We start from the raw sequence: 62841 nt of genomic DNA, 5'->3' as shown, positions 1-62841 counted from the left end.
AATTATGTCAAAAGTCAATCATTAATTGGTAAAGAAGTCAGGAAAATAAATCCAACAAAAATCAAACTGATCTCTAATTAATCAAGACTTATTGTTGAGCATAAAATAGTTCCTAATTTGCGGGCAAACGTTATTGTAAAGGAAAGTGAACACATAACACATCCATCCCACCAGAGGCCAGCGTATTATATTAAAAAGAAAAACTGAAGAGAAAAACTAATTAAAGGTCAATGATGCCTAATAATGCTATCAAATGCATTTTCTCAAAAATTTGGTACGAACGTCAATTTGGTAGGTACTTGGTAGTTGGTAGTTTATGGTGAAGGTGATGTTACCATAGAGATACGGACAACCCACACCCCGGACAAGCCCCCCCCCCCCATCTAGAAATGACAAGGTGGACCAAAGTCCCCCACCTTAAAATTTACACGTAGGAAAAAAGCCCCCACCCCCATAAACAATACAAGTAGGACAAAAGTCCCCCCCCCGGGTTTACATGTAAAAAACATATTTTGCATTATAGTTAAAATTATGCCTTTTTTTTCAATAAATTTGGATATTTTATTTATTTATTATGATATCTTTTCAATTAATTTGTTCAAAATGAAACCCTCATTCTCAACTTTTACATAAAAATATCTTTTGAAAAGAAGTAAAGAACAAACTGATTATTCCCAGCTATTGTTAAGGTTGTTTGATGGACTGGGGGGGGGGGGGGGGGGGGCATTTGTCCTATGTGTAAATTTCATTGGGGAGGGGGCTTTTGTCCACCTTGTCATTTTTTGATAGGGGACTTTTGTCCAGGGGGGGGGGGGGCTTTTGTCCTAAACTCGTTTCCATATTATCTTGTTATATAACTCACAAAAAATACTTTTGTTTTCAAAGGAATATATACAGTATCCGAATTTCCAACTACCATGTAGAAGGTAGGATTCGCGAGAATTATCATCTGATTCTCCTGGTGGACATAGGGAGAGAGGGTGTTTCAATATTGAATAACACATCTATCTTGCTATATATATCCGTAATATTTATTCCACAAAAGTGCTAACTGTTTTTAGGGTAAAGCATTCAAAGTTCGAATTACCAACTACCTTTAAGATAGCAGTTAGTGGGGAATATGCCCCCTCATTTTTTCTGTGTTTAAAATGTATGAAGTGATTGAACATTTCATGCTGTTTATAGTGATTTGAACTACCAATTACCAGCAGTTCAATTATTAGGAATTACGATTAACCAACAACCAGCTAGTTGGTAGTTGGTTATTCGAATATCCAACTACCTACCAAATTGACGTTAGTATTTAATATGGATGTCACATACTATTTTGCTTATTAACTGCACATTTAGCGCTACTTTCTTCAGTTGTAAACATCTAAAATTCGTTATTAAAACATCATTAAACATATGTTTACATTTATAAGAATGGAAATAAATAGAAAATAAATAAAAAAATTCATACAATAATATTTGCAGCGCACATATAGCGTTTGAAAAGATAAAAAAGCAGCTTAATTAATATACATATATACAAATATCATTAAATCATTAGATGTATAAAGCTTTGTATTGAATCTCCCACGAGTAGCTGTATATCAAAACAAAATTTAACTTACCGAGTTCCAGATTTTTTACATATTTATATAATACTAGAAACCAAACGCATGAAGTTGGATATTATATTTTATCACGGACTTTAAGTACTGTATTTACAGTCCGTGGATATACATGTATATATTTCATATGTGACTATACACAATAGAAAAAAAATCGACATTTGAAAAATTTGTATTTTATTTAATAGCTCTTGGCACGATTATGACGCGTAGGCCTGGTTAAAGACAGGCGTTATACAGATTATATACTACGTTTCCAATCACTTTAAAGGCACATTCTTTTTCGTGCGTGTTGTTAATCCTACTATCAGATAGTTAGGTAATTTTATTTAAGTATAAAGATATGTTCTGTTTTGTAATAAATGTTATTGATACACCAAAATATCTTAAACCATACAATGTATATAATACTGCCATTGGCCGACTATGAATAAATTTGATAGCATTCAGACTCAAAGAAAAATATATATGTGCCATAGCTAAATATTTATATTGGGCAAATCATAAACGTATCTCTTAATATGTTGTTTTTCTGTAAAACTATATTATTGACAAGTACAAGTCTTAAATTATTTGTTCCTTTATTAACTTCAATTCTTCAGAAAACTGTGCATGTATTGTTCACTGCTATTTTTCTCACTGTACATGTATATCATCGTTATTTGGCAATAAGTAATGAATATATTATATATAATTATGACTGTGTTAAGATAAACTTCAACTTCGTGGATATTTCATAATAATAATAGGCCTATATTATTATCCTAGTGTCAATTTCTGTAATTCTCTCGCAAGTTTTTTGTTGTTGTTTTTTAAGATATGTCTTAAACTCTCTGATAATTTATCAAATACTCGAAAGACTCTAAATCTTTAGTCAAACCGGCGTGGTACGAATATTGTCGCAGCAAAGACGACAACGCTAATAAAATGAATGGTATGGTAAAAATCAACATGGCGCCGTCCGCACCTGAAGATATTTCACTTTCGAGTTTTTTACTTGGATTGACATCTCTTCTCCTTTATATTCTTTTTAGTTCATGTGAGACTTTGCTCAATTTATGGAAGGAATGGTGGATATGTATTTATATAGTTTACGTGGTCCTGATAAACTGTGTCGTCTGGATTTATTTCAACTCTAAGGACGCCTACAAGGTAAAATAGTGGGTGGGGTATGAAGAAATGGACGGACATGTTTACATGTAGTTCTGGCTTCCAAAACTTTATAAGCCTCTATTTAGCATTTTTGTTTTTCATCTGATGCGGCATTAAAGTTTTGGATTAGACCCGCTACGAAACCTAACCAGAATAACATAAGTTGATTTAACCTTATTTTTCACTTGCAAATACACTTGACCCAATCAATTCTTGTGCGTTCTACGATAAAACAATTATTTTAACATTGTTCTATACCAATTAAAGTATCAAAATAATATGAAATTAGGCGCGGAAAGCTCTTATAATTATGATTTAAGCATAACATGTTTAGTGTACATGTTTACCAGATCTATCATGCAATTCGTTAATAAGTAAATGCAGGTATTTTGTACCGTAAACAGAAACAGAATAAATTGGTGGTGTTCAACCTATCATCGGGAGAGGGACCACTGCGCATGCGTCAGCGTTTGGAAAATCCCGTCCGCCATTTTCTGTAAATCTCTAATCACATATGTTGTTTTTACGTCATTTTTAATGTGCTTATTTATCAAAAAGGATTTAAAAGTAACTGTTAACATTTAACATCGTTACTATAGATCTTATGAATGAAATGAATGTTTATTTTCTGATGTTGTACATCATTCTTTCACCGGAAGTGTTATTAAGCATGCGTCTGCTAGCAATTGTCTGAATTATGTAGATGCTCGGGCCAAAAAAAAAAATATGTCTGGTTCAGGAAACATTGGTCCAAAAAATCAGGAGGGTAGGGATTTTTTTTTTTTTTTTTTTTTTTTTTTTTTTATGGTTGGGAGAATGTCTTAATTTCCATATATAGATGTGGTGTTGCTTGCTTAACATACTTAAACAAAGATTGTAATCAATCAATGCATACACCATTTTGTAATAAACCATCAACATGTGATATTGTGTTGTTTATTTCTTGTATGTAGTCATTAAACCATGTAGCACCTGTATTCATACTAATTTGCTTTCTATTCTGCTTATTATGTACCTTTTCCCTTTGAATCACCCGCTGTACTATTATAACCTGCATCTGACAGGTCTGACAATTAAAAGATCAAGGGTCACCTCTGTAACAATATAATAATAATGCTGTATTATAAGCTTAGAGCATCTGACATGCACTATTCCGGGGATCAAAATAACACATCTACTGTATATATAATTTTAATATTAATAAACATATTTAAATGGTCTTCAGGGGGCACAAGTCTATAGATATATAATTATGTGCAACTGGTACCAACAGTTGCAGGGTTCTCACAGAGAAGGAGTCTTGAGACTCCCAAGCACAAAAAAGTAGGAGTTCCAGATCACATTGAATATGTTAAGCCATCTTTGCTGCACTTATATGCAGTTAAATTGACAAATATGATACATGTATAGCAGAGTAAGGGGTTGGGGAGTCAGAGTTTGAACAGAGAAAAGGCTTATTCAGGAAAATGGTAATATGTCCCAAATGGAAAAAAATGTACCATAAAAGTGATTGAAAAGATTTGAAATATAATTCAAAACCCATACATCATCAGACCTTACACCCCCCTCCCTTAAAAAAGAAAATATTCATTATTGTTACAAACACATACTGGTAATGGCTCCATCTCAACTATTAATAATTAATTTAATTCTTAAATATATTTTAAGTGTTATTAAACACATTTTAACAGAACATATCTTCCTTTTGGCTACGATTTTTTTAATTATAAAAAGCGGCATCGCGAAAATATGTGACAATTGAAAATTTGTCTGTTTCCTGCAGAAACATTCACAATTCTACTTGTTGTTGATTTTGATCATAAAAGATTAAATATTTTTTGATTATTTTAAGATTGTTACTCATCGGCTATTTCAACAGGCATCGTAAAACAAAATTTTCACATTTGTAATTTTCGTACCCAAAAATGTTCGTACCGAAAATCAAAAAAAAAGTTTAGGGTCGGCGGTAAAAAAATAGGGTCGGTCGGGTTCCCTGAACCAGACATATTTTTTATTTTGGCCTCATTAAAAGCGCTGTGATATCTATATTTAGCTCAAAAGGATTTTAAAATGGCGGCGTCCTGTTAACTAAGGATTTTTTCATAGCTCATTAGGTATAGGATATATATTTTTTTGAAATTTTCATTTACTTTTGAATTTGATTTCATTTGAATTGATACGCATCATAGTTCATACATGTTATCTAAGAGCGCTAGAGCCCTCGCGGGGCCTTTGGCCCAGCTCGGACTTTCCGCATATTAATACTGTCATTAAAATTGCCTATTTGACTGTAAAACATCAATTACGCAGACTACAGTCGGCCATGACATTTAGGTGCCACTTGAGACTTCGTATGACGTCATTCGCGGGAACCGATTAGAATAGATTCGTGTACTATATTTAGAGCATCTTTGTTGACATGATTTCGATATTTTTATTCAAGATAATGTTTTTATTTAATATTTATTAATTTTTTAATACTTAAATATGATTTTATTGAATATAAAAGTCAGTAAATCACCTTTTTCAATATCTTTAAAAAAAGTAATTTATAAAAATATTGGAAGCACATGGGTTCATAAAGGTCAATCTTGTAATCACGTGGTCAAACATTTTGGCAATATGACGGCCAAGTGCCGAAATTTTTACCTGTCAGAAACTATTAGGTAGTTTATGTTGGTAATAAGATTTTTATTCGTCCATACTTGGCTTATCAAAAGATTATATATAATTTTATCAAGGTATGCTTCACTTTACTTCATGGCATGTTCGATGAATGAATACGAGCGTGTCAGATTCCTGGCCCGATTATTGGTGGACTTTCCCTACGGGGTTGCCTTCAGCTTTCACGTCATGTCATAGTATATAAACGGGTACGCGGAAGACCTTAAGCTAGTTTACATGTAGTTTATATTGTGTGCTGTCGATTAATGAAAATAGATAGGCAAGAGATCTGACCTTACATATATAGTAAATAAGTATATTTTTAAATAAAGAAAATGCCAGTTGCATCATGCTATTAGCTAAACTCAAGTTACAAGTAAAAACCAGCCAAAAATTGTAAAAAAAAATATAAGTGACTAGCCTTACCAGCTGCAACCCACAGGTTGTATAATACTTGCTAGCCAAAACAAATTAGAGTGATTGACCGTGACAGGAACTCTTTTGGGAACTTAATTTATGAAAAGATGCTATTTTTTAGCTAAAGGTACTTCAGCAAACAGGTTTTATAGTAGTGCTAGACCTGTTCGCTGAAGCAAATCCCGTATCGAAAGTCAACCAGAACCGTGACATATTTATGTCATGCTGTAATTCAATAAATTTGGGTGATCTGGACAAAAGCTATTTTAATACAGGTAGTTTACATATATTTGGGACACTTCAGTCTATATTTTTGAACACAGAACGTTAGATTGATGAAATAATGCCTCAAAGTTTATCAGCGGGTTCACATTAAATTTACATAAAATTCGCCGCCATTGCTACTCTAATTATCATGTGACTAGCGAGAATTTAGGTTCGGATATCTTTGCATGACATTTGGTGACCCGTGACACAAATGCTATTTTTAATTGAAAACATGTCTTTGCAATTATGAATAACAGTGTATTTATTCAATAACAGACATTGTACAAAAAACATGTTGGATTTATATTGTTTTGTGTGATGATCCATGAATTATTTGCTTGTTTTTATTTAAAATCAAACACTTACTATAAATAGTGTATGGTCCATTACTAAAAAAAGATGCTAGAATTTCCAAAACTTGAAGTCCCAAGATTTCATGTGAAAGCAGACTCCATAATGGTAAACATTCTCTACAGTACATATTTCCCTAAGTGTGATTTTAATAGGTTTTTATGTACGGCGCACAAATTGCCAAATTCTGGTAGCCTTTGCAAATAGGGTTGACCCATAACTTTACTGTCGCAACGTCAAAATAAAAGCGACATAAAGTTATGGAAGCCAGAACTACTATTTTTTAAAGTGGTTTGTTTATCAATCTGATGTTGTACAAATGTAATTATTGACGTCCCCTAGCTCAAGCCCTGATATATTACATTTACAGATGTAATTATATTACATTTACATCCCCTAGCTCAAGCCCTGATATATTACATTTACAGATGTAATTATATTAACATTTACACCCCCTAGCTCAAGCCGCTGATAATTTACATTTACAGATGTAAGTAATTTACATTTACACCCCCTAGCTCAAGCCCTGATATATTACATTTACAGATGTAATTATATTACATTTACACCCCCTAGCTCAAGCCCTGATATATTACATTTACAGATGTAATTATATTACATTTACACCCCCTAGCTCAAGCCCTGATATTACATTTACAGATGTAATTATATTACATTTACACCTCCTAGCTCAATCCCTGATATATTACATTTACAGATGTAATTATATTACATTTACAAACCCCTAGCTCAAATCCCTGATTTATTACATTTACAGATGTAATTATATTACATTTACACCCCCTAAGCTCAAGCCCTGATATATTACATTTACAGATGTAATTATATTACATTTACACCCCCTAGCTCAAGCCCTGATATATTACATTTACAGATGTAATTATATTACATTTACACCCCTAGCTCAAGCCCTGATATATTACATTTAGCAGATGTAATTATATTACATTTACACCCCCTAGCTCAAGCCCTGATATATTACATTTACAGATGTAATTATATTACATTTACACCCCCTAGCTCAAGCCCTGATATATTACCATTTACAGATGTAATTATATTACATTTACACCCCCTAGCTCAAGCCCTGATATATTACATTTATAGATGTAATTATATTACATTTACACCCCCCTAGCTCAAGCCCTGATATATAACATTTACAGATGTAATTATATTACATTTACACCCCCTAACTCAAGCCCTGATATATTACATTTACAGTGATATTTCCGCTGCATCTTCACAGTCTGACAGCTTGAACAGTATCGAAAGTAAATTTACTTCTATCTTAATGTTTTAAGTACATAGGTGTTTTTTATCATCAATATAATTATTTTATTTTATATTATTATGATGCAAATGTATTGATCATAAAATATCAAACATTTATACATAATTTTGAAAGTTAAAGAGTCAACTCGACACAGGTCAACTCGGCCCTCTTTAAAAAAAGAAATTAAACGTATTAACATTTTTTTCGATTACTTGCATGTTGTTAAGGCCAAAAATGTTATCAATGACAAAATAAAAGATATCTGGTTTATTCTTATATAATTGTACATTGTACTTAGAAATGCAGAATTAAAGTATATTTAGAAGAAATTCGTCATGATTTTCTTGCAGATTCGTTAAAAATTGATATTATACAAATGTGTTTCCTTTTATACTTTTTGTTTGTTAAGTTTGTTAAGTAATCTTCCATAAAATATGAATTAAAATAACGTGTTTATTTATTAGAATTACAGTCAACCTGGCCCCAAGTTAACCCGGCCCCAAGTCAACCCGGCCTCAAAATTGGTTAACCCGGCCCCAAAGTTGGTCAATCCGGCCCCACAGTATTCTTAATTGGTCAATGCGGCCCCAAAATTGGTCAGTGCGGCCCCAAAATCGGTCATTCCGGCCCCAAAATATATATTTTCAAAGAAAACTATTCAGGTCATTTTGTTGTATGATGGAATAAAAATGATTTATTATTAATTAAATATTATTAACTATAGAACAATAGTAAAAAAACATGAACTGGCTTAAAAGTGTCGGTAAATTTAATTGCGCCAATTAAGACTTTAATACGCAATAGTGATAATGAATAATTATATAACATCAACAATTATATGTACATCAACATTATTTCAGATGTGATAATCAAACAGTTTAAAGCAATGAATAAACAAAAAAGGTATACAGCTGTGAAAAACAAATAGTATCTTTCATGTCTTTATTCGATCACTATTACATATATAAATCCATGATTCGATGTAAACTAAAGATGGTTTCGTGAGTGTTAATGCGATAATTAGGAAGAAATGCATAGAATTTCGAGTTAAAAGGTTTGTATAAATTAAGTTTTTAACAATCTTTTTTTCAGTTCATTTGAATGTTTTTATTAAATACGTTCATCAGTATAATTAATATTTGTTTAGTTTTTTATTAACTTATTTTCAAAGAATATTTACTATGTAAAAAAAGTATTGGAATATTACTAAGTGTTTGAAAAAATGATAGTGTTTAATTAGTGTTTAATCACTTTATGACATTATGACTGATAACTGTAGTGATTGTGGATATATTGTGCGTGACAGACAGGAGGCAGTGACCTGTGATAGATTGCAGCATCTCTATAATTAATCTTACTTAAAAACTGTTAATGGAAACACTTTAGTGTGCTTTTGGTCATTTTTTTCTCTTTTTTTAACATACAATAACATAGTAATGATTTGAACACATTAAGGTTTCTTTTCTATGATATGTCAATAAAAAAGTTTAGTTTTTTCGTAATACTTCTATCATAGAGAGGTTAAGGTTAAAGACAGACGTCACCTTACTTTCGCGACGGTAAAAACAGTTAACTATGCATGTGTTGCTTGTTTGTTAATATTGCTAGTTTTTATATTAAATAAATAATAAAAGATATCATCGTTCAACTTTTGATATTGTTTTTGTTGTTAATTTTTATTTTATTTCTTGATAAGTGTTTATATTTTAAAGCAAAATAAATAATAAAAAAATGGGGCCGGGTTGACCAGAAATAACATTGATTTGGGGCCGGGTTGACCAATTTGGGGCCGGGCTGACTTGGGGCCGGGTTGACTTGGGGCCGGGTTGACTTGTACCGATTTATTATCATAAGCTTCTAATTAGTTGCAGGTGGTTATTTATCAAATTTGAATGATTGAGTCAAACATAATTATCACCTGATTAATCGGCAACTTTCATTATTCATTATTTTAATAATTTAAGAAAACATCTTTCCACGTTTTTGAATAAGTCCATATATTAATTATTCGACAATATTGAGTGATTAAACAAACCAATAATTATATTGATATTTACAATTGAAAATTTGGCCGAGTTGGAAAAGGGCCGAGCTGACTCCCTGGGGCCAAGTACGTATTAGGGCTGAGCTGACCCTGATTCAGTTTTGTATATATTATATTACATAACTGGAGGGTCAAATTTTGTTAAAATCAAGGGGATTTGACCTTGTAATCGGTAAAACTTAGTCAAAATGACCCTCAGGATTTCATGGCCAATGAATGCCCTTGAAATACTTCTAAGATGAGCTCTTTATAAATCTGTCCACTTAAAATTACATTCTTACATAATATAAACATGTTATCTTTCAAATATTACCTTTACAGATGATGTATGGATACAAGCATATAAAAGCTGGTCATATGGGACTTTATAATGTATGGCATGGAGTTTTGACTAACAGTACTGCCCTATATAGTATTGGATAAAGTCCAGCACAATGCTTTAATTATAATTTACCATATAAATTCGCATTGACATGTCTTTGTATATACCAGATTACTAGGGCAGTCATTGATGGAAAATTTTGTATCGATATATCCAGAGACAAATATCGACGATAAATTGATATATTGACTTTGACGGTAGATACAATGAAAATCAATTATATATGTGTTATGAATTAGGATAATGGTATTTTGCATGCTTGTTACACATTACAAATACAACAAACTAGCTGAAGTTTTTTTTCCCTGTTATTCTTGTCACTGACATTTGAAAACGTGTTAAAAGTTCAAGTTAGCCAAGAAAACTAGAAAAAAGTGACTTCTCTTATAAGCCAAAATAGAGAGGTATATTAACCAACAGAAATAAAAAATTTTTTTTGGCTTGTATCGATATGTGAAAGTGTGCATCTATATTGTATTGGATGATGAATATTGATGATATATCGATATCGCAATATTCAATGACAGCCCTACGTATTACCAACATTTTTAATCAAATTTTCTGTGATTTTTTTCTGTAAAAATATTAGTTTCTGCAGAATAACTTTGTAGGGTGTTTATATTTAGAATGCATGTATGTAATTTGAGAAACAAGTCAATCTTGATTTCACATGTTGGTATTTACTGGGCGGCACTGTTAACCACTCATCATTTATGATTTCAACCTGTTTTTGACAATGTTTGTTATTATATGTCACTCATCATTTATAATATCAACCTGTTTATGACAATGTGTGTTATTATATTTCAGATTGCTGTAAGAGGAAGTTTTCTTGGCTCAGTTTGTGGTCTAGGATTGATCATTAATTTTCATACATGGCAATGGCAGCATTTTGGGTGGTACCTCACTTGTTTGAGTATTTTTCACTGGTCGGAATATTACACTACAGCTGTGACAAATCCAAGGTCATTAACACTGGAGTCATACCTTTTAGATCACAGTACAGAATATAAGATAGCTGCAGTTGCTAGCTGGATAGAATTTACTTTAGAATGGTATTTATTCCCAGGTAAGAAAGAAAATTAAACTTTTTCATATACATTACACAAGATATGTGTAACAATAAAATGTGAAAAAGATGTTCAGCATATTCCTTGTTTGAATAAGTAGATAAGTAATATGATTTGTTTGTCCAATATTTTCTATGAAGCTATTTTGATTAGTCCCCACCTCTCGGTTAATTGCCCTCTGTCCATCTGTGATGTACGTCCATCCACAAACTATAAATTAATAAATAAAAAGGGGCCATCAAACTGTAAACAGAACAAAGGAGGACAATAGAGTCCATTCCGTTAACAATAGAATAATGTGCAAATAGCCTCTTTTATTATACAAAAGTAAAATAACAATAGAAATGGCCCCTAATATCATTTGGGTCACGTGACTGTTCCTATGTCCACTTATCAGTACTTCAACAATTCATCAAGGGATTTTGAAATAACTGGGCACAAGTTAACACTATTTTGATGATCCCCCAATGACACAGAGGTCACAACATAACATGCTCTGTATTTTCCTTGTTCAGAGAATATATACAATGTAATGTGGTGAAACTAAAATCTAAATAGATAACAGTGAGTTGGAGTGCACATCTGAAAAACCATAACTTCATCTTAATTAATTTTCAGTTCACTCCCTTTATGTATAAAAACTGCTTAAATGTATATTTATTGACTCATACACAGGAGTTAATTTTTTATATTTCTATAATGTGTAACAGTATTTATTGTTGCATGTGAAGGTCTAACAAAACTTTATTAAAATGTAACAGATCACAATTCAAGGTGCATTTTAAAATATGTCAGTTTTTTATAATGTGTTAAAGATTTTGGGAATTTACTTTTTTCAACATAGATGATATTTGTTAAAAATACAAATGTATATTTCGCAGAGTGAACACCAGATGTAATATTTTAATATTATGATATTATACTACAATATTTTCATTCATGACATCATCAAATCATGAAATCACATTGCTCTTGTTGAATAATACATCTTCTGTAAAATTTTATGAATTTTGTTACATTTTTTCATGTGATAATTATGTCCTGATTTTCTTATGCCACTTGTCATCAGGCACATTTTACTGTGGAAAAACATGTATTAAATGTGATAATTTTATTTATAACATCCACTATATGAATTATTTGTTTTATATAACAAACATTTATATTTCATCAGCAACAAACTATTGATTATTATTTGAAATTCCATTTAAAATGATGCAATGCCCATTCTGGTGGGAGACTTTTATACATTGTTTCTATAAACATCAGGTATGAAGCAGTATAGATACGTCAGTTTATTTTGACTATTTCAGGTATGAAGCAGTTTAGATACATCCGTTTGTTTGGACTATTTCAGGTATGAAGCTGTATAGATACATCAGTTTGTTTGGATTATTTCAGGTATGAAACAGTATAAATACATCAGTTTGTTTGGATTATTTCAGGTATGAAACAGTATCAATACATCAGTTTGTTTGGATTATTTCAGGTATGAAGCAGTTTAGATACATCAGTTTGTTTGGACTATTTCATGTATGAAGCAGTATAGATACATCAGTTTTTTTGGATTATTTCATGTATGAAGCAGTTTAGATACATCAGTTTGTTTGGATTATTTCAGGTATGAAGCAGTATAGATACATCAGTTTGTTTGGATTATTTCAGGTATGAAGCAGTATAGATACATCAGTTTGTTTGGATTATTTCAGGTATGAAGCAGTATAGATACATCAGTTTGTTTGGATTATTTCAGGTATGAAGCAGTTTAGATACATCAGTTTGTTTGGATTATTTCAGGTATGAAGCAGTATAGATACATCAGTTTGTTTGGATTATTTCAGGTATGAAGCAGTTTAGATACATCAGTTTGTTTGGACTATTTCAGGTATGAAGCTGTTTAGATACATCAGTTTGTTTGGATTATTTCAGGTATGAAGCAGTATAGATACATCAGTTTGTTTGGATTATTTCAGGTATGAAGCAGTATAGATACATCAGTTTGTTTGGATTATTTCAGGTATGAAGCAATTTAGATACATCAGTTTGTTTGGATTATTGTTGACAGTTGTTGGAGAGATTGTACGTAAAGCCAGTATGATTACAGCATCTACAAACTTTAATCATTATGTACAGTATAGAAAACAGCGAGATCATCAGCTAGTCACACATGGTATATACTCTCTATGTAGACATCCGTCTTATGTTGGCTGGTTTTTGTGGAGTATAGGAACACAGGTAATATATTATATCATATAAAATATACATGTATATAATACACATGTCAACTTTAAAGTCCAAGTAAGCCTCAAGAATGCTATAATTTTATTGTGTCGCCTCTACAGAGTAGTGGCAACATATAGGGATCACTTCTCCATCGTCTGTCTGTCTGTCCAGACTACTCCCCATAAACTACTGGTGCAATTTCATCCAAACTTTACAGGAATGATCAGTACAGTGTTCAATCTAGAGCGCGCCATTGCGCCATTGACCCCCTGAAAAGGCCACCGGCGCAAAACAAAATCAACTGTGGGCCCGATGGGCGCACTCATAGAAAATGCCCTAAATGACATTAGAATGCTTTCTTAAACCTGATTAAGTACATAAAAGAAGTTTCTTGTGAATAATATTAATAAATACTTAATTCAAAACTGAAGTTTGTATTGAAAAACAAGAGCATGTTGGTAAGATAGACTGCACTCGGTAACCCATTTAAAACCTTTATCGCTACGCCCTCTCGGTCTGTGTCTGTAAATACTACATGTATGTAGACTTGTTCTTCGTACCGTAACTATTACGTACTTTTGAGTCACAGTTTTTATAAGCAAAACAAATCGTCACAGATAATCCAATACGTGCGTGTAGTTATAATTTTTTCACGGTCAAAACAAATACATATGTAATAGCTTTAAAGGAAAAAAATATATATATATTTGTGAAAAGTGCGAGTTAATGATAGAGAAGTGTGCATAAATTATTACGAACACGCCTTCATCCAATTAAAAAAAGTCTTAAAGATGGAGCAATCAAACACGATTGGCTAGGGAGTGTCTGACAATTAAGTAGATTAACTTTGATTGGTCTTTGGCTGGTCGCGCTAAAACATTGTGCATATCATTAATCAATACAGACATCTTAAGCGTGACGTAAGAACTGCTGCCCTGACAAAAGATCAAAGGTACCGGTATGTCAATATACATTGTCTTAGCACCTGTTGACACTTTGTTTTTCGCTTGGATATATTGAGAAGAGTAAATGTTTTTAGTGACTATTGTAAGTTTATATTCTTCATAAACAAAGCTAATTTCAAAATATGATTTTCCTTTATATATCGGACCCTGATTAAAAAACTGAACATTATTATCAAATATCCCTGGTAACATTAAAGTAAGATTCATATTTTTCTTTGAACATTATGTCATCGCGTTTCTTTACCAATCAGTTCTTAAATTTGAGCCTGTATCAACGCTAATGTCTTTTTTTTTAGTTGAGTTGTTTTGGAATTTTGCAACCGTTTTTGGTCTAAATATGGTACGTGAACAAGTAACTTAAAAGATACAATAGCTTATTTGAATTTGATGTTCATTTTAAGTTTGGCCCCCTTTTTTCTCAAATGACCCCCTTTTGAAAAGTTAATGGGCCCGAAGGGCCCCCTGGGAATTTGTTCTAGATTGAACACTGTCAGTACCAAGTCTAGTTGTGCATATTGTCAGCATTTTCCCGTTCAATGATTTTTGTAAGAGTTATGGCCCTTTAATAATTTTTATTTTTAAAGTTTGTCCGGACTACTTCTCTTATACCACAAATGCAATTTAAATGAAACTTTACAGAATTGATCTGTAGCTCAAGTCCTTGCGCATATTGCACGAGTTTTCCCATTGAATGATTTTTGGCCGAGTTATGGCCCTTTGATAAAAAGGTGTTTTTTTCTGTGTGTTGCCAGGTACACAAAAGCTTGTCCGGACTACTCCTCATAAACAACTGGTGCAATTTTATCCAAACTTTACAGGAATGATCAGTACCAAGTCTAGTTATGCACTGTCCGTCTGTCTGTCCGTCTGTCACAAAACTTGTCCCAACATGAAATTGGCCATCATGAGGCGACACATGTCATCACTGATCGCTCTTGTTTATCAAGAAATTATTAGTTTTGGTCTCCTGTTACATTTCCCTAAAAAGTACTCATTGTTTATTTACATCAACAATCTTTTGTTCCTTTTGATTTTTCGCAATTGGTATAGTTAAAAATATAATTTTGTTGACATTTTGCAACATTTATGACACATTATTTCACATCCAACACTACTTTCTTCAGCTGATTTACATCTAACTGTTCTTAATCCACCAATAAAACATTAATAAACATAATTAAACAAATACTTTGTCCTTTCTTAAAAAGTAAAACATTTCTGAGGCAGAGTGTGCCTTTAATGTACCTTTAAACATTTAGTTTGCTGCTGGCAAATGGTTCTACCTTTGTGATAAATTTATATCAACATTGTATGTTTTAATTATCCCCCCCCCCCCTCTAGTGATTGGTCATAACTAGTAGATGATCCTATTGATTTTAGGGTCACTAGGTCAAATGTCAAGGTCCCAGGGGCCTTAAATGTCAGAATGGTTCCGCTGATTATCTTGAAAACTGTTCATTTAAAAGTCTTCATATTTCACATAGTGATTGGTCATAACTAGTAAATGACCCCTATTGATTTTGGGGTCACTAGATGAACAGTCAAGGTCACAGGGGCCTTAAATGTCAGAATGGTCTCTGCAGATTATCTTGAAAAGTATTCCTCACAAAGTCTTCATATTTCACATAGTGATTGGTCTTAACTAGTAGATGACCCCTATCGATTCTTGGGTCACTAGGTTAAAGGTCAAGGTCACAGAGGCCTAAATGTCAGAATGGTTTCTGCTGATTATCTTGAAAAAAAGTCATCACAAAGTCTTCATATTTCAATAGTGATTGGTCATAAGTAGTTGATAACCCCTATTGATTTTCGGGTCACTACATGTAGGTCAAATGTCAAGGTCACAAGGCCTTAAATGTCAGAATGGTTTCCGCTAATTATCTGGGTTACAATTCACCACAAAGTCTTCATATTTCACATATTGATCGGTCATAACTAGTACATGTAGATGACCCATATTTATTTTGGGGTCACTAGGTCAAGGTCACAGGGGCCTTGAATGGTAGCATGATTTCCGCTTAATATGTTTGTTACTTTTCATCATAAAGTCTTTATATTTCACATTTTGAATGGTCATTATTTTACTAGGTTAAGATATTATTTGGTCATAACTAGTAGACGACCCCTATTGATTTTGGGGTCATAAGGTCAAAGGTCAGGGTCACAGGGTCCTTGAATGGTAGTATGATTTCAGCTCATTATCTTGAAAGATTATTATCACTAAGTCTTCATAACCAGCAGATGACCTGTATTGCTCTTGGGGCCATTTGTTAAAAGGTCACGGTCAAAGGGGCCTTAAATGTCAGAATAGTTTTCGCTTATTATCTTGAAAACAATTTATCACAAAGTCTTCATATTTCAGATACTGATAGGTCATTACTAGTAAGTGACCTTTATTGATTTTTGGGTCACTAGGTCAAAGGTCAAGGTCATAGGGATCTTGAATGTTAGTATGGTTTCCGCTTATTATCTTGAAAGCTATTTATCACAAAGTCTTCATATTTCTAATATTTAATTAGATGTCCCCTATTGATTTTGGGTCACTAGTTCAAAGGTCAAGGTCACAGGTCAGAATAGTTTCTGCTCATTATCTTGAAAACTATTTATCACAAAGTCTTCAGTATTTTTCTTTTTTCCATAATTGAACCCATTTATGGCAAGTTTCTATAACAAAATTACCAATAATGTGAGTCAAGGGCTAGAAAGGGGGCATATGTTTTGTTAGACATTTCTTGTTATTTTGATGTTTTTACCATTTGTTTCTTTTTGTCCAGACTTTAATACTAATAAATAATTACATATTATCAAGATAAAACTTCATAAAAGACACTAAATCGTACATTTAGTATATATATTCTGTTTTAAATATTTGAATATTTTTATTGAGACATTATTTATTGTTGGTTCTATATTATGATATATTATTTTTTTGAATTACAGGTTATACTGTGTAATCCAGTATGTCTGGTAGGATATACAATAGTATCTTGGAGATTCTTTAGAGAGCGAATCTTTGAAGAGGAAATTTACTTACTCAACTTTTTTGGTGAAGATTACGTTGACTATCAGAATCGTGTAGGAACAGGTCTTCCATTTATATCAGGGTATAAAGTGAAATACTAAACTGCCTGACACTATGATTTATAATGTAATAATATTATGATGAACACTTTACTGTCTAGTTCAACTAAATCTTTTTCAAAGTGAATAATGTTTAATTTTTAGGTGAACTTTTATTTTTAGCTCGACTATACGAAGTATATGGAGAGCTGTCCTACTCGCCCCGGCGTCGGCGTCCGCGTCCAGATTTTAGATTAAAGTTTTGATGCGGTAAAAAATTTTTCACTATAACTTTGTCATTTCTTAAGGTATCAACTTCAAACTTCAAATATATGTTCCTTATCATCAACCACATCTTATGTGACAAGGTTCATAACTCTAGCACCAATATTTTTAGATTTATCTCCCCTTGAACTTAGAATTTTCCTTAAAAAATACTATTTTTTACTGTTACTTCTTTATTTCTTAAGGGATCAACCTCATACTTCAAATATATGTACCTTATCATCATCCCCATCTTATGTGACAAGGTTCATAACTCTAGCACCAATATTTTCAGATTTATCTCCCCTTGAACTTAGAATTTTCCTCAAAAAATGCTATTTCTTACTGTTTCTTCTTTATTTCTTAAGGGATCAACCTCATACTTCAAATATATTTACGTTATCATCATCCCCATCCTATGTGACAAGGTTCATAACTCTAGCACCAATATTTTCAGATTTATCTCCCTTTGAACTTAGAATTTTCCATAAAAAATATTATTTTTTACTGTTACTTATTTATTTCTAAAGGGATCAACTTCATACTTCAAATATATTTACGTTATTATCATCCACATCTTATGTTACAAGGTTCATAACTCTAGCACCAATATTGCAAGAATTATCTCCCATAAACTTAGATTTTTACTAGAAAAATGTTATTTTTTTATTATAACTTTTTTTTTTTTTAAAGGTATCTACCTCAAACTTCAGATACTTATTCCTTATCATCAATTACATTTTATGTGACAATGTTCATAACTCTTGAAGCAATATTTACAGATTTTTCTCTCTTTGAACTTAGGATTTTCTTTAAGAAATATAATAACTTCTTTACTTTTTAAGGTGTCTACTTCAAATATATATTTCTTATCATTACACAAATGTTGTGTGACAAGGTCCATAACTCTAGCATGACTATTTCAAGAATTATTCCCCTTGATCTTGGAATTTATGTTAACAAATGTTATTTTTTTACTATAACTTAATACATAATTATACATAATTGATTTTTCTTTAGTATTTTGTCCTCCTTACTGCGTCCAGTATTTTATTAGTCGAGCTTCGCTGTCTCCTGTGACAGCTCTTGTTTATGTTTAAACTGTTACAATGTCTTATTTACACATAAACAATGTTATGATGCATATTTAGACAATAACAATGTTGCAATGTATATTTATACATAAACAATGTGACAAGGTACATAAGACATAAACAATTTTACAATGTCTATTTACACATAAACAATGTTATGATGCATATTTAGACAATAACAATGTTACCATGTATATTTATAAATCAACAATGTGACAAGGTATATTTAGACATAAACAATGTTACAATGTCTTATTTACACATAAACAATGTTATGATGCATATTTAGACAATAACAATGTTACCATGTATATTTATACATAAACAATGTGACAATGTATATTTTGACATAAACAATGTTACAATGTATATTTAGACATAAACAATGTTACAATGTATATTTATACATAAACAATGTTACAATGTATATTTAGACATAAACAATGTTACAATGTATATTTAGACATAAACAATGTTACAATGTATATTTATACATAAACAATGTGTAACAATGTATATTTATGCATAAACAATGTTAACAATGTATATTTATACATAAACAATCTTGACAATGTATATTTATACATAAACAATGTTACAATGTATATTTACACATAAACAATGTTACAATGTATATTTAGACATAAACAATGTTACTATGTATATTTAGACATAAACAATGTTACAATGTATATTTAGACATAAACAATGTTACTATGTATATTTAGACATAAACAATGTTACAATGTATATTTAGACATAAACAATGTTACAATGTATATTTATACATAAACAATGTTACAATGTATATTTATACATAAACAATGTTACAATGTATATTTAGACATAAACAATGTTACAATGTATATTTAGACATAAACAATGTTACAATGTATATTTATACATAAACAATGTTACAATGTATATTTAGACATAAACAATGTTACAATGTATATTTAGACATAAACAATGTTACAATGTATATTTAGACATAAACAATGTAACATAGAGCATACAGATGATGAACGTTATCACTGTAATGACATTTATTATATTGTTGATATATCTTTACATGATTGTATTCATCTACAACACTATGCTTTATAATTATTTTCACTTATGTTGTTTGTTTTGTTTGATGATATATAATTATATAACATGATACTGTGATCAAGGCTTGTCATCAGTGAATAGTGTACAACATTTAAGCTTAGATAAGTGTATAGAACAGAAAATAAGATTAGAATGTTTGGAGGTTATATATTGATAGGAAGCATGTACTTTATTTTACAAATGAGAGCTGCTGTTATTTTATGTTATGCAAATTATATACTTGTTATACACATGTCCATGACTTATAAAATATTTATTATATATCACCAGGTATCAAATTTTGTGAGGGATATATGCTGAGTGACTGTTCTATAAGTAAATACCAATATGATATTTATTACACATTTTACAAATCTGTTCCTTCTTTAGATATTATAATATCCAGTATAGCATTAGCAGTCCAACAACATTCTATAATTATTCCCTGAGCTGGCACAATAATCTTTTTATTGGACTGTTAATATTTAGTGGTGTAAAACATGGAAGATGTTTTTTCAATATTTGTACTATACAGTCTGTTAAAAGTTTTTGGAAGGTTTTACTTGAACTATTGGTTTTAAGCAATTTAATCTTTTTGTCAGTAGAATTTAATTGTTTGTTTGTTTCATTTTACGCCTTTTCCCAACAGTATTTCAGTCATATAGGCGGGTAGTTTCCTAACCATCGTTCCTGGAGAGTTACACCAGTACTAGACTACCTTCCTCCTTGCTAAACTACCAAAGCATCTCCCGGGGATCGAACTCACGCCAGAGAGGTAACTGGATTAGAAGTCATCGACTCTAACCCCTCGACCACAGAGGCAGTCAATTAATTTTGTTCTTGTTGTATAGGAAATGCATTCAAATCTTCTTTTGTGAATGCCAAAAGCTTAGATATCTGGCATAAAGAATTGCCTAGTGGAGCTTTTCCTAAGTAATGTTAGACATTTAAGTCCTCTTTTGTGAAATTAGACTGGCAAGAGTTTAGAATTTTTCTTCATTAAGCATTTCTGATAGTAGACATTACAAATATTTTTGAAATCATGCAGCTTGGGTAAAAAATGACATACCAAATGTGATCTCATTTACTCATTTTAACATTGAAAGATAAAAATTGTGATCTTTTTCTAGCCATTTATCTTAGGTGAGTCACCCAGGGCCATCAGTCTCTCTAGATCTTATTATAAATTAAAATGTTTGACTAGAGTAGACAAACTTCACTTTAGATATAATAGAGAAGAATTCATAATGTGATACATAACTTTACCTGTTTATATTGGTACTTGCCTTGTATACACAGATAGTTGTGTAAATATCATGTATACTTGGAATTAACATGTTCTCTATATATGTCATCCTGATTTTTCCTGGAAGTTTCTGTCAGTTGATACACACATTATTTATTTATCTTTATAAAATACACTTATTTCCATGACATGATTTTATTGTGAAGAAAATGCATAGTTAATTTTTTGGCTGTGTGACTGAATAACATAATATTTTATTATTTAACTGACATATTTTATTTATGTTTCTACTATGAGAATCTTGTTGTTACACATATATAAGTTTAACTGAGGCACTAATAAACTAAGTGTGTGATATTATTTCATGAACAAAGTGTGACTTGTTATACTATATGTTTTATATCTCACTAGAGTGTAAGGTGCTCATTGTGTTACAGATATTTTATTTTGTTATCAAGCTATAACATCTTCTCTATGTATATATTGATAGTTTAAGATTTAAGTACGGATGTATAGTAAAGCACTATAAGGGTTTTTGCAGACATTCCGAAATGTGCTGGTCCTACAGACCTGACTGTAAAAATTTTGTTTGGACCGGGAAAATATCTGTCCAAGCTGGTCAGACTGTCCAGGAACAATCTAAAGATTTTATATTCAACTTTTACATAAGGGATCTTCAAAATAACATTTAAAATAAACACATTAATAATCAGTATTCCAAATCAATAATTTTCATATATTAATTTGCTGTTACGAATTAATCCGGATTAACACATTAGAAAATTAAGTTGTATTATCCCTATTTCAGTATTGCACGCAAACAAATACTTACTTCTGGTTAGAAAATTATTAGTTTTTGCGACTACAAGAAATGAGTATTTGATGCAATTTTGAAGGTGATGGGCCAGGTGCAAATGTTAACGAAATAGGAATTTAAATTATTCAGCGTGTCTTTTCTAATTTCCATTTGGTCCAGGAAACAAATGATGCAGTTCAGTAATTCTTCCAGACTGAATGTCCAGTAATGTCAAAATACTTTTCAGAATGTCTGTTTTTGTAGTGAGTACACTTAGAAAGTCACTACATGATCTTAGCAGTGTAGCTTTTAACAAAGTCTATAGATTGTAATATGTCATGAAAACTTCACATCTTTTCTTGTGTACTTATATGTGTCACACTATCTGAACATGAATGAGGTGTGCTCTTAAAGAATAATTTCCTAGGTGTACATTAAGGTTTCTTTAAAATTAAAGATAGATATATGTACAAAGATTAATCGTCAAGGTGTACTTCTGTATATAGATCAATCGTCAAGGTGTACTTCTGTATATAGATCAATTGTCAAGGTGTACTTCAGTTTTCTAGGTGTACTTCTGTACATATAATATTAATTGTCACATTGTGTTTCTACACATAAATTATCTCAATGTCTAGAATGTACATATACATAGATAAATTTTTTAAATGTACTTCTTTATGAAGATCAATTACCTAGGTGTACTTATGTATAGTTGTCCATTGCCTGGGTGCAATTTGGTACATAAATCAATAAATCGGTGTACTTTGTCCTGAGAACTATTGGTTAGGTGTACTCCTGTACATGATATATAAGTTGTCTAGGTAAAGTTCTCTACATAGATGGTACATAATTGTGATTGAAGATTCAATAATGAACTCGAGTAATGTACAAGTTGTTATTTGTTGCTTAGTTATAACAAATTGTCATATAATCTGTAATTATGCCTGTCCTGACTTAGAGGAGATTGACCATAAAACAAAGTTTAATTTATTGTATGACTGACATGTTTTGTTAGCAAAATGATAATTTTAAGTTGCAATGTCTGAAGGTCTGTTCAATTAACAACTTTATTTTAGAATAACAGATTTGTGTAACGTTCTAGTCGACAAGTATATTGTAAGTGATTTATTGCTCAACTAATATTGGTTGCAATGTTCAACACCTAACTGAACATGTATATTTGTATAAACAAGGCTTTGAGAGCTTGTATACTGTTATATATTCATAAACACTTGTTAAATATGTTGATGTATATTAGCTTCATGTGTGAAAGGTTTATGTTTCTTGATACTTGAAGTTAGAATTACAGTTTAGTAAGTAAAAAGTAGTATTTTTTATAAACAATGTATAGCATAATGTATTATATTATGAAACATCATGTTTTAACATGTGTGGATTGTTTAAGAAAATAAAAACTTGATAACTCAATTTGTGTTGATTATTTAATAGCATGTGTGTGGTACTTACAAATGAAATATGATTAATGTAAGTCTAATTTACTTACTTCAACTGTACATGTACTATAAGGTAACAGGTCTTAGGGGCTTCAAATATATCCATTTACTAATGATAACAGTTTAAATTTTAACAGCTATAAAACCTTGATAATACCATCGGGATATAACCAGTCTACCCTGTACTCAATCAATATAAAACCAGTCTACCCTGTACATCCATCAATATAAAACCAGTCTACCCTGTACATCCATCAAAATAAAACAAGTCTATCGTGTTCATCTATCAATATATAACCAGTCTACCCTGTACTCCATCAATATATAACCAGTCTTTCCTGTACTCCATCAATATATAATCAGTCTACCTTGTACAAATATCAATATATAACCAGTCAACCCTATACTCCATCAATATATAACCAGTCTATCGTGTACAACCATCAATATAAAACCAGTCTACCCTGTACATCCATCAATATATAACCAGTCAACCCTGTACTCCATCAATATATAACCAGTCAAACCTATACTCCATCAATATATAACCAGTCTACACTGTACATCCATCAATATATAACCAGTCAACCCTATACTCCATCAATATATAACCAGTCTACCCTGTACATCCATCAATATATAACCAGTCTACCCTGTACATCCATCAATATATAACCAGTCTACCCTGTACATCCATCAATATATAACCAGTCTACCCTGTACATCCATCAATATATAACCAGTCTACCCTGTACATCCATCAATATATAACCAGTCAACTCTGTACTCCATCAATATATAACCAGTCTATCGTGTACATCCATCAATATATAACCAGTCTACCTTGTACATCCATCAATATATAACCAGTCAACCCTGTACTCCATCAATATATAACCAGTCTACCTTGTACATACATCAATATATAACCAGTCAACCCTATACTCCATCAATATATAACCAGTCTACCCTGTTCATCCATCAATATATAACCAGTCTACCCTGTACATCCATCAATATATAACCAACCTAGCCTGACCATAGTCACAGAGTAGAATTATAACAAAACTCCTGGCGTAGGTTCGTCAAATTTAATGAATATAATATGAAGAAAAAGCCTAACAACATAAATACATGATTATTACAAAAGTTAATCAAAACATACATGGTTTTAAATACAACACTTGAGCATTGCAAATAAGAATTGTTTCCAGTAAATGATTGAAATGAAAAGAATCATACCACAGCGTCAGAATAAAGAATGAAAATAATTAAATAATAAGTTATATATAAGTTCCAAACTGAACATTCTATCAAGTTAACTTATTGAATTAAGGTAAGTAGTACAAGTTTGCTTCTTTAAAAAGAAGCATGCGAGAGGTCTTTTTGCAGCTGTGGAAGATTTGTATAATTCGAAAAATATTTGGAGATATTTTTGCATACAAAGCATAATGAATGTATAAATTACAATTATTTAACAAATTAGAATTCATTACAGATATATTGAATATGTATCATAATGAAAGTTTGTTTTACACTTCATTTTTTTTAATGTTTTGAAAGATTATATTCCGGAGGAATGGACATTTTCTTGGCGCATAAGGGATACTTTTTCTACAAAGGGAACAATTTATGTTATGTCATCAAACTAAATTTTAAAAAATGATGATTTATATATTAAAAGCAGTATCAAAATAAAAATTCCTTGTAAAATTCAATAATCAAACTTTCTGTTAATGCTTTGGTAAGTATATGGAAACTTTCCTCTGCAACAGAGATTTCCAAAACAGACATAAAGTACATATAAAGACATATGTTAATAAAACAATTTTAAGTCCCAGCTTTACATTAAAAAGTTTATATCATTTGATTGGAATAAACAGTATACAGAGCAACCACAATATTTGAAGAAAATCAAACTAGATAACAATTTGTGCAATTTCCGCCAAAAAATCTCCGTTTCGTAATTTAGTTATATTGGTTCAAAAGTTAAAGGAGAAGCAAAATTTCGGTACACGGTTCACTCGGTCATATAATAGTGTACGGTGATATTGATGTTCACTGTTGCTATTTTTGGAACATGAAATAGTAAAACGGAATTCAGAAAACAATAATCAATTTATACAATATCATATAAATTTCACATGAAAGAAATACGTGAATTATAGTAAAGATTTTGAGATAAATAACAAGATACTAAATGTCGCTGTAAATGTATAATGTTCAGCTGAATTAAGAAACATTTTGTCTGCTACTTGGTAAGTATAGACAACACATAGCAGTTAACGGAATAATCTTGTTGTATAATGTACACTTAATTTGTCTTTTAATCTTATTTTCATTGCGAATCTTCGAGATATTTCACATGTTTTCTTAACTCTATTATTTGTGTAGATTCTCGGATATGTCATTTCCCAAACAGCCTCCCTGAAACGTAACAAGCAAAACGTGATAACAAATGTACTAAGCTCTCATTCTTCGAAAGCTAACCTAAAGCTAAACAACCGGAACCTTTATTAACAATTTATTGTTAGATATCTGTTTATGTCTAATACAGAAACAGATTTCTGACAAAATTGAATCGTCAGTACTTCTTAAGTGTATATATAATACTTTAAAATATAACCACATGCTGAATTTTGAATTTTAGTGCTGCTTTAAATCTTCAACTGACAATTCAAATATTCAGGAATCCCAATCTCACAATACAAACATTTTACTATTAACGCGCAGTATACATGTTAGCCAGACTAAACGAACATGTGGCAAAGACTTATTAATTTTTTAGCCATAAAGAGTTAAACAGTTATAATGTGTAATATAAGATTACCTTTAGTTGTTTATTTTCTATATTCACTGTAGGCGTTGTCACTGCCTTTAAAATAATATTATATCATATAATAGAGCATAAATACCATATAAAACAATGAAATATAGTGTTATATTAAAATATATACGGAATATAAAACGATATCAAATAATGAAGCATATAATATCACCCCAAAGAAAAGAACTTGCAATATCATATGAAATAATAGAGCATGTTATATCGAATCAAACAATGTACATGTAACATATAATTTCGTATCAAATAATGAAGCATATACAATAGTATTAAATAATGGAACATATAATTTCATATAAAACAAAGGAACCTGCCATATCGTATCAGGAGATGGAGGCGTAATTTCAAACGAAATAATCAATGGAGCATGTAATGTTCTATCAAACAATGGAGCATGTAATGTTATATCAAACAATCGGAATGTAATGTTATATCACCCACAACGTTTGAACATATAATATCATTCAATATTTAAGACGTTTAACAACATATCGAACAGTGGAGCATGTAATGAAACATCAAACGACGGACATTTATGTACAATGTTATATCAAGCGATGGAACAGTCATGTGCACTGTTATATCAAGCGATGGAACAGTCATGTACAATGTTATATCAAGCGATGGAACGGTCATGTACAATGTTATATAAAACGATGGGACAATCATGTACAGTGTTATATCAAGCGATGGGACAATCATTACAAATGTTTATGTCAAGCAAGATGGAAACATTCATGTAACATGTTATAATGAAGGCGATAGAACATCATAGTACATGTATACGTCAAGCGAATATAACAATCATGTACAAAGTGTTGCCAAGCGATAGAACAATCATGTAGTAACAATAGTTGGTATCATGCGATAGAACAATCGATGCAAAACGTTAATAGTCAACGAACCGAACAGTCATGTCCAATGTTACATTTAGCGGCGGAACAATCATGTCCAATGTTATATCAAGCGATGGAACAATCATGTACAATTTTATATTAAGCGATAGAACAATCATGTACAATGTTACATCAAGCGATGGAACAATCATGTACAATGATATATCAAGCGATGGAACAATCATGTACAATGTTATATCAAGCGATGGAACAATCATGTACAATGTTACATCAAGCGATGGAACAGTCATGTACCATTCATATCAAGCGATGAAACAGTTATATACGATGTTATATCAAGCGAATGAATAACCATGTGCAAATTGATATCAAGCGACGGGACAGTCATGTCCAATGTTATATCAAACGATGGAACATTTATGCACAATGTTATATCAAGCGATAGAACAACAGTCATGTACAATGTCATATCAAACGACGGAACAATCATGTTAAATATTATATCAAATGATGGAATAACATGAACAATGTTATATCAAGCGATGGAATAGTCATGTACAAATTATATCAACCGATGGAACAGTCATATACAATGTTATATCAAGCGATCAAAAAATCATGTACAATGTTATATCCAGCGACGGGACAGTCATATCAAACGATGGAACAATCATGTGAAATGTTATATCAAATGACGGAATAAACATGAACAATTTTATATCAAGCGATGGAATAATCATGTACAATGTTATATCAAGCGATGGAACAATCATGTACAATGTTATATCAAGCGATGGAACAATCATGTACAATGTTATATCAAGCGATGGAACATTCATTAACAATGTTATTTCAAGCGATGGAATAGTCATGTACAATGTTATATCAAACGACGGAACAATCATGTGAAATGTTATATCTAATGTTGGAATAAACATGATCAATTTTATATCAAGCGATGTAAAAAACATGAACAATTTTATATCAAGCGATGGAATAATCATGTCCAATGTTATATCAAGAGTTGGAACAATCATGTACAATGTTATATCAAGCGATGGGGCAATCATGTCCAATAATATAGCAAGAGTTGGAACAATCATGTACAATGTTATATCAAGCGATAGGACAATCATGTACAATGTTATATCAAGCGATTTGGCAATCATGTCCTCTGTTATAGCAAGAGTTGGAACAATCATGTTCAATGTTATATCAAGCGATGGAACAATCATTTACAATGTTAAATCAAACGATGGAACAATCATGTTTAACGTTATATCAAGCGATGGCACGTACATGTAATGTTAGATAAAAAGTGGAACATGTAGATCAGATCTTATGTTATCTTAGACAATGGATCAATGAAATATAAATGTATAAAGCTTGTAAAGAATGTAAAGAATAAAAACACATCATGTGGTTATAAAAAGAGCACAGCACAATTATTTTTTAGTGGCGAGCTGAAGGATTACCTAGCATATAATTTAGCCTTTGATACGAGCGTTCTTCATTTTGTAGGTGACCATCAATGCTGTTTATACCATCTGACAATATATCCAGTTATACAAGTTCTTACTTAGTTCAACAAAATATAACAATATTGAAAAAATACAATTTTCTTGTCTTATAAAATGGAAAGTACAAAATAAAATGATATATATTAAATTAGATTTGATTTGATTTGAAATTCTCATTTTGATTTATATAAGACATGAATGAAAAATGCAAATTTGATTGACAATTTTGTTTGGTTACCTGTTGTTGTTGTTGTTGTTGATGATCCTTCCTCTATGCTTTGACTTATAGCGTCTACATCTGCTGTATAATAAACATGTATATAAAATCAATCTGAAATCGATGAGTTTACTTGTAGCACTATCAGATTAATTTATTCTTCATTCTTGATAAACAATTCTTGGTATTTAAACATTAAAGATTATTTTGAGTACCTCACTGCATAAAGTAGAGATGTGAAATTTGTATTTACCTTGCTTTTTAGGCTGTTTGTTTGTCGCGTGGATTTTCATTGACTGTTGACGACAATTTCTGTATACGTATACAATGTAGAACGTACATTATTATTTTTGTCGTGGTTATTAAAACAAGAGGGCCATGATGGCCCTGAGTCGCTCACCAGAAACAAATGTTTTTTCAGTGTTAGAAATTATTTTTCAAATGAACTTGCCGATAGGCAAGTCCAGCTCAACTTTTATCTGCCCCCCCCGCAGTCATATACTTGTACTGTTTTTTTCATGTATGTATGTCAAAAAAACAAGGAAGTAGGTAAAATGACATAAAAATATCAAAAGTAGATCAGATTTTATCAAACTTTGATTTAACAGCAGCAATTGCACCCTTGGTCCAAATTCCACGTCTGTATTTCGAAAAGCAAGCAAGTAGGTCAACTGATATCAATAAAATCAAAAGTAGAACAGTTGATATCAAAATTCAATATGGCATCAGAAATTACACCCATGGTCAAAATTTCAAGTCTGTATATCAAAAAATTAAGAAAGTAGGTCAAGCGATATAAAAATATCAAAAGTAGGTCAGTTGATATCAAAATTCGAGTCGACATCAGAATTTACCCCCTCCTCTGTCCAAATTTAAAATCTGAATGTCAAAAAAAAGAAAGTAGGTCAAATGGTGTCAATGATATCTAAAGTAGGTCAGCTGATATCAAAATTCAATTTAACATTAAAAATTACACAAATTACACCCCTGGTCTAAATTTCTAGTCTTTACATAAAAGAAAAAATTGGTAGCTCAAGCGATATCAAAAATATCAAAAGAAGGTCAGTTCATAACAAAATTCAATTCAGGATCAGAAATTAAACCCCTTGTCTAAATTTCAAGTAGGTACATCGGAGAACAAACAACATCAAATTTCAATATCAAATTAAGTCAATTGATATCTTAATTCAATTCGCATCAGAAATTACATTCCTGGTCCAAATTTCAAGTCTGTACATAAAAAACAAAAGGTAGGTGAAATTATTTCAAAAATATCACAAACAGCTCAATTGATGCCAAAATTCAATTATGCACATGCAACTCAGGTTCAACAGTATGTCCCAAAATTTGTTGAAATGTGTTTTCTCCAAGTTTGAATCCAGTTTAACAAAAAGAAGGAGACGTTTAAATGTATTTCTATTTTTAGCTTTAGCAGCCCCTTAAAGGAGCCAATCAAATAAGTATGAGTAAACTTGATGAAAGACTACCTAACAATGCTACAGACAAAGTTTGATGATCATCCAACAATTGATTCTGAAGAAGAAGGTGTCTAAAGTTTTTTTCTATTTTAAGCTCTCTAGAGACCTCTAAAAGCCGGCAATCAAATTAATATGAGCAAACTTGATAAAAGACAACCTAACTATACTATAGACAAAGTTTGATGATCATCCATCAATTAATTCTGTAGAAGAAGGTGTCTAAAGGGTTTTTTTCTCTCTATTTTTAGCTCTAGAGACCCCTAAAAGCCGGCAATCAAATTAATATGAGCAAACTTGATAAAAGACTACCAAAGAATGCTACAGACAAAGTTTGGTGATAATCCATCCATTGGTTCTGTAAAAGAAGATGTTTAAAGGTATTTCTATTTTTTAGCTCTGTTGACCCCTAAAAGGGGCCAATTAAAATGATATGTGCAAATAAAAGTGTGATTGTCACAAGAATGCTTTAGACAAAATTTGAGGTAAATCTGCCCAGCAGTTTCAGAGAAGAAGATGATTGTTGACGCATGACGACGGACGACGGACACCGGAGTATCACCCTTTGATAATAATAGCTCACCCTGAATCTTCGGCTCTGGTGAGCTAATAACAACTGGTATAGATATACATTGAAGAGTGCATAAACTATTATTCTTTCCGTGGTTAAAAAACAAAATTGCATCCAAAAAAATTAAAGGATCCAGTCTTCTTCTGCAAAGATGTCATCTGTTAAAATTTACAGTCTTATTTTATTTAAATGTCCCTCCGCCGTCCCCAATTATTTTGAAAAATACTGAACTAATGTAAACGAGATTTTTATCAAGCTTAAGGTGTTTGACAAGGTAATGTATCGTTAAGACTATCATACCATTTAGTATATAATATAAATCCTTTAAAAATATGAGAGTAGCTAAGTGTTCTTTTGTGTTAGTAAACCACACCTTCCTATTTTGGTGTTTGTATAATATGCATTTAAGTTTAGGTTTCAAACGTTATTACTAATTATAACTCGTTATCGTTCAAGTAAAATTGAGTCATCCTGGCAGCATTTATTACGAATTGTTAATTATTATACCAATATTTTATACCAATTCAATTCAAGATTTATTTGGCATAAACATATACAATGTTCATCGCCAATACACTGTATAGCGGATATAATGTACAATTGAGAAAAGAATGTTATTACAAAGATACAGTTGTAGATAATACATGCATTTAATAATTTATACGGCAATAAATGAAATAAGTCATATATAATTCTTTTAAATTATTTATTATATTATAGTAAACCTTTTAGCTCGCCTCTTTGTTAGTGCATACACTAGACCTACTGCTGTCGCAATCAAAGTGACACAAATTGTTCCCACTGCGATGATCAGAACAGGGACTTTATTCTGCACATCATGCTCATGCGTGGATGTACCTGACGAAAACAACACAATGTTAGAATTGATTAAACAACACAATGTTAGAATCATTTAAACAACACAATGTAAAAAATAATAAAACAACACAATGTAAGAATTGATAAAACATCACAGTGTTAGAATCATTAAAACAGCACAATGTAAAAATGAATAAAACAGCACAATGTAAAAATTAATAAAGCAACACAATTTTAGAATTTATAGAACAACACAATGTAAGAATTAGTAAAACAACACAATGTAAAAATTAATAAAACAGCACAATGTTAGAATCAAAAAAAAACAAAATGTATAATAATTTAATAATGTTTCACTTTTTTTGGCAAAATTTTAAAACAAAAATTAAATTTAATATTATCAGAAAAAATCAAAAATTTTTTCAAATTTTCCGAATAAATTTAAATATTTTTTTGTGCTGAAAAATCACCCATTTTAAACTACCTTTTTTAAAAGGGGTAAGTGGTTATGTCCCCCAACAGCAAGTTTCTTCCCAAAATTTCGCGGGATTGTAGTTTTGGAATGGATTTTTCTTTTGGCCCAAACCCCGACAAAGGGCTAAGAAACCCAATATGGCGCAAAGTGGCCCCCAAATCCCAAAATTTCAAATAATTTAAAGTTGGTTTTTTCCCTTTTTCATTTTTGAAAATCAAATTAAAATTTTGAAATAAAATTTCTTTTTTCCCCTTCCTTTTGCTATAAAAGGTTGATTTTAATTGTTTTTTTTTTTTAATTTTTCATCCCCTAATTTTAACAAAAAGAAGAAAAAATTTGTTGCAAACGGGGTGTCCTTTCCTGAAAAAATGTGAAATTTTAAATTAGTTTTTTTCTTTTTTAAAACGAAAAAAACATAAATAAAATTTCTTTTAATATGTTTTTAAAAAAAATATAATTTAATTTAGAATAAGCGAACAAAGGGCCAAAAACTTTTTTTAATTGTTTTAAATTCATATACAAAGGGTGGGGGGGGAAATTACAAGGGAGTCAATTTTAAATTAAATCTTTTTTTTTTTAAATATATAATAGTGTTAAAAGATAAAAAAATTTTTTTAAATTGGGTTATTTGATGAAAACTTTATTTTTCATAAAAAACCCCTCCCAGTGTGTCAAAAATTTAAAAATACAGAAACTGTATCTTTTTTTTTTTGTTTTATAAACACAAAAAGGGCCCTTGAAAATTCGGTTTTGCTTTGCCCTTTTGTGTAGCCTTTTTTTTAAAGGATTTGTTTGCTAAGTTTGTTTTTTCCCTTAGCCACAACTTCCATTGTTGGGTTTAAAATGTGATTTTGATTATACTTGTGGGTAAATTTTCAATCCCAAAACCCCCTTTTTAAAAGGCTTTTTAAGAAAAAAAAAAAATTAAAAAAAAATTCCAAATTTTTAAAATTTTTTTAAAAAAAATTTTTCCCCGGGAAAACAAAAATTTATCTCCCCCAACCCATTGGGTAATGCACTTAAAGCTAAAAAACTCTTTGAGATATTTCCCTCTAAAATTTTTTTTTTAAAAAGAGTTATACATTTAAAATAAGAAATTTCTTTTTTTTGGCGGGCTTTTGTTTTTAAATTTTGAGCGGCTGCCCCATATTTGGGGGTTTTGTCATTATTAAAGGAGGTTAAAAAAAATTAAAAAAATGAAAAAATTTTAATTTGCTGGGGAAATTTAAAAAGGGGTGGTTTTCCGTTTACAGTAAGAGATTTTTCTGCAACTGATCAAAAATTTAAAATAAAAACATTTTATAAAAAATTTTAAACTTTGGGGTGTAAATTTGAAAAAAAATTATTAAAGGGTTTCCCTTTTTGGGCTAAACCCTATTCGCGATTAAGGACAACATCCTATTTGGGAGCGCGCGGAACCAGCTAAAATCATTGACAAAATGGCTTTAAAAATTTGCACACTTGTTTACCATCACCCTCGCACTTGAACATGGGGGAGGTCTATAAAAGCTTTTGAAAAAAATATCCCCTTTTTTAAATTTTTAAATTTTTACAGCCCCAAACCCCCAGAAAATTATTTAAAAATTCCCATGACATTCGTTTTTGGAACCCTTTGGGAAACACTTGTTAAACTCATAATCTAAACCCTGTGTACAGGGGGTATGTATCAAGTTTTTTTAACAAATAAACCCACTAAAAAATAGAGAGCACGCTTTTCCAAACTAAACTTTCCTTTTTTAATGATTTGACTTTTTGGTTTAAAAGGTTTTTTTTGTAACTTCAGGAAAGGAATTAAAAAACCCTTTAAAATTGGACGATAAAAAAGTTTAATCTTTTCCTGGGTTTTCCCTGATAGTAATTCTGTGCTGGGGGAAAAGCTAGGAAAACTGAATTTTCCAGTACCGGCCCAGGGAACAGGCCAATAAAAACCGAGTCTGAAAACAGCGGGTTAACAGTTTTAAAATTTAATAGATTTCGGGAGGGTGGTGTTGGGTCGGTAATTTTACCAAAAGGGGGGCGGGAAACCCCAATTTTAAAATTTCCCCAAGAGCACATTCACCCACCGAATCGTTCCGGGAACGGGCTGCAAACAGTTTACCATAATTTTCCCCTCATTTTCGAAAGGCTAGCAAAAGCGTGGAAACATGGAAAAACCCATAGAAACTATTTCAGGGTAGTCAAAAAAGGAAAATGCCCTCCCCCGCCCCGGGAACCAAAAAAGGGTTCCCCGATTCATTGTAAAAGGGCTCAAACCTTTTGAGCTTACCGGACGTTTGGGGCCCTTTGGACATTGTTTGCAAAATTTTTATATTTGAGGATAGATTATTTAAGTGGGTTTTCTAAAGACGTGAAATAGGGTTCTCTTTGAAAAAACCCCCACAAAACTAAAGTTTAAATTTAAATCAATTTTTCCCTTTTTTAATTGCCCCAAAACCCACTCTTTTTTCCTGATTATTAAAAATTATAATCCCAATGACATTTATTTTTTTAATATTTATTTTAAATTTTTACTAGAGGGTTTTTATTTAAGTCTCTTACTATTTCAAAACCCGGGAAGCTATATTTTGGGCTTTTAAATAGAAAAACCGCTACCTATATGATATTTTAACATGAAATATAAAAATTTAAATCAAATAAAATTTTAAATATATGAAAAGGAACGTAAAATAATAAAAAAAACTTTAATTTTTTCAAATTTTAACATTTTATCTTTAAAAATAAAATAAAACAAAAATTATATAATTTTTTTTTTAAAAAATTGTTTACTTTCACTGTCCCTTAATAAAAACAAAATTTTCCCTGTATATAAAATTCAAATTAAATTAAAATCTCCCTTGGGCCCTGCTGTCGTGTGGATGATTCTATAAAAGCAATTTTATTTTTTAGGAAATTTTAAAAACAAGGCTATCGCTTTTTAAAAAATTTTAGAAAATTTTTTACAAAGTCCGTCGTGTAATTGGGAAAATTTAAAAAAATTTTAAAATTGTAGTTTAAAAAATTTTTTACGTCTAGGTAAAAGAGGCCTGTTTTAAGGGGGAATGACGTATTGTAAATGGGTTTCTAACCTACCTCTAAATTCCCCCTTTTAAAAATTCCCTTTTTTAATTTATTTCCACTAAATTGTTTTTTTTCTTTAGGACCATACCCTTGTTTTGGGGACCATAAGGGCCGCTTTTTATGGAATGAAAAAAGTTTCCTTAAAAAGGTTTCCCATGAAAACATTATAACGCCCCTGGGGTTTGGGTTTCTAAATACAAAATCACCTTTAACCTGTTTAAAGGGTTAAATTTTGTTAAATTTCGGTGCTAGGGGCGGGGTACTGAAAAGTTTGCATTGAAGTGCCGTTAATAAAAAGGCTCAACCAAACCGAGAAAAGGGAAAACATTTTAAATTTTGACTTTTTTGTGCGTTCAAAAATTTTTTTAAATTTCGTCTTTTTAAATTTTGGAAAATTATTTTTCTTTTTGCCCCCCTTTCCCTTTTTAAGGCATCGAGTATTTTTGGGTTACGGGAAATTGGGGTTGCCCTTTAATTTTGTAACATTTTACATAATCGTATGATTTTATTTTTTTTCGTCAAATTTAACCATAAAAATTATTAGAATTTAACTTGGGGGATTTTTTTATTTACACTTTTTCCGTATATGGGAACAACCGTAGTGAAAATTGAAGTTCCCATCCACACCCCTAGCACCGGTTTTTGGGCAGAATTCTCAATTTTTAAATTTAAAAAATACACTTAAAGGAAATGAAAAAGTCAATAGATGTATTCATACGAAAGTGACAGGGAAATTTAAAAGTATAGTAAAAAAGTTCGTTTCAATTTCCCAAAACATACAAATATTTAAAAAATAGAGAAAATGGGGGAAAACTAAAAAAAATGGATTTTAAAAGGAAACAAAAGGTCAAAAAAATAAAATTTAAAAAAGGTAAAATATCCAAAAAGGGGTTTTTTACACTATTTTTCCCAAAGGGGTTTTTAAAAAAAAATACAGAACCAAAAACAATTTAACACGAAAAAAGGTCAAATAGAAGGAAATTTTAAAAAACCAAAACAGTTAAAAAGTCCAAAACAACATTTTTAAAATAACATTTTGTTTTACTGACTACTTGTAGTTTCATGAAAAAAGAAAGGGAAAGAGGGAGATCAAACAAAATAAAATAAACCTTTTTTAAAAGACGGGTTTTTCAATTTAAAAAACTTTAAAAAAAGTAAATTTTTCTTTCTTCGAATAAAAAAGGGGTGGGAAATAATTAAAATAAAAGGGTTTTTTGCATCCCCTTGTTCTTTTCAAAAACCTTAGGTGAACTTACAACCAAAAACAAAGGGTTATTTTAAAATTGGGGAACCACATTTTTTAACCCGAATTTTTGAAAAACCGGGGGAACCGTAAATTAAATTTTAAAAATTTCCTTTTTTATTAACTTAAAGTAAATATTTAATCCAAAATTAAAAGTAATCGGGGGGGAAAATTTTATTCATTGGGTGGGGGAGGAAATTTGGGAAATAAATTTATTAAATAAAATAGAAGCAAATTTTTCAAAATTCCCCGGGTTTAATAATGTTTTTTCATTACATGGGCTTTCAAATAAAGAACTAAATAATTTGGGCAGAAACAGAAAATTTGGAGAAATAATTGATTTTTAAAAAATAAGTACCATTTTCCCAAACCTTTCATCAAAAAACTAATTTTTTAAAGTAAAGGGCCTTTTCCCCTTTTACATGTCCCTTCTGTATAATTACAAAAAAAAAATTCCCTTAAAAAAAAGATAGGAAAACATTAAAACATAAAACCCCAAAGAGTAAATTAAATAGTGGAATAACAAAATAAAATAATAGATTTTTTTCTGTTTAAGCCAAAAAACAAGATATATAGCAAAACCCCCTAAGTTTTGCTTATTTTGGGTTTTTTAGTAAAAAAAAAAGCAAAAAAAAAGGGTCTGTTTTTTCCCAAAAAAATTAAAACTCTCCGTTAAAAAGCTTTAAAAAGAAATCTCCGTGAAAAAAAAACATTTGAAAAAAACAAAAACGGAAACAAAAAGAAGGAAAAATTAAAATTCAAATTTTAGGGGTTTTTGGGCCCTTTTTTTGAGCCATCTTTTTTTTTAAGCTACGCATCGGATTGGGGGCTAAATGAATAAACCTTTGGAAAAATACGAACCCAAAACGAAAAATTTGGGATATAAAAAACCTTTCCGTTGGGTGACATTTGAACCCCTTCGGTGTCATTTTCCCTATGAATTTTCAGCACTAAATTTTGTTTTAAAAAATAACACATTACTGTCAGGGTTTAGCGGATACTGTTTTAAACCCCAATTGGGGATTATTTCCCAGTGTAGCCTAAAAGGGTTTTTAAGCGAGATCAAAAGGGGGTTAAAAAAATAAAAAAAAATCTCGACAGGGTATCGTTATTATTTTTTTATATTAAAAACCCAAACCCCATAGTTAAAAAAAGCATCGCCCGAAAAATTTTTTTTTTGTTCCTAAACAAAACCCACATTTTTAAAAGTAACCCTTAAAAAAGAAAAAAATGCCCAGGGCATTTTTAAATTTTTTAAATACTGATTAAGTAAATACAAGAAAAAACATTGAACAAAAACATCAAAGGGGGGTCCCAAGCAAAGAAATAAGAAAATGAAGATGGAAATAGTAGACATATGATTCAAGATATTCTTTAAAAAACTTTTTAAAAGGTTTAATTGGGTTTTTCCCAAAAAGAACGGACGGAAGAACATTGTCTTTTTAACTTTGATTTGGGAAAGGAATTAACCCTGTAAGCAATCATTTTCAAAACCCTACCCCTTTTGGTTAACGCCCGATCAACACCAAAAATTGTGGGAAAATTTTTCCTTATAAATAAAAAGTTTAATATGGGGTTTTGAAAAGGGGAAATTCTTAAACTTTCAAATCAAAATGAATTTAATTTTTAATCGTTTTGTTTTAAAAATTGCAATACATTTTCGAAATTTTCAATTATTGGTTGGGCTACGACAAGGCCAAAAAAAATTGCCCCCGCCAGTTTGACTAAATTTTTTGGAAAAACCCAAAAATTTTTTTTAAAAACTTGGGCGATTGTGGGATTTTAATATTTTTAAATATGTATAGTAAATTTTTTCGCTGACGATATGGAAAATTGGTAATCGCAAGAGGATTTACAGCAAAGATTAAAAACTCTTTATTTGAATACGTAATTATGGGGCCTAGAGGAAATACCCCCAAAACTAAAAAGTTTTTTTTTGGGAATAGAGGCCCAGTATTCTCAATGAAGTTTTTTTTATGATAATGAAGTTGGGGAAATTGTTGACGATTTTTTAAATTTTTTAGAGGTAGTATTAAAAACCTGGTCCTTTGTACTTTTACAATAAAAACTTATAGGTAAAATTGAAACCCAAAGAAAGTTTTAATATGTAAATTAACAAGTATGAAATATCCCCTTCTTTTCCCTTACAATTATTTTTATGCTTTTGTCGGGTCTATCATAAATTATGCTTGTCCAGTTGGGGATTTACAAAATTTTTAAAGATATAGAGAATTTCACTTTAAATTTTGCAAGTTAATTCTTGGTGTGAAAAAAGCTCTTGTAATGAGCAATTTAGGTGAGCTTGGAAAATACCCCTTTATTTAATGATATGTTTAATAAAAAAATATTGGTTTAAGTGAACTTCAAGCAAAATCATTGTTAAATTGTGTATATAAATACATTTAAATCAGTGAAAAAAGGATGAAAAAAATGGGGATATAAATAAAAGGAATTTTTGATGAATTTTGGGTTTTTTTGAGTGTGGAATTTTTCCCGAAAATTTATAATCCAAAAAAAATTTTTTAAATTTTAAACAAAAGTCATTGATTTTTAAACAAAAATGGTTTCAGATATTGTTAATAATAACGTTTAATAATTTTTATAGATTATAAGGATAATTTTTCATGGGAAACTTTAAAAAAAATTAAGGTATGAAATAAAACAACAATTAACCCGGTCTCAGAATATTGGCATAAATTTAAAAAGAATCTGGGAAAAATGGAGAAACAGACTTTAAAGACGAGCGAAAATGGGCAACTTTTTTAATAAAAGATATTGAAGACGAATTTCCCTTTTTTACTTGTTTTTTAATTTGTACCAGGGAAAAACGCACTAAAATTATTAAAAGATATTATTATAAAAAACCTAGCATGTTTAATTCATAGATACTTCAGTCATGTGAAAAGTCTATATTATTAAATTTATGTAAATTTATTTATTTTGCAAATATAAAAGAAAGATATGTTGATAAGCTTAGGTTATACATAAATGTAATGTTAAAATGTTGTTATTATTTCATAAATATTGTTAACGTTTAGATTTCGCTATTAATTTTATATTAAAATGAGATTATTCTGATATTAAAAATGAGATTATTCTGAATTACATTTATTTATACAAATCAATTTTTTTTCGCAGCAATATATGTTCATCTCCAATATACTGTAAATCTTTGAATTATATCATGTGTTTATCTATTTATAATATTTGATATGTGTAATGTAACAAGATACTGTATTGTATACGTTACGAAATAAAATTTCTGTTCTGTTCTGTTCTGTTCCTTATTATGTATTCGCTATTAGCGAAGACCCCCTCTTAAGGTATCTGTTCACACTTAGTAAAAATATGACACTGGTTATATTACCATGTCATGTTAAGCATTATTGTTTATTATACAATAATTGTAATATCTATTTTAATAACAAAAAAATTAATACAGATTTTATGAACATTGTTTCCTCTCTCTTTTGTGTTTTTATGTGCTATTTAATACTGAGTTTTTTACGTTACTATTCTTTTTATTAAAATTGTAAAATAAATTTTAAGAATTCAAATGTCATTTTGACCGACTTTATAAGTCAAAATTTTAGGAAAAAAATCATTTAAATCTTAAATATATAAATTAATTTTTAAAAACGTACTTTACTTTGATTTTTTTATAATAATCATATATTTGAGAGTTGAATCTATGAATTATTTTTTCAATTAAAGATTGGTAAAAACCAAACTAAAGTGAACAAACATGAAACTGCATTTTGTTGTGTTGTTGTTTTTCAAAAGCTATTTATCTGTAAAATATTTGTTGTCTATGTTCTGTAACGAAGTGATCAAACATCTAATTTTTTTCTGTCCAAAAATTACCGGGAAGAGATCGGAACCAATAAACCGTGTGATATACTTTTCGCCGTCACTAGTATACGGTAAAAAATAAGGGGAGGAACGGGAAATCCCGATGGGAGTAATCCTCTATAAATAGATTTTCAAAAATTTTTTAGTCATCAACCACCCTTCTATTTTAACATACCATTCCCCCTGTGTACTACAAAATAAAAATAAAAAAACCAAAGAGACGGAAAAGGTTTTTGCTTTGAAAATGAAATTTATTGCTTTTGAAATGTTTGCAATTTGCGAACCTCCAGTTCGCTTTTTTAAACTATCGAAAATTAATTTAATACAAGCACCCTCAACCGATGGGAATGATCGCTTTTATCAGCCGATTTTAAAGGGCCGGAAGTTCTGTCCCCCTTTCACAAAATTGATTTTGTCCAAAGGGGGCGCGCCTTGGCCCGGGAACCCAAAAAGGGGAAGGGCTTTTTCACGAAAGTAAAAAGTTTAACTTTTTTATATTCTTGTATTACCCGTGGAATATTCGAGAATTATATTTTATCAGAACACATTATGGGAGTTTTTCATTGAAGGCTATATTGAGGTTTGATGAGACGTCTTGTTTCCACTTATGTACTCGTTCAATATAATTTAGTATTGTACACAAACGATGTATAATCACCTCATATATTTATTCTTAAATTTAAAGCTTACAAGATAATTCCGTTATTCTACTTACTTAGTGCTTTTATATGTATATATGTTGTTATGTCGCCAAATTCTGGATAAGATGACTGACAGGCACACGTTTCAGATTGTTTCACAGAGACCGTCCATGTGACAGTCAGTGTCTTGGTACAGTAAGAGACACATGTTTGCAAGGTATGATTATCACATGTCCACTTCAAACATGTCAAATCCGGAAGTGGAAATGTTCCAGTGACGTTACAAGATAAAGATATTGTTGCATTTTCCTTGACGTAGTAAGTGCTTCCATTTTCAAAGTTCGAGATAACTGGTGGTTGGATAGATGGTTCGTCATTTTCTAAAAAAGGTAGATGTTGAATTTAAATGCACAAGTAAATATTCATTTTAAATTTTTGATATTAAATATGTGACAGGTCGAAGGTTTGATGGTTTACTTTGTGCCATGTAAAGTTAACATTTTAGTATTTTTATCTACCTCATTCTTAAATGTTTCTATTTTAATTCTTGTTTTCCATTTGTTGAGGCAACGTTCCGCCTTATTGTGTTCGTTTACAATTTTTGGAGGGTTTTTTGTAGTGTGCAGATAAAATATCATATTTCTTATCCTGTTTATTATATTTGTTTATTGATAAAATATTTGTAATAAGGTTTGTTTCTAGTCAAAGGTTCTTAGCATTCATTTTTGGTAATGTGTGTTAATTTATACATATAACTATCATCATGGCGGTATGGGACTATTTTCTGTAACGTTATCTTAACAAATCACTTTATATCTTCAATATTTTGACATATAGTTTTATATAATCCCTATATTTACAGTTTCTACTGACAGTCACAGAATGTTTCTTGTTGGAGAGATTGTGAAGATATGTGTAAGTGATGTTGTAGTGGACAGTGCCACACACTGGTAATATACACGTATATATATTTTTTTAAATGGTAATTTAGTTATATGCAAATGATGTCATAATCAGCATTTTGAGTTAAGGTTTGATTCATATTTAGACATTCTTTAATGCATGACGCAAGACTAAATTGCGTATTTGATTACTTTATGTAATGATTTGTAATATTCTATCAAGTCCTTTTTTGTCTTTTAGAGACAGTTTCTGAGATATCACTTCTCTAACAAAGGAGTTGGATTAGTATGTTTGATTTGACTGTCAAATTTAATTCATCACTACATTAAATGAAGCATTTGAACTGCTACTTGATGTTGCCTATATTTACTCCCTGTTCCGGCTATATGATTATCAGACAACACGTATTTTAATTCATTGGATATGAATTAAGAGTAATACAAGTACATTTTAAACACTTACCATTAATAATGATAGAAACTTCTTTTGATTTATGTATGTATCCTATGGAGTTATTAGCCACACAGTATATTTTCCAGCCACACATCTGTGCGGACATGTTGAGTGTAAGCCTGCTAGTTGTAGATATAAATCCTTCTCTACTCAATCTTGTTGAAACAAATAAAGAATCAAGCAATGGCATATCGTCATTTCCTCCATGTTGACCTTTATCGGCAAACCAGGCAATTTGCGGCGTCGGTAGAGCAAATGAAGTTTTACATAGAAACGTTGTGGTAACGGCTTCCGGAACTGATATCATTGTCCCCGTCGGGCTATACATTTCCACCATCTCAACCGGAACTTACAAAAGATAGCAATTCACAATGGGAATTTGATTGAAAGTCTTCTATACAAAGAAAACAACAACAAAAATATCACAAGCAACAACAAAACAACAACGAAAAAGCAAACAGAAAAAATATATGATGAAAACAAACAAAAAAGCATATCTATCACACACAGGTTTGATGGGATAATATTTTTCATTATTTAAGTTAAGCTTTAATTCTATATCATTAAGCTATAAAGTGAATTAAAATTGCATAAGTACGTAACGTAATTTTAAATTGCTGATGTAATAAAACAAGTTTTTTATGCAACACGTTCTGTGCTTGTGCTTCAAATGTAAGTTGGAAATCTACCACTTAATACATTACCATTCACATGAATGTACTGTCTGTCACTTTCTGTCCCATCCTGGCGACATGTCCAATACAAACCATGCATATCACGCGCGACTCTCTTCAATGTCAAAACATATACATTATATGTAGAACATTCCCATCCATATAAACTGGAATCATTCAGAAATCCTACAGCATCACATGTTTCATTTATGTTCATCAATGTTGATGTTTTAGTAAGTTCTTTTGAGTACATCCACGTCGATTCTAAAACAGCTTGGGTACCAGTATATGAGCAGGTTAAAGTAAGGCTTTCGTTTTCAGTGACCTGCTTTGCTGATAGTTCTAATTGTACTTGCTGACACTCCACACCATTTTCTGTACATAACCATATATATATTCGGTTTAATATGATAAATATTTCCAACAGTACAATTATTATATGCATTTGCTGATAATTATTTATTATTTCTACATGTTTTCTTTTTTTAAATTATTATTAGATTTATTCTTACAAACATAAAATTTTTGAGTTATTCCATACACACGTCTTGTTTTTAAATATAACAATTTAATGAAAATTTCGTTTCCTTATCCACTTATTACTGATTACAACACATAAAATACAAATAGAGAACTTACTTGTGAAAATAGTCAGATAAAGTAGAATTACTTTAAATAAAGTTATAACAAACATTATTTTTGTACTTCTATAAGGTTCTAGGCAGAGTACTTTCTCTATTGCACTTAAATTCTGTAAGGAAATTAAATTTGGAACGTGTGTAAACAATAAAAAACATATTTATTTGTTTTGCTTTGTTGACTTAAATTCCTTATAGGCTTAAGAACAAAAGAATTTTCTACTGTTTATTACTTTCAAAAAATTAAATCCATTATCATGATTTCAAGCCAGATGTTATTTTAATCTGGTTTCAATCAAATATTAACTTCCCCACTTTAACAAGTTATCCTGTCGTGACATATTAGATACACTTTTAATTTTGCTTTTAAATATTTACAATGATATTAAGAACGTTTCAGAACATAAACTGTTTGAAGTGTGAATAATATTTACATGAAGGTAAATTTCCATTTCGTTAATTTTCCTGGTCAAGATTAGGTTGAAATTGAGACAATAAGGTAGAAAAAACTGTATCTAACCGTCAGTTTATTTATTACAAGGAAACATTAGCCACATTATTACCTGAAACGTAATTATAGAATAAATATTACAAATGTAACAAATAAAAGTGAAAGAAATAATGTCAAATTAATAAACATTCACATATTTCACGTATTACAAATATGATACATAAAAGAAACTGTTTAAACTTTACGTTAGACAACACATTTAAATGATATAAATAAACACTTATTAAAACAAACTAACAAAATTTAATTGTTTCTAAAGGTTATTTCAAACTAAATATTTCACACTTACAGATAAAATACTAAAAACTAGAATAGCTAGTAAATTAAGGTATTGCTAAACTAAAATTAAAACACAACACCATATGCAAGTTACACGCGGTTTAAAACAGATTAAGTAACATAAAACATACTTTGAAACATAATTTAGACCAAATTGGAGAAAGTTGAAATTAGAGCCGTCATTAAGTACCTCTGTAAGAAAGTGATTTCCCCAAAGGAAATCCACGCAGACTTCATGAATACACTAAGGAAGGAGTCGCCTTGCTATAGCACTGTAAAAAATGGGCTGGTGAATTTAAGAGGGGGGGGGGAGAGCATTGGAGATGATGATCTGCCTGGGCGGCCACCAACTGATGATTGTTCCGGAGCTATGCACATCTGTTTTGCTACATGGGGGGGGGCCCCTGTGAAGCTTTGCTGTGAATTGGTATAAGTTTTGGTTCAGTTCAGCAATTTCTACTGATTTCTATGGCATGTCAGAGTTTCCCGTTGATGGGTCCCCAACATTTGGCCCAAACGCCGGGGAAAGGCTTGACTTTTTCAAGATATTTTTTTTGTCTCCTATAAAGATGAACTGATTTTAATAGTGCCGAATGCCAACATGGCACCACTTAAAGTGCACTTGTCGCTATTAATCTTATAAACACACCTTACTATTAATCTTGGCGGTTGTTTACACCGACCAAAAGTTGCTCAAAAGAATCTATACCTGCTGTACCCGGATACCAATATCTTGAATTGAAGCATTTGTATTAAGTGTTGTTGTAATGACACGTAAAACGACCAAAGGTATGCTTTCCCCATTTGTCATCTAATACTTTGAAAAAAACAGTCAACAACTGACCAATCGTCATTGTCCCGTACATCTGCTCAGGAAATCAGTTTTAACTTTATTTTTTTTGGCAACCAAACGAAAAAGTAAGAATTATTTTTGTTATTGCTTTCCTTTTAACACAATCTTTTTAATTGTATTTGTACTTACCCTTTTTGAACAGACTCAATTTTTTTTTTTAAATTTATCTTTTCTGAATTTTTTTCCATTAAAGAAATGATTTTGAAAAAAAATTCCATAAATACAGCCCAAGTTACCAGGTGGAACTCAAAATGCTCCCGGATTCTAACCAAGAATCGATAACATCGCTGTCTGCAAAACCTTTTATATAAAAATCTGGAAACAAAGTTATCCCTCAGAAGTATTAATCACAAAAAAATAAATAAATTAAAATGGCGGACTCGGTTTAATTGAATCTGTACATGAGAGATAAGAATAAGAGAACACCCCTCTGCCCCTAGCCCCGGGGCCGAGGTATAATCCTAACATTTAAAAAGGGTGCTGGATCAATATCTGAAGGACAAAAAAAAATTAGCAACACTGAAGTAAGTACCCCGGGGAAGGGGCACTTGACACCTCCTTTTGGAATTATAAAAATCTGAAAACAAAGGGGATCCCTAAAAGCATAAAAAACAACAAAGAAACAAAAAAATTTACAGCTCTTTCATTGAATCTTACAGGGGGGAAAAATAAAAAATGCAACATCCTCACGCCCCCTAGCACGGGCTTGGGGTACTCAACCCCCGAAACCTAATTATTTGCTCCAGAAAAACGTTGCAAAATAAACCCCCCAACTCCTGACGAAAACAAAGACTATGCTGTTTCAAAAAAGGAAAACAAAACCCCGCCCAATTTCAGTTTTCCCATCCAATAAATGCCACTGCTTATTTGACGGGACTTTTCCAGCTTGCTTGCTTTTAACCCCAAAATATCTGTTTCGGGCCTTTTACTTTTGAGTAAAATAACATTTTTTCACTTTGGTAAAATTATTCTAAAATTGAAACATATCTATCTCATACCATAATAATGATTGTTTAGATGTCGCACAGAGAACTGGGGTTCTTATATTACAAACTTTGCGCGAACAGCATAGAATCATGCATTTTTGTTAAATACTCACTCAAACAAAATTTAATAGTCCTTTTAGCAACAGTTAATTGATTGTTTCTTACAAGCTTGGCATAGTAGTAAGTCAAATACCACAATGTTAGATCTTCATAACCATCTATAGGAGATATTTGAATATGAAGATTATCTGTATTAACTTTTTGATCTATGAACTTATTTCATAAACCTCAGAGTGCGTCTCACAAACAACCAGTCAACAGTTTATTTCATTACTGCGCACGCACATGATTTTAGCAATAACAGAATTTGACATTTGTTGCTGACACCTATGTGATTATTAGTAACCGATTTGACACATGTTTCTTAAGCCAGATTTATAGTTTAAAGTGGAAGAAAGATAAGTTTGACATTCATAATTTTGGTTTGAAATTTCAACTATTGAGCTTTTACGACGAATATGATACAGTTACTATAAACATTTTGCTGTTTTGCATTTTGAAAACTGAAAGGTTGGTTCAATACGATAACGAATATACTCTGGAATAAATTTTGGACAATATCATTTTATAAAAATTGCTCAATAAATTAAGAACTGGACTTATCCTTAATTAATATCCTAAAATTTCTAGTTGAAACATGTACATTCTATATTTATATTGCTTTATTTAGAATTTAAGATACACGATGGTGAACAATACTGCATTTTTATAAAATATTTTACTTTTTTGGGTATATAAGTGTATGTTAACTGTAGCTACAACATATATACAACCACATATTTATATCTGACTCACCGTATGCAAACGAAACTAAACATTTTTAACTGAGCATTTCTTTATGATAAATATAAAAAATACAAGATGAATGCTGTGGTATCTTGAATTAAGCTGAAATCCTTACGTCTTCAAACATCATGAATTGATATTGATATGAATGATAAATTTGTTTTCATTAAAGTAGTTTTACTCGTATTAATATGAGGTTATGAAGCCTGCATGTCACAGATAAGACGTCAAAAGACAAATTTAAAAAGCAGGCAACATAATTATCCTTAGGGTGATTATACAGAATTCAAGTAGTAATACTGGAACCACCCAAATAGAAAAAGGCCGAAGAGAAGTAACTAAAAGTACCACATTACAAATATACACAACAATAATGTCGTGCTGAACGATCTTCAAGGATCGAAAATATAACATCATTGGTTAAATGTACGAGGAGTTCTAAACCTTGATATATTTTGTGGCATATTATAAAAGATATATTTCACGTTCCACAGCAAATTTGTCTTAGTTCGGCTGATAAGGAGGCAAATAACAATATCATCGTATGGCTTATCCATAATTTACAAAATGAAGTTAACAGTACTAATACTTCATTTTAAACTCTTCACTTCTGAAAGAAAAAAGAGATGGTTGCCAGTCATATTTCTAGTATTTCTATCTTTGAAGTTCGTATTGATGAGAAAGAGCTCAACCTTCCTATAATGTACTGGATTCCAAAATAATGCCCATATAAAGCTCGCCTTATTGCTAATGCAACTTCTTGTACTTCCATTAATCTTTCTATTTTATTGAGTTTTTGTCTTACTGCCACTAAAGCACATGTCATTAGAGATTGTGAACAGTTTAGTTTAATATCTTTTCTGGTCTATTTGAAACTTCAGTGAAAACTTAGATACATTTAAGGTTAAGAATTGTCAAGCTTTATCTGTAAGTACTAAGATTTCTCTACCAAATATATTATACATTGCCACACACTTATCATCAATGATACATTGTCATTTTTAATTCAAAAGGCATTTGCAAATGAAAAAAAAATGTTGTTTTTCTTGATTTAATTCAAGGTAGGCTTTCTTTAACAATGTGGGCCTGTGACGAGGTTTGTATTTATTAGATTACATTTGTGTAAGGTTTGGTAATACTGTTTTCAAACAGATAATATACATTCCAGTGGAAAATAATTGTGCACCCCTGATTTATATCGCTACCAGGGGGATTTTATGTTAAATCTTTACAAAAGGAAGTTATACATGCATTTAATAACACTTAGATGATATACCTAGATGATATCCTTAACATAAATAACCTTTATTTTGATCAAATGGTTACTAAACTATATCCTAATAACATCGGTCATAGTTTTTTCTGTTTTCTTTACTAAAATTATCTAACGTTTTTTTTCAAATAGACTATGACCCATTTACTTTAAGGCATGCCACAATACCTCAGAACTGCATGCTTGGTGTTTAACCCTTGCAGAGGTGGACGTCAAGCTTTCATTTTTTGATTGCATCTGACAAATAAAGTGGAAGACTCTATGATAGACGGATCTCTAAACATTTCAGACTGAATTGTTATACTCTTCGTCTTCTTTGTCAGGCCCTTGTGGGTGATTTTCTTGTTGCTCTGCCTTACTTTAAGTCATCGAGAACTTATGTTATGGTCATTTAACTGTACCTTTTATACATATGTACATGGTCATTTCAGACTTTTATAAATTTGTCAAATACTATTATGACAATTTTATAATTTTGCTTGACAGGGATTCATTTAACTATGTCTATTCATAAAGGAACATACTCAGCAAAAATGATGTTTGACGGGCTTAAAACCGGTTTAAACACAACAGTTGTGTTAATATAAAGTTCGCCCAAGCGTTTCCCCCCCTATTTCCTTTTCATGTTTCACATGATTATTTTACATTTTAATTGTTTTCCCTTTTGTTCATTTCATTTATTCCCCCTTTTTTTCCCATTTGTGCCCCACCCTTTCTCCAACCTTTTTCTTTCGCCCCTTTCTCTTCTTCCGCGTGACTTTTTGTTCCTATATTTATTTTATGTCCCCCTATTTTGCACCCTTGCGTCCGCTCCCGGTTAAAGTTCGGAGCCTTATGGGTATCTTCTGTTGTGGCTGTTTTGTCGGGTACTGCGTCCTGTGAACGTTGTCCTTGCCTTGCAGATCGATGTTTTTATTCTTCCAAAAACGATGCCATCAAACGATCATTTGTTCTTTCGATTTGAATCTTAACAATCATATATTGGTATCATAAACTATCAAATGTACTATTTGTACATGGTTATGTTTTATACATTTATACAAAAAGAGCCCATTCTAACATCGGAAAATTGTCTATATACGTAAACACAGAAGGTCAGGAGCATGCGTTATTCTACAACAATGCACTCGCCGTTCTTATTTCCACCCTCTGTATTTTTTCAATTCGACACATTTTGTTTGAAAAAAACCTATAAATAAAAACAACACTAATGATAGAAAATGGTGTAACTAAGAAAATAAATCTGAACACAAATATCTTTAATTCAGTACTTAACGCTGTACAGACGTGTACAGTGTTGTTTACGTGACATCACAATGTAGCGCTAAACAGCGCCTGCAAAAACAGTCAAAACAAGAACGCTATTTCAATGTCGCAAACTAATTAAATTTCACATCTATTTCACTATAAATACCCTATATTTCGCTTGTAAAATGTAAAGTGAAAAAAAATATTTTTTTCAACGTTTCCAAAATTCATTAATCTCAAAATGTTTATTAATCAACCATGCATATCGGCCTTCTTGATTATATTCCTACGCATTTGATTTCAAACTGTGCATAATTCTACAACAATGCACTCAGAATTGATATCTATTTCCTAAATGTAACATAAAAAACATAATGACAATTTTAAAAAGTAACACAGTAGTAACATACATTTATATTCCTTTAAGGTTGACGCATTGTTACTGAAACAACATATAAGAGTTTAAGAAAAGCTTGAAGTTTTAAAAGTTTTCATTTTAAACTTTGATTATGCTAAGACTATTAAGGAATAATTATATATAATTTGGGATGAGCAAATTCTGATTTTTATCACTTTATTTGATTTTAAATTTAAGTAACTAGTAACATAAGTATCATTTTATCGTTTACCAATGAATTCTAACGGGTTTAATTTTTTTTAATATTCTATTTCTTTCGTATGTATAATCTACATGCATCTTAATTTCTCTTCCTTATTTAAAGTTATGCCTTTAAATATACGCTAGTTTCAATAAAAGTTGGATTGATGACAGTGATTCAGAAACCAAATAATGGGAATCTTTAAGTTGGTATATACAATGCTTTTGTAATTCAAAATTAAGAGTGTGTGACTATTGTATGTACTAATATTTCGGCTTACTTACTTTCTTGCTCTTTAAAATAGATATCACGCACTTTTACTGATAAATGTCCGATATAGATGTAATAAAATACATTTTAAAAATGCAAGATTGGTTACAAAACTACTTGTTCCGTTTTACTGTGGTTATGTATGACCTGTAGCTGATTTTATAATCATATGAAATACTCATAGGTCAGTCTTGATTCATACCGTAGTGGCCGGTGTCAGCATTCATCATACCCACAACTATTGTTTATTCCTAACATTCATTGATTATCTTAGTTAAAGGAATGTTTTGTATCATATAACATATTAAAAGTAACACAATATAAAATAAATATATTCTGAATAGGTAAATAAATGTATATTTACTGTGAAACGTGGAGATTATATCATGCAAACCTTCTTGAGTAATATTTCCTTCCTAGAAACGGAAAAAGGTGTCCTTTCAATCATCGTTTCTATACTTAACGTACAAGTCTATAAGTCAAGAGTTTTAAAAAAGCTGGCTCTTTTCAAACATTATTTAACGTCAATATTATGCATTTTATTGGTTAATAGGTTGATTGTTTTGGCAAGGTTTTTAGAAGTGCTTTGGTGAGTTGCGTTCAAGTCTGAAATGTTCTGTAAAACTATAGTTACTTACGATTTTTATGTTTATTCGCTTTTTTTGTTAATACAATAATAATTGTAACAGTGCTTTCAATAATTATGAACTAAAGGTGATACAAACCTTTAAAAAATATCATATCATATAATAGTTTTAGACAATTATTAATAAATCGTGGTATGAGTTTTAAGTTACTTTTGCAATAAAGTAGTATTAGGTTTCTATTACGTAAATATCATATTGCATCTACTTCCCGTATTTTGTCTCGGTCTATAGATTTTACTGTGAATTAAAAAAAATGTTTGTACTGCTCAAGTTATTCAATTTAAAATCCGGTAATTAAATAAATGTATGTATTTTTTTAGCTTTTGATACTTAACAAAACAAAACGTTATCAGTTTCTTTCAAATAGATAAAATAGATTATAAGTTTCCACGATCTTTCAGATAGATTTAATAGATTATAAGTGCCATTAAGGTACGTCACATTTTCCCGTCATTAATAATACAATACAGATATACTTTTAAATAATATTAATCCAATAGAATTAGGTAAATAAACTTACATATTTTGTCATGATTATGCAAGACGTCCGGATTTACGTATTTAGGTGAAATCTATCATTCTTTCAATATATGTTTCAGCATACTTTCGGTATTTCAATATCTTAATCTGATTAAAATACTCTATCTTAGGGCGCGTCTACACCTATCCAAGTCTTGAATGCAAGTATCATATTCTCTTGTATTGCATAGTGTAGACACCCTACTTGAATGAGTTTAAAAGAGAAATTATATGACATCCAAGAAGATTATTCCTTGCAAGAAAGTTAGAAGAAGTCCTATTTTTCTACAAGTTTTTGGCTGTCAAGACACTGATAACACCGGTTTGACACAAAACATGTGCCCCCGAAGGTGTAATAGTGTTTTTTTTTAAATAATTTACTGACTTTTTTGTTACTGATTCAGTATTCATGATCTGTAAATTTTAGTACATATATAAAATATCTTGTTTAGAGGAACAGATCAATACACTGATACACCAAGCGCAAAAAAAAAAACAATCTGTTTTTTCAAGTACCGGTAGTCAAAATGGTCTTGTTCATTTAGTGAATAATTTTCATCAAATAATGAATTTGCATCAAAATGTATTTTTTCTCACATTTTCCATTTTTTAAAAGAATGTACGCCTTTCATTTACTCCATTGTTTTAGCTAATTGCATCATTTTCCCGCTTTTTTATTCACACATTTTACAGAAACATGATAGTATTGCAAAGACAAAGGTATAAATCCTGGGCAATCTTAATAAGACATTTCAGTAAAACTTGTGCCTGATTATATGTTGTAAGGGCCATTTATTTAGCTTATCTAAATGTGACATGTAAGAAACTTGAATAGGTGTAGACTCGGCCTTAGTGGCCTTACACAATTAAGTAACTTGAACAATTTCTATGCACGTTTTTAATAGATTAATGTTGTGGATGGAGAATGCATTTCTGGCTTTAGTCCAGATTTAATTAAGAAACTGTTTACTCCCCAGTTTAATAAATTTAAAAACTGATGTCTTATAATTCACGATAACAAAGGCTAACATAATTAATAGACTATGAAAACAACCGAAAACATTTTCAGGATAAAGGACCTTTTTGAAAATTATAAGAAGGTAAAACATACGATCTTTTATGCATTTTTTAAAAGAAACCGAGCGAGATTTAAGAAATAAAATAGAGGGGTCGCGGGATGAAGACACGCTTATAAGGAGGGGGGGGGGCGAAATTTAATAAAGCGAATTTAATAAATAAAACTTCGCCGCGCGACCCCGCTAATTAGCATGTTTTCGTCCCGCTACCCGCCAAGCGAAAAGTCGATAAGAAACAAGTTCAAATGTCGTGGCGCGGGGCGAAAACACACTAATTAGGGCGGGCGAGGGGCAAAGTTTAACAAATAAAACTTGCGAGATTTAATAACTAAAACGGCGAGGTTGCGTGACGAGAACACGCTTATTAGGGGGTGGGGACCTGGGAAGAAGTTTAATAAATAAAACCTCGCCACGCGACCCCGCTAATTAGCGTGGTTTCGTCCCACGACCCCACCAAGCGAAAAGTCGATCATTAACAAGTTAACATGGTTAACAGATGAACACATCTGCGGATGTTTCGAAAAAAATAGCTGAAAATATGTATATGTTTTTATTTATATGTAAGGAACTTATGTGATACGGAATTTGTAAAACTCCTAAAGAAATCGATTTTTGTGATAAATGAATGTGTACCTATTATTTGGCCTCAGCTACAAAAGAAATGAAATTTCTAAATTAAAACGTAAAGGTGATGTCTAAATTTATATATTCCGTGAGTACCTGGCCGGTGACAGATACGCTGTACTTTATCACTTCAAAACCTGATAAGTTACAACAGAAATATTGATTCAAAACATACGTGAGGCGGCCAAAGGATCTAAAAGTGTACGCGGCAAAACCCCTTTGTTTACCTACTGTGCATAGGGTATTGCATCGAACATGTGAAACATGGTCATATATCACACGCCTTGTGTCACTTGCCTTATCAATGACCCTAAGTCAGTGTAATATTTATCAAGACTTTTATTGTCTTAGTGTCATATAACTTATATTTAATCCAAAGTTTATGTAATAGTTTTCAATATTCCAGTCGTCCATTCTAACTCGGTTATTTCTTAATGAAGCATATTTGTTAAGTCTTTAGCTACTTGAGTATGGAAGAAAGTAAGTAAGGAAAATTGTTTTTTTTTATTTTGAAACGATTCTTTTAAAAGTGTTTGCTGTCAAGTATGATTATCATTGTCTGTTAATGTAGCAATCTTATTGCGCTGAAATTAAAACACAATCTTAGGGGCGTGTGGGATGCTGCATTTATCCCTCATGTACACACACAATCAAACCGTGTCTCCAATGTTCATGTAATGTTTCTGTTATTAATTCTTCCGTGTGATAACTTTTTTTACAGACATATACACTTGTTTTCTTTAATTTATATAATTTCAAAAATAACTTTTATTCTTTTTATCAAACTAAAGCAAACTGAACAACACAAGATCACAATTCTTTCTATACCCGACGCACTACAAGTAAAACTATCATGAAGTAAATGGAAATAATACCAACATAAACACGCCGTTGCCAAACCCGTCTGTAACGTAAGATATTATGATGCGCAGTATTTTATGTTGTTAAAAAGCATATTTGTCAATGTTTGAAATTTAATATGGAATTAAATAAAAGGAATCGTGTACATAAAAACATAATTGACCATGGTTTATAATTCTATAATAACTAAGTATTTATCTTTTAAAACATTTTCCTTACAGATTATGCATGCCACTGTCACATGGCTTATTGTGTGCAAAACAGCAAAAGGTAAGGGACCTTTGTCGTTCTTCCATACTGTTCTCAATGTTCAGACATAGTATTGCAAAGTACAAAATTGATCAGCATATTTTCTGTAGATTAATAAACAAATATAATAACTATATTTAATTCAAGAGATGTCATGCTTTGTTCACAATATCTTGAAATCCTTACAAATAAACGTTTCATGTAAAATATCCATTTTTGACGTTTAATTTGTCTATCCTCTAGTGTTGGCATGAGGCCTTAAAGTCAAGCCTTTCCACTGATTCCTCGAAATACATTACCAGTAATTGCCCCACTTTGGATTGAGGTATCCCAAAGAAAATATTCCAATGAGAATCTCACGTCCGCTGAGAACAAATCAGTCAGCTTCAGATTAAAGTAGGCTGTCCACTCCCTACATTCTCCTACTATATTGTATACTCATCATTATGAATGTTGGCATTATTTATTATTACTTGGTTGAATTTCCAGTTCATGTGTCTGTTTTTCTTCGCTATGTTTGTGTTCCTGTATTTAACAAAACCATTTTTATTTATAGTACTACCTTATTATTATTACTTGATATTTAAACATATATATTTTTGAAAGAAGATTAAAATATCTTCGTAATGATATAAAAATTATTTTATTTCATTGAGTTTAAGTTTATAAATTGCTTACAGAAATAATCATAAGAAAAGTAAAAATGTACCAAAATTATTTAGCAAATAATAAATATAACTGTTTATTTCACAAAGCTGAATGAGTCAGATCATGTTTTTGTGCAAATATTGTTAACCTCAATATGTAAGTAGCTTGTGTGTACAAACTGATATATGATATTTGACAAAATACAGTTTATCACAACATAATCTAGAAACCTGTCATTTTTCTGATTTGTTTGTTTGTTTGTTTCATTTTACGCCTTTTCCCAACAGTATTTCAATCATATAGGCGGGTAGTTTCCTAACCATCGTTCCTGGAGAGTTACACCAGCACTAGACTACCTTCCTCCGTGCTAAACTACCACCGCATCTCACGGGGATCGAACCCACGCCAGAGAGGTAACTGGATTTGAAGTCATCGACTCTAAACCCTCGACCACGGAGGCGCTGACTCATTTTTCTGAAATGTTTACAAATGAATAAAACTGAAAACATTCGCACCATCCTGGATTATTTATTTTTAACTTGACCCCAGATTAGAGAAACAATTAAGATAATTTCTCCTGCATTCACTGTTAATTATTTCTTATCAGTATGACAGTGCTGATTCGTGTATTTTCCGTTGTGTATTGGATTACAAACAAATCCGTGATAATATCTCGGTGTTGGCAGCTGTGGTAGGGACATAAAATCCGGGATATGTCGGTGTTGTCATGATAATGGTTAAGTCAGATGACGTGTTAACTAAGTTTTAGCCAGCCGAAAGACAATCGCACTTATGTGGAAATTTGACCCATGACCTAGGTTAATTCAAGAGTTTGGTGCTCTACCTTTACAAGTTTCGCCGTTCTTTTCCGTACACTGATCACGGTCTAAAATGTGATGTACAGAAATGCAAGTTGTTTTGTAATTCATTATGTATAAAACTTTTAAATTATATGAGATCGTATGATGGAGACATTTCTGGGAAAAAGAATAATATAGCTAGGGTCGGGTCATTTTTGGTAAAAAACCCGTTCAAATATACACTTGATGTAAGGGTAGTAGGTATTTGAAGACAAACATTAATATGTGTGTAAAAATGAAAACACATCAGTGGCAGTAATGTAATCACTGTTTCTACATTCAAATTCAAGGACAAATTGTTTAAGAATAATTAAAAGGTGTGACTTCGTTGTGTTGACCATAAACGGATTTATCATGAAAAGAATTAAGTTTTAGGAATAACGGGATAGAATTATGAATTGAGAGGAAGTCTATTAACATATACAGTCACGAGTTACAAACCCTAATGCAATGTCTAAATTAAGAATCATATGGATTTCTTCTGATATGTTCGTGATAGCTATATTAAAGACTGTGGTCAAGGGGTAACATGCTCCTTTAGGGAGTAAGAGGTCTGTAGTTCGAACCGCGGTCTAGGCGCCTGTTCAAAATGTTCATGTATCATCAAAGGTTTATCTTGTATTAAAATAATTTTCTTGTGTATAATTTATTGAAAATATCTATTTAAGTATTCTGTAATGTGTTTGAAATATATGTTTGAAGTGATACAGCGATTGGGCGATTTTACTTAAAATACAGGTGATATCCAAATACTTTTTGTATTTTTATCTCTGAATCTTTTTGTAAGTAGAAACATATGTTTACTAAGCAGAAAACGCACATAAACTATAAAAGCGCAATCATGTGGCATTTTCAATTTAGCCTAAATTAAATACATCTATTTTGTTTACATTAAGATAACATCAGTAATTTTAACATCCGGCTTATTCTTTTCCTATTAAACAGACAGTACAATCATCAAGTGCGTTATCAACAAAAATGTTTACGGCATAAAAAGAATACTTATACATCATATGACATTTGAAGCGCCGTCAATTCAATTGAATTTGAACCTTGCATTTTCCTATAACAAGGCACTCAAAGATGATATCTATTTTCATATTAATGGATTAACCATTGTTTGGAAAAAATAATTTCTACAATAATACTTAGTTTTAAAACGTTCAATAATGAAATCTAGTGTATGTCAACCTATAGTTGTGTTCACTTAACATTTATTATATGCCAATGTTTTAAAAGTTTTTTAATAATATAAACATGTAGATGTAAAATAGAGAACATTTAGCGCGTTAAATTGTACGTTTTTAAAACTAAGTATTATTGCTATTACCTCGTTATCATTTCTCATGTCAAGAAAATTAATATGGACACCTTCAAGTAAGATTTACATTTTTTCGTGTCGAAAAATCGAAATTATTTTGTCAAAACCTGGTGATATGGCGCCATCCGAGCCAACTATAGGATGACAGTTGTTTGCTGATACAATAGAATTCATTTTTGAACATTGTACGTTTATAAAACTTAGTATTATTGCATAAACATTTTTTTCGTGTAGAAAGATTTCACTGGACGGTAGTTTGCACTTTCCAGTACCGTCCATAAACAGGCTCAATCAAACCGACCTTCAACATTTCACAATTTTACCTTGTTGGGCTTTCTTTAGGGATTCTTTTTTTCTCTATATATACATTTTATTAAAAACTATATAATAAATGTTAAATGAGCACTTTTTAACACGTTAAATATGGTATAATATAAGTATTACAGTTTAGAAGAAGGTATGTCTAGCTGTAATTAACAATTATAAAATATGTGATAAAAAGAAAAAAAAGCGAATTCATTATTTTGTATGCATTAAGTACCTTTTAGTATGTAATAAGCTGGTGTTATATAAGTGTTACATTTTCTGAGAAGGTATGTATAGCTATAACGTCTATAACCATGAACACTAACACTTTTAATAGTATGTTTAAAAGCGTCAAATGCATTGAGTATAAACTTTCTTATAAACAAGGTATAGTTTCATATTGTTAAGTTCCTGTAGAAAGATCCATGTGTGTTTACAGAATCGGCACGTTGATTACTCATCATATAAGCTTTGTGAATACTAAAAGTCAATAATTGTAATAATCAAATTTGTTTGCCAAAAGAAATAGTTGCTGTATATTTTCAAAACTATAACCCAGTACAATATTTTTGAGATTAAAATATTTTTCAACTGACTTAAAAGTTTCAATAATTCTTTTCCGAAAAGCATCTAGTTATTTACACTGAATAAAGAAATGTGCTGTGCTATCAGTACAATTACATAAGAAGCAGATCGGATTTGTTTTAATTTTCATTTGTATACATTGTGGCCCGTCAGTATTATATTCTGAATGAGCTTATATTCTGCTTAAGCCGGTGCTAGGGGCCGGGACTGTAGTTTGCTCTTGACAGTACAGTCCATGAACAGGCTCAATCAAACCGAGCCTGCAGCATTTAGGTTTTACCGTGTTTGCCTTTCTTTAGGGACTCTTATTTTCTCTATTTTGTCGCCACATCAGCGTTGTTTGTGCTTGTGGCGGCTGTAAAAAGTCGCCCCATACATTCAATCAGAGATGTTATATATCCGATCCTTAAAAATCGTTCAGCACTACATTATTGTTGTGCTTGTGGTAATCTAGTTCTATCTATTTGGCTATTTTGTTTTGGGGTGGTTCCAGTATTCCTCACTTGAATACTTTTGGATATGTGGCCTGCTTTTTAATTTGTATTTTGAAGTCTGATCTGTGATATGCAGGCTTCATAACCTCTGATCAACTTTCAAAATTCCATTTTATTTAGTTCCTCCAATTATTTTCTCGTTTAGGGCATTTTTTACTTGGGGACCATATGCTTTTCATGGAATGGTACTTACTTGTCACATTGAAGGTTCCATGATAACCGCCATATGAACACATCCGCGGATGTTTCTGCTAAAGCCGGTGCTAGGTGGCGTGGACGGTACTTTGCACTTGACAGTACCGTCCATTAACAGGCTCCATCAAATCGAGCCTGCAACTTTATTCCGTGGTAAAATATCCCATTCGTGATGAAGGTATCATTTTTCTGCTTTATTGCTTTTGAGTAATTTATAAATTTCTGTGTTCGATTCTTTCATGGGTAAAGGAGGTAATTTACTTTTAACCCTTGTTTTGATTGATTCGTTGGATCCAGAGTTGCGGTAAAGCTATTCATAGCATATCGATTTCGAATAGCCAATTCGATTTAATTCTGAGTTTTAAAAGAATAAAATGTTAATTGATTTCGGCATTTGTATCGAAAATATACGTTTTCAAAACTATATCGGAGTTTATCCAACTATGAAAATATAACGATTTTTTTGTTCATAGCCTCAACTTCTTTACATACATCGTGTAAAAAACAACAAGACAATTCTTGCCGAATTTGTTTAAGAAAGAACTTAGAATGATTTTGTTGTTTGCAAATTCATTTGAAAATTGAGATTTTACCCGTTTAATTGGAGCATAGCGAAAACAAAAATCAATGTTGATTATGTTTATACCACCTTTTTTGAAAATGTTGATCAATATATTTTAGCTTAATCTTTTTACGTTTATCGCCACAGAGGTATGTATATAATACTGATATGAGAACAGTAATTGCAGTAAGTATGTAAATTTTTGGAGTAAGCCTGATTTCATCACGATAAGTAGTCCATAAATAATAAGTTTTGTTTTAAAACAATTTTGAACAGTTTTTCATTTTCGAAGTTTTCCAAATTTAATTTTTGCTTTCAATTATTTGCACCAAAACGGAAAACTTAAGCCTTAACTTTTTCGCTTCATTTTATGTTAGTAAATTTTAAATTTTCAAAGTTATCCTCTAATCAATACCTTCTGGTCCCGCAGTTGCTTATTTATGATCAGGAAAAAGAGCGGTTTGAAAAAAACCGTCTCGACCTTATTGACCAGGTTCAATGATCGAGATCATAGACGTCTTGTGAGAAATTATCCCAGGGGATGAAATGTGGCATTATTTATTTTAGTCCGACAATAAATTCATTAACAAATTGTGGGTAGGTGAAAACAGCGATCGCTCAGTTGTTGCTCGACGAAGCAGTGGCGTTAAAAGAGATATGTACGCTCTATTTTGACAGTGATGGAATAGTTGCCCATGTCGCTGAGGGGAGAACTGACACTGGATCATTTTAATGTGACCATGTTCTCCTTGCTGTAGTTAATCACTACATCACAAAGCACTCAAGGCATTGAGTGCGCAGATCACATTACTCGATGATAATGCACCTGCACACCGGTCAGTCTTGGTTCTAGCTTATTAAGAGGAGTTGTGAATTGAGGTTTTGCTACATCACTCTTTTAGTTCTAACCTCTCTCCTTATGAAATTTGTATAAATCTGCGTTATCAACAAAAATGTTTACGGCATAAAAAGAATACTTATACATCATATGACATTCAAAGATGATATCTTTTTTCATATTAATGGATTAACCATTGTTTGGAAAAAAATAATTTCTACAATAATACTTAGTTTTAAAAACGTACAATGTTCAGTTCAATAATGAAATCTAGTGTATGTCAACCTATAGTTGTGTTCACTTAACATTTATTATATGCCAATGTTTTAAAAGTGTTTTAATAATATATACATGTAGATGTAAAATAGAGAAAATTAAGCGCGTTAATTTGTACGTTTTTAAAACTAAGTATTATTATTATTATTACCTCTTTATCATTTCTCATGTCAAGAAAATTAATATGGACACCTTCAAGTAAGATTTACATTTTTCGTGTCGAAAAATCGAAATTATTTTGTCAAAACCTACCGATATGGCGCCTTCCGAGCCAACTGTAGGATGACAGTTGTTTGCTGATACAATATAATTCATTTTTGAACATTGTACGTTTATAAAACTTAGTATTATTGTATAAACCTTTTTTCGCGTAGAAAGATTTCATTATTTAGCCGGCACTACGGGCCTGGACTGTAGTTTGCACTTGACAGTACCGTCCATGAACAGGCTCCATCAAATCGAGCCTGCAACATTTATGTTGAATTCTGCTTAAGCCGGTGCTACGGGGCGTGGACGGTAACTTGCACTTTCCAGTACCGTCCATAAACAGGCTCAATCAAACTGACCTTCAACATTTCACAATTTTGCCTTGTTGGGGTTTCTTTAGGGATTCTTTTTTTCTCTATATAAACATTTTATTAAAAACCTATATAATAGATGTTAAATGAGCACTTTTTAACACGTTAAATATGGTATAATATAAGTATTACAGTTTAGAAAAAGGTATGTCTAGCTGTAATTAACAATTATAAAATATGTGATAAAAAGAAAAAAAAGCGAATTCATTATTTTGTATGCATTAAGTACCTTTTAGTATGTTATAAGCTGGTGTTATATAAGTGTAACATTTTCTGAGAAGGTATGTATAGCTATAACGTCTATAACCATGAACACTAACACTTTTAATAGTATGTTTAAAAGCGTCAAATGCATTGAGTATAAACTTTCTTATAAACAAGGTATAGTTTCACATTGTTAAGTTCCTGTAGAAAGATTCCATGTGTGTTTACAGAATCGGCACGTTGATTACTCATCATATAAGCTTTGTGAATACTAAAAGTCAATAATTGTAATAATCAAATTCGTTTGCCAAAGAAATAGTTGCTGTATATTTTCAAAACTATAACCCAGTACAATATTTTTGAGATTAAAATATTTTTCAACTGACTTAAAAGTTTCAATAATTCTTTTCCGAAAAGCATCTAATTATTTACACTGATAAAGAAATGTTCTGTGCTATCAGTACAATTACATAAGAAGCAGTTCGGATTTGTTTTAATTTTCATTTGTATACATTGTGTCCCGTCAGTATTATATTCTGAATGAGCTTATATTCTGCTTAAGCCGGTGCTAGGGGCCTGGGCTGTAGTTTGCACTTGACAGTACAGTCCATGAACAGGCTCAATCTAACCGAGCCTGCAGCATTTAGGTTTTACCGTGTTTGCCTTTCTTAAGGGATTCTTATTTTCTCTATTTTGTCGCCACATCAGCGTTGTTTGTGCTTGTGGCGGCTGTAAAAAGTCGCCCCATACATTCAATCAGAGATGTTATATATCCGATCCTTAAAAATCGTTCAGCACTACATTATTGTTGTGCTTGTGGTAATCTAGTTCTATCTATTTGGCTATTTTGTTTTGGGGTGGTTCCAGTATTCCTCACTTGAATACTTTTGGATATGTGGCCTGCTTTTTAATTTGTATTTTGAAGTCTGATCTGTGATATGCAGGCTTCATAACCTCTGATCAACTTTCAAAATTCCATTTTATTTAGTTCCTCCCATTATTTAATCGTTTAGGGCATTTTTTACTTGGGGACCATATGCTTTTCATGGAATGGTACTTACGTGTCACATTGAAGGTTCCATAATAACCGCCATATGAACACATCTGCGGATAATTCTGCTAAAGCCGGTGCTAGGTGGCGTGGACGGTACTTTGCACTTGACAGTACCGTCCATTAACAGGCTCCATCAAATCGAGCCTGCAACTTTATTCCGTGGTAAAATATCCCATTCGTGATGAAGGTATCATTTTTCTGCTTTATTGCTTTTGAGAAATTTATAAATTTCTGTGTTCGATTCTTTTAGGGGTAAAGGAGGTAATTTACGTTTAACCCTTGTTTTGATTGATTCGTTGGATCCAGAGTTGCGGTAAAGCTATTCATAGCATATCGATTTCGAATAGCCAATTCGATTTAATTCTGAGTTTTGAAAGAATAA

The 62841-nt window shown here is 31.1% G+C and overlaps 2 protein-coding genes across 5 annotated transcripts; one reads left to right on the top strand and one right to left on the bottom strand.

Annotated features, from left to right (window-relative positions):
* Positions 1 to 2543: 2543 nt before the first annotated feature.
* Positions 2544 to 17683, top strand: LOC132725632 (protein-S-isoprenylcysteine O-methyltransferase-like). Its single transcript, XM_060710805.1, has 4 exons — positions 2544 to 2768; positions 11001 to 11259; positions 13278 to 13495; positions 17389 to 17683. The coding sequence occupies exons 1-4, from the start codon at positions 2544 to 2546 to the stop codon at positions 17569 to 17571; spliced, it is 885 nt and encodes a 294-aa protein (XP_060566788.1). The 3' UTR covers positions 17572 to 17683.
* A 6864-nt stretch (positions 17684 to 24547) lies between these two features.
* On the bottom strand, positions 24548 to 43865 carry LOC132725631 (uncharacterized). 4 transcript variants are annotated; one of them, XM_060710802.1, is made up of 10 exons: positions 43699 to 43865; positions 43090 to 43434; positions 42395 to 42733; positions 41104 to 41409; positions 31668 to 31800; positions 29150 to 29208; positions 28918 to 28977; positions 28635 to 28706; positions 26288 to 26332; positions 24548 to 25884 (listed from the first exon to the last, which is right to left on the bottom strand). In XM_060710802.1, exons 1-9 carry the CDS (start codon positions 43751 to 43753, stop codon positions 26298 to 26300), a joined length of 1404 nt encoding a protein of 467 aa, XP_060566785.1. In that variant the 5' UTR covers positions 43754 to 43865; the 3' UTR covers positions 24548 to 25884; positions 26288 to 26297. The 4 variants fall into 4 exon arrangements, with proteins under 4 accessions (XP_060566785.1, XP_060566783.1, XP_060566787.1 ...); XM_060710800.1 differs by having other exon boundaries at positions 28918 to 28980; positions 43699 to 43857; XM_060710804.1 differs by lacking the exon at positions 28635 to 28706 and having other exon boundaries at positions 43699 to 43859.
* Positions 43866 to 62841: the final 18976 nt, after the last annotated feature.

This window comes from Ruditapes philippinarum, unplaced genomic scaffold (assembly GCF_026571515.1).
Source record: "Ruditapes philippinarum isolate M1 unplaced genomic scaffold, ASM2657151v2 ctg3299_1_1_1_1, whole genome shotgun sequence".
Taxonomy (NCBI): Eukaryota; Metazoa; Mollusca; class Bivalvia; order Venerida; family Veneridae; genus Ruditapes; species Ruditapes philippinarum.
The sequence above is the reverse complement of the archived record's forward strand: the minus strand, read 5'-3'. Positions and strand labels throughout refer to the sequence as shown.

What these genes read in the sequence shown, in the direction of transcription:
- LOC132725632 (XM_060710805.1), top strand. Translation starts at nt 2,544, where the DNA reads ATGAATGGTATGGTAAAAATCAACATGGCGCCGTCCGCACCTGAAGAT. An exon ending in ACTCTAAGGACGCCTACAAG is followed by an intron (nt 2,769 to 11,000) that starts GTAAAATAGTGG and finishes ATTATATTTCAG; the next exon opens with ATTGCTGTAAGAGGAAGTTT. An exon ending in AGAATGGTATTTATTCCCAG is followed by an intron (nt 11,260 to 13,277) that starts GTAAGAAAGAAA and finishes GGATTATTTCAG; the next exon opens with GTATGAAGCAATTTAGATAC.
- LOC132725631 (XM_060710800.1), bottom strand. Translation starts at nt 43,753, where the DNA reads ATGTTTGTTATAACTTTATTTAAAGTAATTCTACTTTATCTGACTATT. An exon ending in TATACATATAAAAGCACTAA is followed by an intron (nt 31,801 to 41,103) that starts GTAAGTAGAATA and finishes TGTTTTCGTCAG; the next exon opens with GTACATCCACGCATGAGCAT. An exon ending in ACAAAGAGGCGAGCTAAAAG is followed by an intron (nt 29,209 to 31,667) that starts GTTTACTATAAT and finishes ATACGTATACAG; the next exon opens with AAATTGTCGTCAACAGTCAA.